Genomic DNA, 63,527 nt, shown 5'->3' with positions numbered 1-63,527 from the left:
GTGCTGTTGGAAGGTGAACCTTCGCCCCAGTCTGAGGTCCTGAGCACTCTGGAGCAGGTTTTCATCAAGGATCTCTTTGTACATTCACCTTTCCCTCAATCCTGACTAGTCTCCCAGTCCCTGCCGCTGAAAAACATTCCCATAGCATGACGCTGCCACCACCATGCTTCATCGTAGGGATGGTGCCAGGTTTCTTCCAGACGATTGGCATTCAGGCCAAAGTGTTCAATCTTGGTTTCATCAGACCAGAGAATCTTGTTTCTCATGATATGAAAGTCTCTGAGCCTTTTGGCAAACTCTAAGCAGGCTGTCATGTGCCGTTTACTGAGGAGTGGCTTCCGTATGACTGCTCTACAATAAAGGCCTTATTGGTGTAGTGCTGCATAGATGAGAGAAACTTCCAGAAGGACAACAATCTCCCATCTCCACAGAGGAACTCTGGAGCTCTGTCAGAGTGACCATCAGGTTCTTGGTTACCTTCCTGACCAAGGCTCTTCTCCCCCGATTGCTCAGTTTGGCCGGGTGGCCAGCTCTAGGAAGAGTCTTGGTGGTTCCAAACTTCTTCCATTTAAGAATGATGGAGGCCACTGTGTTCTTGGGAACCTTTAATGCTGCATACATTTTTTGGTACCCTTCCCCAGATCTGTGCCTCGACACAATCCTATCTCAGAGCTCTACGGACAATTCCTGAGGCCTCATGGCTTGGTTTTTGCTCTGACATGCACAGTCAACTGTGGGACCTTATATAGACAGGTGTGTGCCTTTCCAAATCATATCCAATCAATTGAATTTACCACAGGTGTACTCCAATCAAGTTGTAGAAACATCTCAAGCATGATCAATGGAAACAGGATGCACCTGAGCTCAATTTCAAGTCTCATAGCAAACGGTCTGAATACTTATGCAATCTCCTCCAGGACTTGATGTAGATTAGTCTGGTTCTGAATGACCCAATGACATCTCCTCCAGGACCTGATGTAGATCAGCCTGGTTCTGAATGCCCCAGCCTGTTTTTCTGTGAAACCGAATATGAATGAAACAGTAATGGTGTGATGTGTTCATTGATGCAGGTCGTTATTGTTACAGAATGTGTTCTTAGTGCTAAGATTCAATAATACAATTTAGACTTTTATTGTAAGTCACTTTGAAAGAAGTCTGTTTCTAAATGACTGACATGTAAATGTACAAATGTAGTTATTTTGTAACCTGACTCTCTCAGGTGCTGTGTTGGGGGCAGGAGGTCCAGCTGAGAGCAGTCTGACTGGTTCTACAGAGCAGCAGCTGCGTTCTGTACGGACAGAGTTTGTGAAACGAGTATCAGGACCTGTCCTGGATGGTCTGCTGGACAGACTCTTGCAACACACAGTCATCAACCAGGAGGAAATGGAGTCAGTGAAGGTGATAGCTGAGAGGGCAGAGAAGGCACGAGTCATCATCGACATGGTGTTGAGAAAAGGAAATGAGTCAAGTTCCAGGATGATCAATCTTCTTGTGGAGTTGGACCCCTGTCTTTGGTCACAGCCTCAGATCAACAGTTGTAGTCAACCCCTGGGGAGACCAGTCAACGGCAGGCAGGATGGTTCAACATGTTCTTGCTGTCTGTTGCTTTAATTCAGGGTCACAAAAATGGCGGCAGTATTTTCACGTCTGGATGAAAAGCATGCCCAAAGTCAACTGCCTGCTACTCAGGCCCAGAAGCTAGGGTATGCATATAATTGGTATATTTGGATAGAAAACACTCTTAAGTTTCTGAAACTTTTAAAATGATGTCTGTGAGTTTAACAGAACTTATTTGGCAGGCGAAAACCCGAGGACAAACCATCCAGGACATTTTATTTTGAGTTCACTGTGTTTTCAATTGGGTTTCTATGGGAATCTAGATATCTGAGGCATCTGGTTGCAGTTCCTATGGCTTCCACTAGATGTCAACAGTCTTTAGAAATTGGTTGATGTTTATCTTTTGAGTAATGAAGAAGTAGCCCTTTCCTTTCTGAGTGTCGAGCCAAGTGGACTGTTTTATTTGGGGCGCACGACCAGGTGCTCGCTCCACTTTCATTTTATCCGCTATTGAACACAGTATATTCCGTCTTAAATTTTATCAACTATTTACGTTTTAAAATACCTAAAGTTGGATTAGGAAAGTTGTTTGAAATGTTTGGCCCAAGTTTACAGTTAACTTATTAGATCATTTGTAGTCATGTTGGGCGAGTAGGAACCGGTGTTTTTCTGAATCAAACGCGCCAAATAAATGGACATTTTGGGGATATAACGATGGAATTTATCAACAGAAGGACCATTTGTGATGTTTATGGGGTTAGGGTTAGTGCCAACAGAAGAAGATCTTCAAAGGTAAGGCATGAATTATATCGCTATTTCTGAGTTTTGTGTCGCGCCTGGCAGGTTGAAATATGATTGTCATGTGTTTATATTATGGGGTGCTGTCATGCGATAATCGCATGGTTTGCTTTTGCCGTAAACCCTTTTTGAAATCTGACACGGTGGCTGGATTAAAAAGAAGTTAAGCTTTATTTCGGTGATTTTATGAAAGTTAAATATATCTAATAATTTAATTGGAATTTCTCGCTCCGCAATTTCACCGGATGTTGTCGAAACGTTCCGCTAGCGGAACCCCCAGCGGAACCCCCAGCCGTAACATATTTTTTAAGGAGCTGTGTAACCTGTCACTCCTTTACCAATGACTTGAGAGTGTCTGAAGGACATATAAGGAGCTGTGTAACCTGTCACTCCTTTACCAATGACTTGAGAGTGTCTGAAGGACATATAAGGAGCTGTGTAACCTGTCACTCCTCTACCAATGACTTGAGAGTGTCTGAAGGACATATAAAGAGCTGTGTAACCTGTCACTCCTTTACCAATGACTTGAGAGTGGCTGAAGGACATATAAGGAGCTGTGTAACCTGTCACTCCTTTACCAATGACTTGAGAGTGGCTGAAGGACATATAAGGAGCTGTGTAACCTGTCACTCCTTTACCAATGACTTGGGAGTGTCTGAAGGACATATAAGGAGCTGTGTAACCTGTCACTCCTTTACCAATGACTTGTGAGTCTCTGAAGGACATATAAGGAGCTGTGTAACCTGTCACTCCTTTACCAATGACTTGAGAGTGACTGAAGGACATATAAGGAGCTGTGTAACCTGTCACTCCTTTACCAATGACTTGAGAGTGGCTGAAGGACATATAAGGAGCTGTGTAACCTGTCACTCCTTTACCAATGACTTAAGAGTGTCTGAAGGACATATAAGGAGCTGTGTAACCTGTCACTCCTTTACCAATGACTTGAGAGTGGCTGAAGGACATATAAGGAGCTGTGTAACCTGTCACTCCTTTACCAATGACTTGAGAGTGGCTGAAGGACATATAAGGAGCTGTGTAACCTGTCACTCCTTTACCAATGACTTGGGAGTGTCTGAAGGACATATAAGGAGCTGTGTAACCTGTCACTCCTTTACCAATGACTTGTGAGTCTCTGAAGGACATATAAGGAGCTGTGTAACCTGTCACTCCTTTACCAATGACTTGAGAGTGACTGAAGGACATATTTTTTTTTTATTTTTTTTTTTTACCTTTATTTAACTAGGCAAGTCAGTTAACTTCTCACGAGTCACCAACCCTGATCCGGTAGCACCCCCCCCCCACCCCCCACTGATTAGCATAGCTAGCATAGCGTCACAAGTAACTTGTAGCATCTAAATATCATTAAATCACAAGTCCAAGACACCAGATGAAAGATACAGGTCTTGTGAATAAAGCCACCATTTCAGATTTTTAAAATGTTTTACAGGGAAGACACAATATGTAAATCTATTAGCTAACCACGTTAGCAAAGGAGAGGATTTTTTCACTCCCAACAGTTTTTCCCTGCGTCAGTAGCTATCACTAATTCGACTAAATAAAAATATATATAGCCACTAACCAAGAAACAAATTCATAAGATGACAGTCTGATAACATATTTATGGTATACCATAGTTTTTTTTTTTAAATGTGCATTTTTCAGGTATAAATCACAGTTCTACATTGCAGCTGCAATCTGAAAAGGTGCCGACCAAGCCAGAACAATTACAGAGACCAACGTCATATAACTAATTACTCATTTTAAAACATTTCAGAAAAATACACAGCGTACAGATATTGAAAGCCCAACATCTGGTGAATCCAAACAATATTTCAGATTTCTTAAATGTTTTATAACGAAAACAAAATGTAGCGCTAAATTAGCATAGCTATACCAGGCAGATTCGGCTGGGCGCCCACGGCAAGATCACATGCACAACAGATATGATATAACATCGTAAATTGGGTCTTACTATGGCTGATCTTTCATCAGAATGTTGATCAAAGTGTCCTTTGTCAAGATGAGTTGTTGGTTCCGTTCAGAGTCGTTCCTTTCCCACTCCATTTAGCACAGGTACCGGTCGAGTGGCACGGATTTCTCAAACGATACTAAAATCTAACAACGAAACACCGAAAAACTCCCTAAAAAATTCAAATAATCTGATTAAACTATATTGAAAAAACATACATTACGATGATCTGGTCACATGTATCAAACAAACTTCGACACGGAGATAATAATGGCCGCACAACAGAAGACAAACGTAGCTCCAATTTCCATGCAACAAAGAACCGGAAGTTGTCGGTCATGCCAAAGATTTTGCTCTCATTTCACGTCAGTCCCAGATAGACAAGAAATTTTTCCTCTGACGTCCTCTAGACACCCAGAGGAAGGCCAGTGAGTTGTGTTTCGGGTCATAGGAGGCACGACCATATATAGGCAGAGCTTTGAAGCCAGCATAAACATCTTGATTTTATGTTCTTGGTCATGGAAAGTGCTGTTGAATGACTTCTGTATCACTCAGAGACAAAATTGAAACGGATTTAGAAACTAGGGATTGTTTTCTTTCCAATGGTATGATTCATATGCATATAGTAAGAGCAATAATTGAATAAGAGGCAGTTTAATCTGTAGAGCAAATTATGCTAATGCGAAAATAGCACCCCCTGTATTCTCAAGATTAAGAACAAATTCTTATTTTCAATGACGGCCTAGGAACAGTGGGTTAACTGCCTGTTCAGGGGCAGAACGACAGATTTGTACCTTGTCAGCTCAGGGCTTTGAACTTGCAACCTTTCGGTTACTAGTCCAACGCTCTAACCACTAGGCTACCCTATAAGGAGCTGTGTAACCTGTCACTCCTTTACCAATGACTTGAGAGTGGCTGAAGGACATATAAGGAGCTGTGTAACCTGTCACTCCTTTACCAATGACTTAAGAGTGTCTGAAGGACATATAAGGAGTTGTGTAACCTGTCACCCCTTTTCCAATGACTTGTGAGTCTCTGAAGGACCTATAAGGAGCTGTGTAACCTGTCACTCCTTTACCAATGACTTGAGAGTGACTGATGGACATATAAGGAGCTGTGTAACCTGTCACCCCTTTACCAATGACTTGAGAGTGACTGAAGGACATATAAGGAGCTGTGTAACCTGTCACCCCTTTACCAATGACTTGAGAGTGTCTGAAGGACCTATAAGGAGCTGTGTAACCTGTCACTCCTTTACCAATGACTTGAGAGTGTCTGAAGGGCCTCCCGGGTGGCGCAGTGGTCTAGAGCACTGCATCGCAGTGCTATGCTGCGCCACCAGAGTCTGGGTTCGCGCCCAGGCTCTGTCGCAGCCGGCCGCGACCGGGAGGTCCGTGGGGCGACGCACAATTGGCTTAGCGTCGTCCGGGTTAGGGAGGGTTTGGCCGGTAGGGATATCCTTGTCTCATCGCGCTCCAGCGACTCCTGTGGCGGGCCGGGCGCAGTGCGCGCTAACCGAGGGGGGCGGGTGCACGGTGTTTCCTCCGACACATTGGTGCGGCTGGCTTCCGGGTTGGAGGCGCGCTGTGTTAAGAAGCAGTGCGGCTTGGTTGGGTTGTGCTTCGGAGGACGCATGACTTTCGACCTTCGTCTCTCCCGAGCCCGTACGGGAGTTGTAGCGATGAGACAAGATAGTAATTACTTGCGATTGGATACCACGAAAAAAAATTGGGGAGAAAAGGGGATAAAATTATTAAAAAAAAAAAAAAAAAAGAGAGTGTCTGAAGGACCTATAAGGAGCTGTGTAACCTGTCACTCCTTTACCAATGATTTGAGAGTGTCTGAAGGACATATTTTTTTTATTTTTTTTATTTTACCTTTATTTAACTAGGCAAGTCAGTTAAGAACAAATTCTTATTTTCAATGACGGCCTAGGAACAGTGGGTTAACTGCCTGTTCAGGGGCAGAACGACAGATTTGTACCTTGTCAGCTCGGGGATTCGATCTTGCAACCTTTCGGTTACTAGTCCAACGCCCTAACCACTAGGCTACGCTGCCGCCCCAATATAAGGAGCTGTGTAACCTGTCACTCCTTTACCAATGACTTGAGAGTGGCTGAAGGACATATAAGGAGCTGTGTAACCTGTCACTCCTTTACCAATGACTTGAGAGTGTCTGAAGGACATATAAGGAGCTGTGTAACCTGTCACTCCTTTACCAATGACTTGAGAGTGGCTGAAGGACAATCAGCCCCCATCACACAATGGTTTTTTAAATGTTTTTTTATGTTTATGTTTATCTACCTGCCCAGGGACTACATTTGAAAACTAGCTAGCTGGCTAAATCTGGCACATTTACAGAAATGTTGATTGGTGTGCAGTATCCCTGTAAAATACATGCAATACATTCTGTGTGTGTCTTTGTATATACTGTGTATGTGAGTTGGTCTCTGATTACTGTGATTTGTTCTATGTAACGTCATATACTATATATTCTAATCAGTCTGTTTTGGGGCTGCAGAATCATTGTATATCATTGGTTACCCATCCTATCATGTGACCACACAGATGTGACTGTCTATCTCAGTGGTTCCCATCCTATCATGTTACCACACAGATGTGACTGTCTATCTCAGTGGTTCCCATCCTATCATGTTACCTCACAGATGTGACTGTCTATCTCAGTGGTTCCCATCCTATCATGTTACCACACAGATGTGACTGTCTAGCTCAGCAGTTCCCAACCTATCATGTTACCTCACAGATGTGACTGTCTATCTCAGCGGTTCCCATCCTATCATGTTACCTCACAGATGTGACTGTCTATCTCAGTGGTTCCCAACCTATCATGTTACCTCACAGATGTGACTGTCTATCTCAGTGGTTCCCAACCTATCATGTTACCACACAGATGTGACTGTCTATCTCAGTGGTTCCCATCCTATCATGTTACCACACAGATATGACTGTCTAGCTCAGTGGTTCCCATCCTATCATGTTACCTCACAGATGTGACTGTCTATCTCAGCGGTTCCCAACCTATCATGTTACCTCACAGATGTGACTGTCTATCTCAGTGGTTCCCATCCTATCATGTTACCACACAGATGTGACTGTCTATCTCAGCGGTTCCCATCCTATCATGTTACCACACAGATGTGACTGTCTATCTCAGCAGTTCCCATCCTATCATGTTACCTCACAGATGTGACTGTCTAGCTCAGTGGTTCCCATCCTATCATGTTACCACACAGATGTGACTGTCTATCTCAGCGGTTCCCATCCTATCATGTTACCACACAGATGTGACTGTCTATCTCAGTGGTTCCCATCCTATCATGTTACCACACAGATGTGACTGTCTATCTCAGTGGTTCCCATCCTATCATGTTACCACACAGATGTGACTGTCTAGCTCAGCGGTTCTCATCCTATCATGTTACCACACAGATGTGACTGTCTATCTCAGTGGTTCCCATCCTATCATGTTACCACACAGATGTGACTGTCTATCTCAGCGGTTCCCATCCTATCATGTTACCACACAGATGTGACTGTCTATCTCAGTGCTTCCCATCCTATCATGTTACCACAAAGATGTGACTGTCTATCTCAGTGCTTCCCATCCTATCATGTTACCACAAAGATGTGACTGTCTAGCTCAGCAGTTCCCATCCTATCATGTTACCACAAAGATGTGACTGTCTATCTCAGCAGTTCCCATCCTATCATGTTACCACAAAGATGTGACTGTCTATCTCAGCAGTTCCCAACCTTTCCCATTCTGGAGACCATCAAATCACCGTCAAAAGCTCTTGAGGACCACCATTCACCTTTCACGAAGTTGCTGATATTTTTCCACATCAAATATATTGCAAGTTAAATTCTGTCAATAGATGTGAATGTAACAAGGCCTGTAAAGGTCTATTATCATAAACTATTTGCATTGTGAAAAGGAATGTAAAAATTGATTATAATAACATTAATACTCCTGTTATTATTTTTGAATAATAAAATACTACAATCTAAAAATAATTGCAGACCAGCTACACCACCCCCAGGTGGTGAACTACTGGTCCAGAGTCCTTCTGCCAAACCTGGTTGTTGTGTCACACTGCCCTCTCCTGGTAGCACTGCAAAACATCACCTAAATAAATCAAATCAGGAAATAAAAAATGTAACTGCACTTTTACTAGTTAGAATCTTAATTTATAGGCTGAATACTGGTATTAAGTGTATGAAGACTTTACATGACATAAATATCAACCAATAAACCTATAGGTGTTGAATCCGCCCACTGTGTTAAAACAGGAATTCCAGTTATAAGGAAGTAGAGGAAGGGTCTCTTATTATAGCTCAATGGTGCAGCTACTTCGCTTCACCTCCATTTCGCCAATAAAAATAACCAAGACCTAGCAAGAATAAGGTCGTGACCTCTGTGATTTTCCTTCAAAATAAAGGTGATGATGATGAAAAATAATACAAATGGTCGAAATTTGTAACATTTTTTGAGGAAATGTTAGCAGACTTAGAATGTTTTTTAACAATATGAAAAAAGCAATAAAGTCAATATTCTTTATAGCACAAATAATAATATAGCATTGATATTTGTTAACAACATTAAAGCAATTATTACCAGAAAGTTGCCATGGTAACAGCAGTAATACAAATAACCAACAAAATGATCCAACATAAATCCAAGATGGCGTAGCAGTCAGACGTCTTTGTCCTGTCGTGTCCCTTGTATATATCTTTTTATATATATCTTTTTCTTCACATTCTTTTAAAAATATTTTCTTAAACCTCAACTTCTAAATCCACTCCTGCAACCCGCCTCACCCAATGTGGCGTGGGTCTGGTTTTTTTTCTAAAGTATTTCTACTTCGGATCTGGAATCCCTCAACTGAAGCTAGCCAGCTACCAGCTATCAGTCAGCAAACCACTGCTAGCGGTCATCAGCTAACCTTGAGCTCGGAAAGCTCTCGCCAGTTCATACAACGTGACTCAAACCAGAGCATAAAGGACCTATTTTTCTCTCCATATCCCCGGATTCCTACCGCAAACTGAACATTTTCATCTGGATCCTCGCAACTAGCTAACCGCACTACTGGTTCATAGCATTTGACAGACCAACACCTCACCAGTCTTCTTCTCTCTAAGATGAGACCTTGAAACTGAGATATCTCGTTCTCAAAACATAATCTGGGTTTACTGCCAAATTACAGCTACTGATAGTGAGGATTTGTACAGTCAGCCACTTGACGAACACACATTGGTTTATAGAACAGCACATCAATAAAACACAGACATTTGTTAAAAGAAAAGGAAACATAATTTCCCTAACAGTAATTTAAGTGTCTTTGTCCACAGACTAGGAGACAGGCCTCAGCATCTTCAGGTTAGGTGAAGAAGTGTCTTTGTCCACAGACTAGGAGACAGGCCTCAGCATCTTCAGATTAGGTGGAGAAGTGTCTTTGTCCACAGACTAGGAGACAGACCTCAGCATCTTCAGATTAGGTGCTACAAGACAGAGGATGGAGGAGAAGGGAAGAGAGAGATCAGAAAGTATGGAGAAGAAGGAGGAGTGAGATACACCTGAGATAATGATGTGATGATGGTCCTATGATACACCTGAGATAATGATGTGATGATGGTCCTATGATACACCTGAGATAATGATGTGATGATGGTCCTATGATAGAACTATACTAAGATACATTTATTACAGGCAGCAACACAAAAACATGCTTCCATTCTGAAAAATCCTTTCTCTTTGATCTGGGTAGCTATGTTTTTATTTGACCTATATTTAATCATCCCACATATTCAAGGGAGGGAGAAAAGAAAAGGGTCTTACCTAGATTCACTCAAGTACTTAACAAGATGGTGTTCATGTTCACTGAGAGCTTTGAGACAAGCTCCCATCACTTCTGGTCCTTTAGGGAGGACTGCATTCAGTAGTTCTCTCATTCGCTCCTGTTCAGTTGTTTCAGCTGTTATTCTGGAGTACTCTTCATCACCAATCATGTCCTTTGACCGCAGAACATCTGCTATTGGCATTGGGTTTTTGACTCCCTGAATGAGTTTAGCCCTGTGTTTCTTCAGAAACTCCTCAGCAGGAATCCCAGGGAGTGTTAATGCTGAAGGGAGGTGAATTAAATGAATATGTCTTTAGGGTGAACAGCAGCTGTTTCTACATCTAACATTCTCTCTAGTTATCATTCCTCTGATAGTCATTTCTTGTATAGAGCTGACTCCAGGGTTGTAGTCAATTCATATTCAAGTCAGTCAATTTAAACACATTTTTTTCTTCCCACTAGTCATTGAAAATAGATGCCATTTTCCAGTTATTGAATTTCAGTTTACTTCCTGAATTGACTGACTTATTTGGAATTGACGCCTACCCTGGCTGACACGATTGTCTATTCTACATAACATACAGAGCCTTGCAAAAGTGTTCATACCCCTTGGATTTCTCTGTTGTGTTATATAGTGGGATTAAAATGGATTTAATTGTAATGTTTTGTCAACAATCTACTGAAAATACTCTGTAATGTCAAAGTGGACCTGTCCCCCATATATACTACATCTGGAAGGTCCCTCAGTCAAGTAACGCATTTCAAGCACAGATTCAACTATATACAAAGACCAAGGATGTTTCTGAAAGCCTCATATTCACCGCCTTCGAAAAGTATTCAGACCCCTTGACTTTTTCCACATGTTGTAACGTTACAGCCTTATTCTAAAATAGATGACAAAAAAAATCCTCAGCAATCTAGTGGCGCAGACCCTGGTTTAATTCCTGGCTGTATCACAACCCGCCGTGATTGGGAGTCCCATAGGGTGGCGCACAATTGGCCCAGTGTTGTCCGGGTTAGGCCGTCATTGTAAATAAGAATTTCTTCTTAATAACCTCTTAGCGCTAGGGGTCAGATTTCTTAAAAAAAAAAATAATGTACCCAACGTAACGGACATTTTCTCTGGCCCAGATCGTAGAATATGCATATAATTTACGGATTAGGATGGAAAACACTCCAAAGTTTTCAAAACTGTCAAAATATTGTCTGTGAGAAAAAGAATACTTATTCTGCAAGCGAAATCCTGAGAAAAAGTAACCCGGAAGTGATATATATATTTTTTTATCTTTGTTTCCTGGCCTGTCTAACCTCCATTTAAAGGGGTATCAACCAGATTATTTTTCCAATGGCTTCCTCAGGCACTGACCAGGCTTTAGACATAGTTTCGGGATTTTATTTTGAAGAATGAGCGAGATGTTTCAAAAGAGGTCAGGTGTCCTCTGAATATTTCCTGCGCGCGCGGGAGGAGCTCACCATTTTCCTTTTCTCTCGTAATGAATAGGTTATGCTCCGGTTTAAATATTATCGATTATGTTTGTTAAAGACAACCTGAGGTTTGATTATAAAAAACATTTGAAATGTTTCTACGGCCATTTCGGATACTTTTTGGGATTTGTCGAACGGAACACGGCTTTTGTTTTCTCAAAATAATGCGCAACCCAAATGGCGTTTTTTTGTGATAAAAGTAATATTTATCGAACAAAAATAACATTTGTTGTGTAACTGGGAGTCTCGTGAGTGGAAACATCCGAAGATTATCAAAGGTAAGCGATTCATTTTATTGCTTTTCTTACTTTCTTTCGCTGTAAATATATTTTCAAAATCTGACACGATAGGTGGATTAACAACAGCTGTGTTTTGGTATATTTCACTTGTGATTGCATGATTATAAATATTTGTAAGAATATTTTTGAATTTGGCGCCCTGCAATTCAGCGGTTGTTTAGGAAAGTGAACCCGTATTCGGTATCCGTAACGCAGAAAAGTTAACTGACTTGCCTCGTAAATAAAAAACATCAACAAACAATGCCCCATTACGACATCAACATACCCCATAATGACATCACAATACCCCATAATGACAAAGCGAAAACAGGTGTAGACATTTTTTGCAAATGTATAAAAAAAAAAAAAAAAAATTCCTTATTTACATAAGTATTCAGACCGTTTTCTATGAGAAATTTAGCTCAGTTGCATCCTGTTTCCATTAATCATCCTTAAAATGTTTCTACAACTTGATTGGAGTCCACATGTGGTAAATTCAATTGATTGGACATGATTTGGAAAGGCACACACCTGTCTATATAAGGTCCCACAGTTGACAGTGCATGTCAGAGAAAAAACCAAGCCATGAGGTCTCAGGAATTGTCCATAGAGCTCTGATATAGGATTGTGTTGAGGAACAGATCTGGGGAAGGGTATAAAACATGTCTGCAGCATTGAAGGTCCCTAAGAACACAGTGGCCTCCATCATTCTTAAATGGAAGGAGTTTGGAACCACCAAGACTCTTCTTAGAGCTGGCCGACCCCGGCCGAACTGAGCAATTGGGGGAGAAGAGCCTTGGTCGGGGATGTGACCAAGAACCTGATGGTCACTCTGACAGAGCTCCAGAGTTCCTCTGTGGAGATGGGGGAACCTTCCAGAAGGACAGCCATCTCAGCAGCACTCCACCAATCAGGCCTTTATAGTAGAGTGGGCAGACGGAAGCCACTCCTCAGTAAACGGCAGATGACAGCCTGCATGGAGTTTGCCAATAGACACCTAAAGACTCTCAGATCATGAGAAACAAGATTCTCTGGTTTGACGAAACCAAGATTCAACTATTTGGCCTGAACGCCAAGCGCCACGTCTGGAGGAAACCTGGCATCATCCCTACGGTGAAACATGGTGGTGGCAGCATCATGCTGTGGGGATGTTTTTCAGCGGCAGGGACTGGGAGACTAGTCAGGATCGAGGGAAAGATGAACGTTCAAAGAGATCCTTGATGAAATCCTGCTCCAGAGTGCTCAGGACCTCAGACTGGGGCGAAGGTTCACCTTCCAACAGGACAACAACCCAAAGCACACAGACAAGACAACGCAGGAGTGGCTTCGGGACAAGTCTCTGAATGTCCAGAAGAGGCCCAGCCAGGGCCCGGACTTGAACCCAATCCAACATCTCTGGAGAGACCTGAAAATAGCTGTGCAGCAACGCTCCCCATCCAACCTGACAGAGCTTGAATGGATCTGCAGAGAAGAATGGAAAAAAGTTCCCAAATACAGGTGTGCCAAGCTTGTAGCGTCATACCCAAGAAGATGAGTAAAGGGTCGGAATACTAATGTAAGGGAACACCTCCCTGAAATGGACAAAAATGAATGGGAAGTTATTGGCACCGTACGAAACATATACACGATGTACAATACCACTCAATTCGGCGTCGTTTCATTCAAAACTGATTGCAAATGCCATATGGCAAATGCCAAGTGTAACACTGCAAAAATCCAATAGATGGCGAGTTCGCTTTAGCGTAATTTTTCATATTGCAAATGTAACACAAGTCAAGACCCCCTTAAAAAAGTGCTTTCTGGAACGTTATGTCAATTACACATGTATAAGAACTGTATGAACATACTTTTGTCAAATTTTATTATCATCATTATTATTCTTTTTTTACTTGTCCATAAGGCAGATGTTTTGTCCATTTGCAATATGATTTCATAAGAAGTCAAAAGTCTAAAATAATGATTTTATTTAAAAACGTCCAAAATGACAAGTAACCCACTTATGGATGGGCACGGGTGGGGGGTGCTCCCTACCCAACCGTTGACCCCTTGCTCCCCACTAAAGAAATTGTAATCACCAGGTGCACGGCTGTCCATTTGCAATATGTTTCAATGGGCATTTACCATCACGAATTTGACATGCTCAAAAATACTGCAGAAATGCAAAAGTGACTGACCCGATGAACTCGGGATGGTCGGGCAGTGATAGTGGTTCCTCTCCATCGCTCGTTGTGTTGATTTCATCATGTCCATTTGGTGATGTTTTTTCACTGTTGAATCATATTGCAAATGTACAGACATCCATTTTTAAAACCTCCGTAAATCACTCAGGCTGGCCCCCATTGACTTGGGGCCGTAGTATAGTGCTCCCATAGCGGGCATGGAAGTCTGGATGCCCCCTAAAAGCATTTAAAACCATACTAAAAATCATGCCTGGTAACCCAAAACATGAAACATAGAATATTTTAGAGAAGAAAAAACATAAAATATTTTTTGACTTTTTTTGAAAACCTCCATAAATCACTCAGGCCGCCCCCCATGGGGCCGTAGTATAGTGCTCCCATAGCAGGCATGGAAGTCTGAATGACCCCAAAAAGCATTTAAAACAGAATTGAAAATCGTGCCTGGTAACCCAAAAATAAAACCAGGTGCACGAAAAACATAGCCTAATTGACTTTTTTTGAAAAATCCCATAAATCACTCAGGCCGGCCCCCATGGACTTGGGGCTATATTATAGTGGTCCCATAGCGGGCATGGAAGTCTGGATGCCCCCTAAAAGCTTTTAAAACTCGTGCCTGGTAACCCAAAACATGAATCATAGCCTAAAATACTGCAGAAATGCTAAATTGACTGGCCTGATGAACTCGGGATGGCCAGGCAGTGATTCTGGTTCCTCTCCATCGCTCGTTGGTGTTGATTTCAGAATGTCATTTTTGTGATGGTACCTCACTGTTTAAACATATTGCAAATGTACAAAAGTCAACTAGCAAGTCAGTGTCCATCAGTCAATTAGATATTTTCAGACACCAAACTGATACAAACTGACACCACAACCCACTTCTTCCAACTCGTTTAGAAGCCAAATATCACATATTTCCGAGCAGGCCCAAAATTCACAGGGCCTTCTATTTAAACCACAATAAAAACATATAACACGTAGTTACGTTCTAGCTGCGGGTCCAGTTCTGACATTAAGTGTAGGCCTATGTGAGGCGACCTCAAATCCAAAGTTTCGGCTCGATAGGTTATTCGGTGCCCGAGCAAGACCTTAATTGGTGCTGAAAATCCACCTTTTTCCATGCCTTGCTACGGGGTCCTTGAATGAGTAATCGGACAGAAATGTTGGGGTCCATCTCTATGGGCCGAGCCGGTTTCAATGCACCTAGTCTTGCAACTCTGGGACTTTTTTAAATGTCGTCATTTTCGTAATGGTCCAAATGAATTGAAGTTATTGCAAATGTACGAGGCTGTTTCTCGGTCTCAGAACCTTCTAGAGCCACATAACTCACCGTACACTATCGACCTGAGCTCTATAACAGGTTTCTAAAGTTTCAGAGCTCTAACTCTAACGGTTCTTTAACTTCTCTAGGATAGGGGGCAGAGTTTTCATTTAGGGAAAAATAGCGTGCCCAATTTCAACTTCGTTCTACTCATCCCCAGAATATAAGATATGCATAGTATTAGTAGATTTGGATAGAAAACACTCTGAAGTTTCTAAAACTGTTTGAATCATATCTGTAAGTATAACATAACTTATATAGCAGTCAAAACCCTGAGGACTAACCTTTTTTTTTAAGTCACTGTCTGTTCAATGAGTTATTATGGGCAGGCCAGAATTCTAATCACTATACTCGCAGTTTCTACTGCTTCCACTGGATGTCGCCAGTGTATGGAAATAGGTTGAAGTTATTCTTTTTAACAATGATGAAGAAAAACACCAGGAAGTAGTGACGTTTTGTGTTTTGTTTGATTGTTGCGCAAGACTTGAAAAGTAGCGTGAGGTTGTTGATGTCCTGTATTGAAAACAGATTGACCCGTCTTCAATTTGATCGATTATTAACGTTTACAAATACCTTAAGTTGTATTACAAAAGTACTTTGAAATGTTTTGGCAAAGTTTAGAGGTAATTTTTTAGATATTTTGTAGTGACATTCTTCAAAGGGGAAGCTGTTTTTTCTGGATCAAACGGGACAGATAAATGGACAATTTGGACATATATGGACGGAATTAATCGAACAAAAGAACCATTTGTGATGTTTATGGGACATAATGGAGTGCCAACAAAAGAAGCTCGTCAAAGGTAATGCATGTTTTATATTTTATATCTGCGTTTTGAGTAGCGCCGGCATGGTTGAAATATGCTACACTCTCTTTGTTGACATTGTGCTATCATCAGATAATAGCATCTTATGCTTTCGCCGAAAAGCCTTTTTGAAATCTGACATGTTGGCTGGATTCACAACGAGTGTAGCTTTAATTTGGTATCTTATATGTGTGATTTAATGAAAGTTTGATTTTATATGATTTTTTTGAATCTGGCGCTCTACATTTTCAATGGCTATTGGCCAGGTGGGACGCAAGCGTCCCGCTATCCCAGAGAGATTAATAGTTCGAACAAAAGTAACTATTGCAGGCACTGTCTGTCTCTTAGCCCCACAGTGTGTCACTCCATCCTTTCTGAGTGGGTGAGTTTTTATTGGAAATCTGATGGGATGAATGACTGATTTAGAGTTCATGAGTGTTGCCTAATCACACATATGAAGTTTTGGAAAGATTTTACTTTTTTAACCCTTCAAAACAGCACCTTTGACACCAATTATGGCACTTCCGGTTGGCACAGGAAGCTAAAAGTAAACACATATCCTCATTGTGGTAGGCTTTTACAGAATCCTGAGCTTTAAGTCTTTATGTTAAGAACTGACTTATTTACACAGGGTTAAATGAGTGTGTGTTATTTCAGAAAATCACAGAAAATCACAGAATTCTTGCAGAGCTCCAAAACCAACTTAAAAAATGTTTGTCTGAACACGCTGCAACTGGATCTGTAACTTTTTTTGGAAAATAACAAATTTTTGTGAACATCACCAATTGTACAATGTATGATTTCTCTTAAAGTACGATAGATAAATGGCTGGTTCTTTTTTTTCCTGACACCGTAGGTTTATGTACTTTGACGTGAAGCGGTCAAATTAGCACTCTATTTTCGTCTTTGACCTTTAATCCCAGAAAAATGGCCATAACTCAAAGAGCGTTGAGGCCTTGACGCCATCTTGTTCGGGGCCAACTGCCTATTATGCCAAACCTATGCTCACCAAGTTTCGTCTTCGAAATCTTTTCCGTTTAGGAGAAAAGGCCACGTCGTAATTGGTGATGTTTTGTACATTTGCAATATGATTACATTCACCCTCTGGTGGGATATACCGGGACAGCGAAAAAACGACCGAAATTAGAAAATTTTATCAAACGGAAACCTAATGTCCGAGAGACTTAATTCGATGACTTCCTGAAAGATCTGGCCCCCGTGCACGGCCCGCCGCCGTCCGCAAATTTTTCAAACATTGGCGGACGTCTAGTAAGGGACCGCACATTTGCAATATGGTGTTTCTCACTAACCATACGGCAAATGTCAAAATGTTCCCTTCATGTATGTAAATGTGATCGTTTTTTATTTTTAATACATTTGCAAAAATGTCTAAACCTGTTTCTGCTTTGTCATTATGGGGTATTGTGTGTAGATTAATGTGGAAATGTCACGGGGTCTGAATACTTTCCGAATGCATTGTAACTCTCATGTTTACTTACTTGTTGAATGGGTGTCAGTGACGTATTCTGTCACACCCTGATCTGTTTCACCTGTCTTTGTGATTGTCTCCACCCCCCTCCAGGTATCACCCATCTCCCCATTAACCCATGTGTACTTATTCCTGTGTTCTCTGTTTGTCTGTTCACAGTTTGTCTTGTTTGTTCGAGGCAACCAGTGTTGTGTCTCAGCTCCGTTTTTTCCCCAGTCTCTCTTTTCCTGTCTTCCCGGTTTTGACCCTTGCCTGTCCTGCCTCTGAGCCCGCCTGCCTGACCACTCTGGCTGCCCCTGTCCCTGAGCCTGCCTGCCGACCTGTACCTTTAACCCACTTCTGGTTTACTGACCCCCGCCTGCCTTGACCTGTCTTTGCCTGCCCCTGTTACAATAAACACTGTTACTTGGACAGTCTGCATCTGGGTCTTACCTTGGTTCTGATAGTATTCATCTGAAAGACAAACAACATGAGGTTATATCACTCTAAATAGCATCTGGTACAAAAGTACAAAGTGATGATTGACATATGCTCCTACCTCGCGATACTATTTCTGTCCATACTATCCTCTCATCATCACTGAATAACTCCATCTCAATGTCAATCCCTGTCATTTTCACAACCGCCTTGAAAAAGCTTGGTGTGGTGTCTCTATGTATGAGATGAATCCTCTGGAGGGAGATAGAGAGTCTGCTTTAGCAATGTAAACATATGTCCCATGCAAATAAAGCCATTTTAATTGAATTGAGAGCGAGAAAGAGAGAGCAATGCAAAGAACTGTGACTGAAATGTCAGATTCATGTTCTTAGTCTACTGAAACTGTACCTGTGGATAGATGGAGGTAGAACAGGGAATGTTCAGTCTGTAGGAAGTCTTCAGTTTTAAGGACTGCTCTGGTCTTGTGATGGGAAACCTTTTAGACCCTTGAAACTTTGATTCCTGTTGTTCCACAGCCTGTGAAACGAGGCATGAAATACCCAGCCAGTCAATGTATAGTCTTGTTCAAACATTATTCAGAAGACTAGCAACACACTTATCTTCATTTAATGAGTGTCAACATAACCTGCACCACTGGTTAGTTAAGGTCATCTCTATAATAATGGTCCCTCACCTGTATCTGGCCGGGGTTACTGGGGAACAGGTATAGGCGTGGAATTAGTGTTTCCTTCATCACTGTCAGATAGAGCATCAGCTCACAGTGGACATCTATGTTCCAAGAAAAGATATAGCTCAGTATAACAGAGATAGCTGAGAATTTGGGATGGAGAATCTTAGCATGGAATCTGGTGACTTCATGCACTTTCTCTAAAGACACTCCATGTTCCTCTACATGAAGAATCTTCATCTCATTCCTCAGGGAAGGGTTGGTCCCTGAACAACACAATAAAAAGGAGACAGAAAGACAAATATTGTATTATTCATCCAACTAAAACACAAAGAATATGCAGTACCAGATCACAGTAAACTCAAACTCCCAGAATAGTTCATTCATTCATTCAGGAAGTGAAACTCAGTTACATGGAAATGTCTTTCTGAATTCTATTTCTATGTGGTTTTACCTAAACAGCCACAGTGTGGTAGATGAACTTCCTCCAGTTCACCTAACTCCATAGTGATGTCCAGCAATGGACCACCTTGTGTGTACTGCATGTCTTTTAGAAGTTGACTGTAGGGTTCCCAGTTCCTGAAGTGATACTTCAGAACGACATCTCTCTCACACAGCCAGCGGAGCCCAGACACTGTGCACTCATAACTCCCTTTGGGTGTCCTGTGTCTGAGGCAACAACAAGATATGGTAGAGAAGGTCAATCGTCAAATGGAGAGGTTGGATTAGAAGACAATTCCCAAAGGTAATGGGGAAATACACTAGCAAGTGGAATGAAATGTTAAAAGTAGTTATTTTACCTGAACATTGTCACTCCCTGGACAGTGGAAGTCAAGGGTTCAATCTGAAGCCAGTGTGTGGAGTCCTGAACAAGGACAAGCATGTCAGTAATACATATGGGGCCTGTTTCCTGGACACAGATTGAGTCTAGTGCTGGACTAAAAAGCATGCTCAATGGAACTTTCAATAGAAAGTTCTTTAAGGTCCAGGACTAGACTTAATCTGTGTCTGGGAAACTGGCCATTAACCAAAGTAACTAATCTAATATATTTATTCAATGTTACATGATATGCTGGTGATTAATCAATTAAACTGTCTAATGACAAAATATGACAACAGCTAAAATCCTGCATGACTACAAGCAGAACACAGGACTGTCTATATCCCAGTATGAATGGTTGGTCAGTACACACCTGGCTTTGAGACTGTGTTTATATTACTAAAACAGAACACAGGACTGTCTATATCCCAGTATGAATGGTTGGTCAGTAAACACCTGGCTTTGAGACAGTGCCTGACTCCTGCAGGTATATAAAAGTAAGAATTGACATGATGACTTACCTCAACATGGTCACAAGTCTTACAGCTCTGAGGAATCCCTGAAGTCAAAAGTAGGTTTTTAAAATGGACAATCTAATGTAATAATGAATTAATAATTATTAAATAGACTTGTAATAAAAATGAATATAAGTGAGCAACAGTTTCTGAATGTACACTCATTAGCATACCATAATCTGACATTAGTGTTATATTAATTAATGTTTGTGGAAGCAGGAAACAACATCGTTCTGGTCCATGTTTTGTAGATGTTGGGGGTCTGATTTCTGGTAGATCCTAGGATGAGAGCTTAAAGGTAGAGTCAGCTAAATGATGATGTACGAGCAGCACCACAGATATTGTGATGAGCAAGATGCCTGACTTCTCTCTCACAGTCACACACAGTATCTGCCCATGTGCAAGGGTTCTCTTCACTCTCTTACAGAGTGGTAGTCACGGAACCAAAACGGCAGAGAAGTTTAGCCTCTGTCTTAGTTGTTGTAGAAATTGACCCACTACGCTGCTTACTTTGTGCTTCTACGTCATATCACTGACTCTACATTTAAGTTTGTTTTGACCAAAAAGATCGTGATTGTGTTCCTTGCCTGGGAATCAACTATATTGAATTCTTTAAAACTATTTTGATTTAAAAACAATGAAATAAAATAACGCTCACATTTCTCAGGTCCAGGCTTGATCCAACTCTCTCCACCATGGTCTCTGCTGTTGGTAAAGCAGAAGGATAGACTGTGAATAAACTAAATACAACTTATAAAGGATTTAAATAACATACCAGTCTTCATAAGCAGTACAAAGGGTGTATAAAGGGTGACAGAACAGCTCCCTATGTAGGGTGCATTGCCTAAATGTGACATAACCCACTATCTCACCTTCCATAAAGTCAATACTGATGGTCACATTTAACTAGGCACAGTCTAACTGTCTGTAGGTCCAAAAGAACACATTAAAACGCACCACTACTACTACTAATCTAACTGTCTGTAGGTCCAACAGAACACATTAAAACACACCACTACTACTACTAATCTAACTGTCTGTAGGTCCAACAGAACACATTAAAACACACCACTACTACTAATCTAACTGTCTGTAGGTCCAACAGAACACATTAAAACACACCACTACTACTAATCTAACTGTCTGTAGGTCCACCAGAACACATTAAAACACACCACTACTACTAATCTAACTGTCTGTAGGTCCAACAGAACACATTAAAACACACCACTACAACTAATCTAACTGTCTGTAGGTCCAACAGAACACATTAAAACACACCACTACTACTAATCTAACTGTCTGTAGGTCCAACAGAACACATTAAAACACACCACTACTACTAATATAACTTTAGAAATGATTCCAGAGGTAAACAAATGATAAAAAAATCGCTATGACTCACCTCTGAATGTGTTGGTCATCTATCTGACAAAGGGTCACTGACGTGTAGGAGGAGGAGTACATTATAAATCCAGGATAGAGGGGTTCAGTGAACGTGGTGTGTTCTGTGTGAAGGTGTATCAGTGTACCAGAGGAGGACACACCATAGAAGGTCAAAGTACCAACTGGCCAGTCCAGAAACACTCCAACTCTTCTAGGAACAGGACCAGAGAGGGATCTGTTGACTCCAGCATGGAGTAATCCATAACCTCTATCAGCGCAGTATAAACTCCAGGACTCCTTATTGTATCCAATCCTACGGTCACTCTCAAATCCCTTCCTCTTCATTCCTTTGGACGCCACACCAATGATAGCCCTGTCACCATCCCACTCCACCTCCCAGTAATAACGACCAGATAAGACTTCTCTGCAGAGAACTTGGGGACTACAGTCAAATCTGTCTGGATGGTCTTCATAATGCTGCTTCTCTTCCACCAATGTCACCTTCCTGTTCCCCTCAGACAGTATCAGGTATTGGTTTGCTGTATTTGGGTCCAGGGTGAGATGACAGGCATCTGTAGACAAAAGGAGAGTTTAATCAAACCACATCTTCATATAAAATGTTGTTTTGTAGGTACAGAACAAGTATTGATTAGTTAGTATGTTACTATAGTTCTGAATATGCAGTTAATTAGGATTGAAGAGACTTACATTTCCCCAGCCCTGATTTCAGCCTGCACTCTCCACCATGATCCACACTGTAGGAGAAACAGGTTATTGACTGACAAAGACCTAATAAAGCAGTCAACATTTAAACCATATTGTTGTGTTCTGGTGCACTATCCAAGTTCATTACTAGAGACATACAGGTATTCTATCCTACCTACTGCATACAGAACGGAGTACAATTCATTACTAGAGACATACAGGAATTCTACCCAACCTACTGCATACAGAACAGAGTACAATTCATTACTAGAGACATACAGGTATTCTATCCTACCTACTGCGTACAGAACGGAGTACAATTCATTACTAGAGACATACAGGTATTCTATCCTACCTACTGCATACAGAACAGAGTACAATTCATTACTAGAGACATACCTACTGCATACAGAACGGAGTACAATTCATTACTAGAGACATACAGGTATTCTATCCTACATACTGCATACAGAACAGAGTACAATTCATTACTAGAGACATACAGGTATTCTATCCTACCTACTGCATACAGAACGGAGTACAATTCATTACTAGAGACATACAGGTATTCTATCCTACCTACTGCATACAGAATGGAGTACAATTCATTACTAGAGACATACAGGTATTCTATCCTACCTACTGCATACAGAACAGAGTACAATTCATTACTAGAGACATACAGGTATTCTATACTACCTACAGAACAGAGTACAATTCATTACTAGAGACATACAGGTATTCTATCCTACCTACTGCATACAGAACAGAGTACAATTCATTACTAGAGACATACAGGTATTCTATCCTACCTACTGCATACAGAACAGAGTACAATTCATTACTAGAGACATACAGGTATTCTATCCTACCTACTGCATACAGAATGGAGTACAATTCATTACTAGAGACATACAGGTATTCTATCCTACCTACTGCATACAGAACAGAGTACAATTCATTACTAGAGACATACAGGTATTCTATACTACCTACAGAACAGAGTACAATTCATTACTAGAGACATACAGGTATTCTATCCTACCTACTGCATACAGAACAGAGTACAATTCATTACTAGAGACATACAGGTATTCTATCATACCTACTGCATACAGAACAGAGTACAATTCATTACTAGAGACATACAGGTATTCTATCCTACCTTTGGTCTCCCAAGACAAGGTTTCAATCTCATTATTGGTACTTCACTGTCTACCAAAACATTACCTCATCCAAAGGCATATAACAATTGTCAATCCTAGATACTCCCAAACCTGGACAAACTCACTGAAGACTGTGAGCCTCTTAGGTCATATACCAGATCAAGATAAGGGCAACCTCAGAGGGGACATACAATGGTTCCAAACACAGCCATACTCCTTCCCCCAATGAGAAGAGTAGGGAGTGACTGGCGTACAGACATTGTATGAGATAACTAACTGGTTCCCCATTAATAACGGCATCCCGTCACATGGTGTAAGATTATAGTTACAGACACATTCATAAGAAAACAACGTTCCATTCTGTCCTCCTCCCCTTCTGATATTCTACATAGCACCACATGGTTTAAAATCTCTACCGCTTCTCTCTCCCGGATCCGGGATCCTCCTCATCAAAAAAGCTGCCTAGCATAGCCTAGCCTAACGGGACAGGGATATCATATAATATAATTTTCATGAAATCACAAGTCCAATACAGCAAATGAAAGATAAACAGCTTGTGAATCCGGCCATCATTTCCGATTTTTAAAATGTTTTACAGCGAAAACACAATATGTATTTCTATTAGCTAACCACAATAGCCAAACACACAACCACATACACTGCTCAAAAAAATAAAGGGAACACTTAAACAACACAATGTAACTCCAAGTCAATCACACTTCTGTGAAATCAAACTGTCCACTTAGGAAGCAACACTGATTGACAATAAATTTCACATGCTGTTGTGCAAATGGAATAGACAAAAGGTGGAAATTATAGTCAATTAGCAAGACACCCCCAATAAAGGAGTGATTCTGCAGGTGGTGACCACAGACCACTTCTCAGTTCCTATGCTTCCTGGCTGATGTTTTGGTCACTTTTGAATGCTGGCGGTGCTTTCACTCTAGTGGTAGCATGAGACGGAGTCTACAACCCACACAAGCGGCTCAGGTAGTGCAGCTCATCCAGGATGGCACATCAATGCGAGCTGTGGCAAGAAGGTTTACTGTGTCTGTCAGCGTAGTGTCCAGAGCATGGAGGCGCTACCAGGAGACAGGCCAGTACATCAGGAGACGTGGAGGAGGCCGTAGGAGGGCAACAACCCAGCAGCAGGACCGCTACCTCCACCTTTGTGCAAGGAGGAGCACTGCCAGAGCCCAGCAAATGACCTCCAGCAGGCCACAAATGTGCATGTGTCTGCTCAAACGTTCAGAAACAGACTCCATGAGGGTGGTATGAGGGCCCGACATCCACAGGTGGGGGTTGTGCTTACAGCCCAACACCGTGCAGGACGTTTGGCATTTGCCAGAGAACACCAAGATTGGCAAATTCGCCACTGGCGCCCTGTGCTCTACACAGATGAAAGCAGGTTCACACTGAGCACATGAGCACATGTGACAGACGTGACAGAGTCTGGAGACGCCGTGGAGAACGTTCTGCTGCCTGCAACATCCTCCAGCATGACCGGTTTGGCGGTGGGTTAGTCATGGTGTGGGGTGGCATTTCTTTGTGGGGCCGCACAGCCCTCCATGTGCTCGCCAGAGATAGCCTGACTGCCATTAGGTACCGATATGAGATCCTCAGAGCCCTTGTGAGACAATATGCTGACACATGCACATTTGTGGCCTGCTGGAGGTCATTTTGCAGGGCTCTGGCAGCAAACGCTTTTCAGAAGCTAATGTCGAGCTCCACGGCGCGCCTTGGAAGACAAAGAAAAGACAAAGACCTGCCACTCCAAAAGCTCTTGTTCGGCCTCAGATCAAGCTAGACACCCCATTCTACCTTCCACTGCCTGTTGACATCTAGTGGAAGGCGTATGAAGTGCATGCATATCGATAAATAAAAGCCAGTTGAATAGGCAGGCCCTGAAACAGAGCCTCGTTTTCAGATTTTTCACTTCCAGCATGGAAGTTTGCTGCAAAATGAGTTCTGTTTTACTCACAGCTATAAGTCAAACAGTTTTAGAAACTTGAGAGTGTTTTCTATCCAAAAGTAATAATAATATGCATATTGTATGATCTAGAAAAGAGTACGAGGCCGTTTCATTTGGGCACGATTTTTTCCAAAGTGAAAACAGAGCCACTGTAATGACTAGAAGTTAACATATACATTGACATATGAAGACAAGCCGGACCTCTCCCCTCTCTGGCCCCAAGTTACTAAGCCCTATCACAGAAGGGGAAAATGCACTGCCAACCCTATAGTCCAAAGGGTACCATTCTAATGACAAGTATCTCACAAGCATATGATGAAAATAACATCTTATCTATCTATGTTACTTAGGTAAATCTGATTCTGCCACGACAGACCGAATACAAACAGTGTAGCTATTCTCTCCGCAAGGCAATCAAACAAGCTAAGTGCCAGTATAGAGACAAAGTAGAGTCGCAATTCAACGGCTCAGACACAAGAGGTATGTGGCAGGGTCTACAGTCAATCATGGATTACAAAAAGAAAACCAGCGCCGTCACGGACCAGGATGTCTTGCTCCCAGATAGACTAATTAACTTTTTTGCTCGCTTTGAGGACAATACAGTACCACTGACATGGCCCGCTAACAAAACCTGCGAGCTCTCCTTCACTGCAGCCGAGGTGAGTAAAACATTTAAACGTGTTAACCCTTGCAAGGCTGCAGGCCCAGACGGCATTCCCAGCCGCGTCCTCGGAGCATCCGCAGACCAGCTGGCTGGTGTGTTTACGGACATATTCAATCAATCCTTATCCCATTTTGCTGTTCCCACATGCTTCAAGAGTGCCACCATTGTTCCTGCTCCCAAGAAAGCTAAGGTAACTGAGCTAAACGACTACCGCCCCGTAGCACTCACTTCCGTCATCATGAAGTGCTTTGAGAGACTAGTCAAGGACCATATCACCTCCACCCTACCTGACACCCTAGACCCACTCCAATTTGCTTACCGACCCAATAGGTCCACAGACGACGCAATCACAACCACACTGCACACTGCCCTAACCCATCTGGACAAGAGGAATACCTATGTGAGAATGCTGTTCATTGACTACAGATCAGCATTTAACACCATACTACCCTCCAAAATCGTCATCAAGCTCGAGACCCTGGATCTCGACCCCGCCCTGTGCAACTGGGTACTGGACTTCCTGACGGGCCACCCCCAGGTGGTGAGGGTAGGTAACAACATCTCCACCCCGCTGATCCTCAACACTGGGGCCCCACAAGGGTGCGTTCTGAGCCCTCTCCTGTACTCCCTGTTCACCCATGACTGCGTGGCCATGCACACCTCCAACTCAATCATCAAGTTTGCGGACGACACTACAGTGGTAGGCTTGATTACCAACAACGACGAGACGGCCTACAGGGAGGAGGTGAGGGCCCTCGGAGTGTGGTGTCAGGAAAATAACCTAACACTCAACGTCAACAAAACAAAGGAGATGATTGTAGACTTCAGGAAACAGCAGAGGGAGCACCCCCTATCCACATCGACGGGACAGTATTGGAGAGGGTAGTAAGTTTTAAGTTCCTCGGCGTACACATCACGGACAAACTTAATTGGTCCACCCACACCGACAGCGTTGTGAAGAAGGCGCAGCAGCGCCTCTTCAACCTCAGGAGGCTGAAGAAATTCCGCATGTCACCAAAAGCACTCACAAACTTCTACAGATGCACAATCGAGAGCATCCTGTCGGGCTGTATCACCGCCTGGTACGGCAACTGCTCCGCCCACAACCGTAAGGCTCTCCAGAGGGTAGTGAGGTCTGCACAACGTATCACCGGGGGCAAACTACCTGCCCTCCAGGACACCTACACCACCCGATGTCACAAGAAGGCCATAAAGATCATCAAGGACAACAACCACCCGAGCCACTGCCTGTTCACCCCGCTATCCTCCAGAAGGCGAGGTCAGTACAAGTGCATCAAAGCAGGGACCGAGAGACTGAAAAACAGCTTCTATCTCAAGGCCATCAGACTGTTAAACAGCCACCACTAACATTTAGTGGCTGCTGCCAACATACTGACTCAACTCCAGCCACTTGAATAATGGGAATTGATGGAAATTTATGTAAAAATGTATCACTAGTCACTTTAACTTCTTATGGCTGCAAGGGGCAGTATTGAGTAGCCAGATAAAAGATGCCCATTTCAAACGGCCTCGTACTCAATTCTTGCTCGTACAATATGCATATTATTATTACTATTGGATAGAAAACACTCTCTAGTTTCTAAAACCGTTTGAATTATTTCTCTGAGTGAAACAGAACTCATTCTGCAGCACATCTCCTGACCAGGAAGTGGAATGTCAGAAATCGATGCTCTGTTCAACTTCATGCCTATACATGGGCATAAAACGTAAGAGTCTGCGTACACTTCATAGACCTTCCCCTGGTTGTCAAGAGGCTGTAAGAGAAGAAATCTTGTGTTCATCTTGGTCTGAGGTGGAATTAAAGCTCTTTGTATGACGTGACCGTCCATTTCCTGTTTCTGGAGCGCGCGAAAGGGGACATGGATTTGCCTTCTGTTTAGCTGTCGTTATGGACGACTAACATCTCCGGATTAGATTTTATTTGATACATGTGACCATATCATCGTAAAGTATGTTTTTTCAATATAGTTTAATCAGATTATTGAAATTTTTTCGGGAGTTTTGCCGTGTTCCGTTCTCTGACTTTGTTGACTTTGGAGTGATCCGTGCCACTTGGCAAGTGCCCATGTTAAATGAAGAGGGAAATTTGCCGTTCCAGATCCAAACAACGACTGTTCTGGACAAAGGACACCTTGTCCAACATTCTGACGGAAGATCACCAAAGTAAGAAACATTTTATGATGCTATTTCTAATATCTGTCGTGCATGTGAACTGGTCGTCGGCGCCCAAGTGTTTCTGGCTATTGTGGCTACGCTAATATAACGCTACATTTTGTTTTCGCTGTAAAACATTTAATAAATCGGAAATATTGTCTGGAATCACAAGATGCCTGTCTTTCAATTGCTGTACACTGTGTATTTTTCAGAAATGTTTTATGATGAGTAATTAGGTATTTGACGTTGGTGTCTGTAAATATTATGGCTGCTTTCGGTGCAATTTCTGATTGTAGCTGAAATGTAAACTATGATTTATACCTGAAATATGCACATTTTTCGAACAAAACATATGCTATACAATAAATATGTTATCAGACTGTCATCTGATGAAGTTGTTTCTTGGTTAGTGGCTATTTATATCTTTATTTGGTCGAATTTGTGATAGCTACTGATGGAGTAATAAACTGTTATAGTAAAAAAAGTGGTGTCTTTTGCTAACGTGGTTAGCTAATAGATTTACATATTTTGTCTTCCCTGTAAAACGTTTAAAAAATCGGACATGTTGGCTGGATTCACAAGATCTGTACCTTTCATATGCTGTATTGGACTTGTTAATGTGTGAAAGTTAAATATAAAAAAAAAAAAATCTTTTGAATTTCGCGCCCTGCACTTTGAGCTGGCTGTTGTCATAAATGTAGCGACGTCGGGCTTGCACGCCAAACAGGTTAAACAATGCCACTTAATATAATGTTTACATACCCTACATTACTCATCTCATATGTATATGTATATACTGTACCTATATCATCTACTGCATCTTGCCATCTTTATGTAATACATGTTTCACTAGCCACTTTAAACTATGCCACTTTATGTTTACATACCCTACATTACTGATCTCATATGTATATACTGTACTCTATACCATCTACTGCATCTTGCCTATGCCGTTCTGTACCATCACTCATTCATATATCTTTACGTACATATTCTTTATCCCTTTACACTTGTGTGTATAAGGTAGTAGTTGTGGAATTGTTAGGTTAGATTACTCGTTGGTTATTACTGCATTGTCAGAACTAGAAGCACAAGCATTTCGCTACACTCGCATTAACATCTGCTAACCATGTGTATGTGACAAATACAATTTGATTTGATTTGATTCTAGAGACATACAGGTATTCTATCCTACCTACTGCATACAGAACAGAGTACAATTCATTACTAGAGACATACAGGTATTCTATCCTACCTACTGCATACAGAACAGAGTACAATTCCAACAGGATATCAGAGATGCAGAAGAAGAGTATTCATGTGGTGATGATGTATGCTGTGTTGGAGTGCTAAGCCTGCTGGGTAAACTTCCCCTTAATTCTACCATCATGTCCTCATGTTACTGACCCTACTACACTACATATGACACAACCGCTGCTCACACTATTAGGACATCTATTCTGACTTACTTCAGCTTCATCAGTTTAGATGTGGGATCCACCAGAGCAGCTGAAAGCAGTCCCCCTGCAGAGTCTCCTGGGTGATTGTAGCTCAGGTCCAGCTCTTTCAGGTGGGAGGGGTTTGACCTCAGAGCTGAAGACAGAGCAGCACAGCCCTCCTCTGTGACCAGACAGCCAGACAGCCTACAGAGACACACAACAGCTGTCTAGGTTGGTGTACTGGTGTCAATCATCTTGTAGGACACCCATACATTTGTCCATGACACAAACATTGTGATGAAACATCAGATTTATACAGTATTTGTTTTACTAAGCTCAGTACAGACCTGACTGAAACAGCTGTACTTACCCCAGTGAGTGTAGTTTACAGTCTGGATCCTCCAGTCCAGCAGACAGCAGTGTAACTCAGCTCAGTACCGACCTGACAAACAGCTGTACTTACCCCAGTGTGTGTAGTTTACAGTCTGGATCCTCCAGTCCAGCAGACAGCAGTGTAACTCAGCTCAGTACAGACCTGACTCGAACAGCTGTACTTACCCCAGTGTGTGTAGTTTACAGTCTGGATCCTCCAGTCCAGCAGACAGCAGTGTAACTCCTGAGTCCTGCAGGTCATTGTCTCTCAGCTCCAGTTGGTTCAGTTGTGAGTTGGGTGAACTCAGGACTGAGGCCAGATCTGAACAGCAACCCTCTGTCAGACCACACTGACCTAGACTGAGGAGAGTAGAGGACAAACTTGAACGCCAGCAACACACACACACACACACACGTGTGTAGTTTACTGTCTGGATCCTCCAGTCCAGCAGACAGCAGTGTAACTCAGCTCAGTACCGACCTGACTGAAACAGCTGTACTTACCCCAATGTGTGTAGTTTACAGTCTGGATCCTCCAGTCCAGCAGACAGCAGTGTAACTCAGCTCAGTACAGACCTGACTGAAACAGCTGTACTTACCCCAGTGTGTGTAGTTTACAGTCTGGATCCTCCAGTCCAGCAGACAGCAGTGTAACTCCTGAGTCCTGCAGATCATTGTGTCTCAGCTCCAGTTGTTTCAGTTGTGAGTTGGGTGAACTCAGGACAGAGGCCAGATGTGAACAGCAACCCTCTGTCAGACCACACTGACCTAGACTAGAGGGCAGAGGAGCACATGATTAACACATGTTTAAAACATCCACATAATAACTCATACTGAAGATATTTAACTCACACTAGTGTCTGTATGTTGCAGAGTGGACTGGTTAGTCCAACACAGAGCAGCTCCACTCCTCTGTCTCCCAGGTCATTGTTGCTGAGGTTCAGTTCTCTCAGGGGGGAAATTGGTGTCTGCAGAGCTGAGGCCAGAGTCTCACAAGATTCATATGTGAGTTTACAATCAACCAGTCTGGAGAGAGGAGATATGTCGATACACTGTTAAATATGCAAAGCTTTAAGAAAATGAGATGCATTAAGACAATAACAGAAGGACATGATTAACCAATGTTAAAAACATACTTTTTACGACCCTTTTAATTTTATAAGATATGTTTATTTATTCATATATTTTTAGTATACGTTTTTACAAGATGAGAAGAGAATCGTCCAGCTCATTGGGTCTCTCTCTACACCCCCCATATGCCATGTCATGAAATATGCAGACAGACGGATTAAAAGTATGTTTACATTGTAATACTTCTGACAGACAACTTCTAACTCCGCCCATAACTTTAGGAATTATAGCATTCCCAGAAAGCATGAATTATTGACTCATTGTTAGTTTTACACTTAAGACATGACTCTGTCGTTGTGCTGTAGAATTTGTTAATTTGTCTCGTGTAATAAATTCTAAACATTCGTTTATACTGGATTAACCGTACATTTTTGCTAACTTTAATTTCATTAGTTATGTTCCAACATTCCCTCCATCTTGTGCCAGTTATTTTTAAGTCTTGGTTCCAATAGGTAATATTTTTTTTCTAAAAACACATACTAACTCACTCAGGATATTTAACCTTAGTTTGATATACAGTGTGGAGAACAAGTATTTGATACACTGCCGATTTTGCAAGTTTTCCTACTTACAATGCATGTAGAGGTATGTCATTTTTATCATAGGTACACTTCAAATGTGAGACGGAATCTAAAACAAAAATCCAGAAAATCACATTGTAAGATTTTTAAGTAATTAATTAGCATTTTATTGCATGACATAAGTCATTGATACATCAGAAAAGCAGAACTTAATATTTGGTGCAGAAACCTTTGTTTGCAATTACAGAGATCATACGTTTCCTGTAGTTCTTGACAAGGTTTGCACACACTGCAGCAGGGATTTTGGCCCACTCCTCCATACAGACCTTCTCCAGTTCCTTCAGGTTTGGGGGCTGTCGCTGGGCAATACGGACTTTCAGCTCCCTCCAAAGATTTTCTATTGGGTTCAGGTCTGGAGACTGGCTAGGCCACTCCAGGACCTTGAGATGCTTCTTACGGAGCCCCTCCTTAGTTTCCCTGGCTGTGTGTTTCGGGTCGTTGTCATGCTGGAAGACCCAGCCACGACCCATCTTCAATGCTCTTACTGAGGGAAGGAGGTTGTTGGCCAAGATCTCGCGATACATGGCCCCATCCATCCTTCCCTCAATACGGTGCGGTCGTCCTGTCCCCTTTGCAGAAAAGCATCCCCAAAGAATAATGTTTCCACCTCCATGCTTCACGGTTGGGATGGTGTTCTTGGGGTTGTACTCATCCTTCTTCTTCCTCCAAACACGGCGAGTGGAGTTTAGACCAAAAAGCTCTATTTTTGTCTCTTCAGACCACATGACCTTCTCCCATTCCTCCTCTGGATCATCCAGATGGTCATTGGCAAACTTCAGACGGGCCTGGATAAGCGCTGGCTTGAGCAGGGGGACCTTGCATGCGCTGCAGGATTTTAATCCATGACGGAGTAGAGTGTGTTACTAATGGTTTTCTTTGAGACTGTGGTCCCAGCTCTCTTCAGGTCATTGACCAGGTCCTGCCGTGTAGTTCTGGGCTGATCCCTCACCTTCCTCATGATCATTGATGCCCCACGAGGTGAGATCTTGCATGGAGCCCCAGACTGAGGGTGATTGACCGTCATCTTGAACTTCTTCCATTTTCTAATAATTGCGCCATCAGTTGTTACCTTCTCACCAAGCAGCTTGCCTATTGTCCTGTAGCCCATCCCAGCCTTGTGCAGGTCTACAATTTTATCCCTGATGTCCTTACACAGCTCTCTGGTCTTGGCCATTGTGGAGAGGTTGGAGTCTGTTTGATTGAGTGTGTGGACAGGTGTCTTTTATACAGGTAACGAGTGAAGAAGAGGAGGGCTTCTTAAAGAAAAACTAACAGGTCTGTGAGAGCCAGAATTCTTACTGGTTGGTAGGTGATCAAATACTTATGTTATGAAATAAAATGCAAATTAATTACTTAAAAATCATACAATGTGATTTTCTGGATTTTTGTTTAAGATTCCGTCTCTCACGGTTGAAGTGTACCTATGATAAAAATTACAGACCTCTACATGCTTTGTAAGAAGGAAAACCTGCAAAATCGGCAGTGTATCAAATACTTGTTCTCCCCACTGTATTTATCACATTTGATGAATGTTCCTACATATTTACCAAGATGTTCAAATAATGTTAAAAACCTAAAACATACTAGCTATATACAAAATATATAAACACACAGTGGATCCTGATATTGAACTCACACTAATGTCTGTATGTTGCAGAGTGGACTGGTTAGTCCAACACAGAGCAGCTCCACTCCTCTGTCTTCCAGGTCATTGTAGCTGAGGTCCAGTTCTCTCAGGGGGGAGTTTGGTGTCTGCAGAGCTGAGGCCAGAGTCTTACAAGATCTATATGTGAAGTAACAGCTAGCTAGTCTGGAGAGAGGAGATATGTCGATACACTGTTCAATATGCAAAGATTTAAGAATAATGAGATGCATTAAGACAATAACAGAGGACATGATTAACCAATGTTAAATACATACTAACTCACTCAAGATATTTATCCTTAGTTTGATATATTTATCACATTTGATGAATGTTTCTGCATATTTACCAAGATGTTCAAATAATGTTAAAAACATAAATACAAATATATAAACACTATAAAGACAGTGGATACTGAAGATATTTAACTCACACAAGTGTCTGTATGTTGCAGAGTGGACTGGTTAGTCCAACACAGAGCAGCTCCACTCCTCTGTCTTCCAGGTCATTGTAGCTGAGGTCCAGTTCTCTCAGGGGGGAGTTTGGTGTCTGCAGAGCTGAGGGCAGAGTCTCATAGGATTTATATGTGAGTTCACAGCGATCAAGCCTGGAGAGAGGAGATAATCTGTTAGATATACAAATCCTTCATTATAATGATACTGTATACATAATCTCAATAACAGAACTTACCGTGCTCTCCTGCAGGTTTTCACTACCGGCAGCAACCTCTGACAACCTTCCTTTGATGTGTTGTATGTCTTCAGGTCAAACTCCTCCAGCACCTCCTCTGACATCAGTAACAGGTAGGCCAGGGCTGAACATTGGTCAGGTTTTAGCTCTGTTTCTGAAAGAGTTCCTGATTGCAGGGAGGTCTGCATGTTTTCAACTAGAGAGTTGGCACCAAGTTCATTCAGACAGTGGAACAAGTTGATGATCCTTTCTGGTGAGGATTCCCTTTTGATCTTGTCTGAAAGGTACCTGACTGTTCTCTCAACTGTTTTCTTATTGCTCTGTGTTGTACTTCCTGTCTGTGTCAGAAGGCCTCGTAACAGATTCTGATTGGACTCCAGTGAGAGACCCAGAAGGAAGCGGAGGAACAGGTCCAGGTGTCCATTCTCACTCGTCAAGGCCTGGTCCACTGCTCTCCTGTGTAAGTCAGACAACTGGATTGACTCCTCTTCGTCGTCATCATCATCATCCTCCTCATCATCATCATCATCATCACTAGTGACTGCTTTAGGAGGGGAAAAAATGTCCTTCTTGTCCAGACATGATTCTAAAGCATGCACTGCTGCTAGAAACTCCTGAATGCTCAGATGCACAAAGCTGTAGACCTTCTCTTGGTACAGCCCAGATTCCTCTTTAAAGATCTCTGTACACAATGCTGAGTACTCTGATGCCTCTGTGACATCAAGGCCACACTCTCTCAGGTCCTCCTCATAGAAGATCAGGTTGCCCTTCTGCAGCTGTTGGAAAGCCAGCTTTGCCAGTTTCAGGATCATCTCTTTGTCTGACTGAGACAGTTCCTTTGGGTTTGTCTCTGTGGCTTTGTTGTACTTCCTGTTCTTCACAACGATTTGGATGAGTATGAAGTGTGAGTACATCTGGGTCAGAGTTTTGGGGACTTCATCCTTCTCTGCCACTTTCAGTATCATCTCAAGGACCGTGGCTGATATCCAACAGAAGACTGGCATGTGGCACATGATGTGAATGCTCCTTGATGTCTTCATGTGTTTGATGATTTCATTGGCCAGATTCTGATCTGTGATTTTCTTCCTGAAGTATTCCACCTTCTGTGGATCATTGAACCCTCGTACCTCTGTCACCTGGTCAACACACTCAGGAGGGATCTGATTGGCTGCTGCAGGCCGTGTTGTTATCCAGAGGAGAGCAGAAGGAAGCAGATTCCCCTTGATGAGGTTTGTCAGCAGCACGTCCACTGAGGATGGCTTCGTGACATCACGGCACTTCTCATTGTTTTTGAAGTCTAGAGGAAGTCGACACTCTTCCAGACCATCAAAAATGAAAACAGTTTTGGTTTCACCATCTTCAATGCTGTCAATCTCTTTCAGCTCTGAGAAGTAGTGGGAAAGAAGTTGCATCAGACTGTATCTGTCCTTTTTCAGGTTCAGATCACGGAAAGGAAGAGGAAACATGAAATGAACGTCCTGATTTGCTTTTCCCTCTGCCCAGTCAAGGATGACCTTCTGCACAGAGACTGTTTTTCCAATGCCAGCGATTCCTTTTGTCAGCACAGTTCTGATAGGTTTGTCTTGTCCAGGTAAAGGCTTGAAGATGTCGTTGCATTTGATTGGTGTCTCTTGTGTGGTTTGTTTCTTGGATGCCATCTCTATCTGTCTAACCTCATGTTCATTATTGAGCCCTCCACTTCCACCCTCTGTGATGTAGAGCTCTGTGTAGATGTCCTTGAACAGACTTTGGTTTCCATGGTGTCCAATTCCTTCAGATATGTGTTGATACTTGTGTTTCAGTTTAGCCTTAATGTCTTGTTGGACTGTCAGCAGAGTTTGACCTGTAGGAAAACAATGAGAGTTCGGAATCATAAGTTTGTGGGTGTGTTTTAAAAGGGCCTTTGTACCATTCTTTGTAATATTGTATGAAACACAGTCTTACTTCTTCTGTCCAGAAGGTTGTGTGTGATCTTTAATGCATCCTCACTGCCCAAACTCTCCACTTCCTTATTGTCATCTGGTAATGGTTCCTGGCTGAAAGCAGGTGGCTGATCACTCTTCATTGATAGCAGGCTGGTTGTAGGTGACTCCGCTCTGGGCTTCTGGACACTGAACAAAACAGGGAGACAGATCACCTCATCAATATCATATCAATACCTCATCTACTTCATTTTAACAAATGTATAGTGGAACTTCTAGAAATCCTGATGTTGCTTTATAAAGCTACAGTCTGCAATTGGTAAATCCATTGTTGGCCTTTTAAATGAATGATGTAGACCTACAGTTTATGTAATGTGGGAACACTTTTCTCTTTAGTTTATATCTTTAAGATAACTGTATATTTTACATTTAATCCCTTACCTCTTAGAACTGGTGTCTTGAGTCATTTTAGAGGCAGTGGTCCCCTCCTCTCTCTCCCCAGACAGACTCATTTTAGAGGCAGTGGTCCCCTCCTCTCTCTCCCCAGAGAGACTCATTTTAGAGGCAGTGGTCTCCTCTCTCTCCCCAGAGAGACTCATTTTAGAGGCAGTGGTCTCCTCCTCTCTCTCCCCAGAGAGACTCATTTTAGAGGCAGTGGTCCCCTCCTCTCTCTGCCCAGACAGACTCATTTTAGAGGCAGTGGTCTCCTCTCTCTCCCCAGAGAGACTCATTTTAGAGGCAGTGGTCTCCTCCTCTCTCTCCCCAGAGAGACTCATTTTAGAGGCAGTGGTCTCCTCTCTCTCCCCAGAGAGACTCATTTTAGAGAAAGTGGTCTCCTCTCTCTCCCCAGAGAGACTCATTTTAGATGTAAGTCACAGCTCACTCAGCTACAATATGAAATAACAGAACAGTCAATATTTCTGAACATTGTTGAAGAACCATAAACAATGACAACACATTTACTATCTGTGGTCAAAGAGTACAATCAGCGACTTCATATTCTATTCAAACATACACAGTCCAATATGTTATTAAACATACACAGTCCAATATGTTATTAAACATACACAGTCCAATATGTTATTAAACATACACAGTCCAATATGTTATTCTTTTGATTTGACTTGGATCCCCTGACTCCATAACAACAGCTAGTCTACCTGGTTGGATCCCCTGACTCCATAACAACAGCTAGTCTACCTGGTTGGATCCCCTGACTCCATAACAACAGCTAGTCTACCTGGTTGGAACCCCTGACTCCATAACAACAGCTAGTCTACCTGGTTGGATCCCCTGACTCCATAACAACAGCTAGTCTACCTGGTTGGATCCCCTGACTCCATAACAACAGCTAGTCTACCTGGTTGGATCCCCTGACTCCATAACAACAGCTAGTCTACCTGGTTGGATCCCCTGACTCCATAACAACAGCTAGTCTACCTGGTTGGATCCCCTGACTCCATAACAACAGCTAGTCTACCTGGTTGGATCCCCTGACTCCATAACAACAGCTAGTCTACCTGGTTGGATCCCCTGACTCCATAACAACAGATAGTCTACCTGGTTGGATCCCCTGACTCCATAACAACAGATAGTCTACCTGGTTGGATCCCCTCACTCCATAACAACAGATAGTCTACCTGGTTGGATCCCCTCACTCCATAACAACAGCTAGTCTACCTGGTTGGATCCCCTGACTCCATAACAACAGCTAGTCTACCTGGTTGGATCCCCTGACTCCATAACAACAGCTAGTCTACCTGGTTGGATCCCCTGACTCCATAACAACAACTAGTCTACCTGGTTGGATCCCCTGACTCCATAACAACAGCTAGTCTACCTGGTTGGATCCCCTGACTCCAAAACAACAGCTAGTCTACCTGGTTGGATCCCCTGACTCCATAACAACAGCTAGTCTACCTGGTTGGATCCCCTGACTCCATAACAACAGCTAGTCTACCTGGTTGGATCCCCTGACTCCATAACAACAGCTAGTCTACCTGGTTGGATCCCCTGACTCCATAACAACAGCTAGTCTACCTGGTTGGATCCCCTGACTCCATAACAACAGCTAGTCTACCTGGTTGGATCCCCTGACTCCATAACAACAGCTAGTCTACCTGGTTGGATCCCCTGACTCCATAACAACAGCTAGTCTACCTGGTTGGATCCCCTGACTCCACAACAACAGCTAGTCTACCTGGTTGGATCCCCTGACTCCATAACAACAGCTAGTCTACCTGGTTGGATCCCCTGACTCCATAACAACAGCTAGTCTACCTGGTTGGATCCCCTGACTCCATAACAACAACCCATTTTTGGGGGGAAATCTATTACAGCAAAATACTTCATTAATTGTTAATTATTTGATATTGATATAAACATGCCTGCATTGGGTATTTAAAACTAGAATCCTTAGTTGCTACATCCATTTTTGGACTTACAGTGGGGCAAAAAAAGTATTTAGTCAGCCACCAATTGTGCAAGTTCTCCCACTTAAAAAGATGAGAGAGGCCTGTAATTTTCATCATAGGTACACTTCAACTATTACAGACAAAATGAGAAAAAACATTCCAGAAAATCACATTGTAGGATTTTTAATTTAATTTAAGACGCCCTCAAGCCCCACAAGACTCATCTGAAGGTCTCCGGTACCAGTTTAAAAAATGAATGGAAGTATATATGGAGATAGTTTAGGCACTAAAATAAGGGGATAAATACATGTAAAAAGATACATGTTTCCTGATCTTTCTGATCTCTCAGATAGAGGACAGACACTCCAGAACGGACTTCCTTTAGATTTTGTTTTGGACTATCTGTTGTTCCATGTGTTTCTATTGGCTAATAGCATTAGAAAATTCAAAAAGGCACTCGCACATCTGAGCAATCATAGTTGCAGGTGCCTGGCAACAATTGAACAAAATGAAGGAAAAAGGAAACCGCACACTGCTCTTGATAGTATCACAGATATTTAATAAGCTTACGTATCGGCCACACGGCCTTCGTCAGAGCTTTTGGGATTTAAAAAAAAGTTGCACCCTTATGTAGACCTGGCCCCACCCACTTCCGTTCTACATATCGAAGGGGGTTAGAGGAAAAGGAAAAAACAAATAAGTGCTACCAAATATAACAATATGCATTTCATAAGTATTACAAAAGTGTATAAATAAGGCGTATTGAACACTTCTGTATAATCTCAATGATGACATAGCAAGTTTTCATTGGTCATTGGGTACATCATATGAAAAACGTCAGAATAATCTACAAGAGACACACATTTCATGTTCCAATTCACAGCATAACATACAAAGGCATTTCATCATTAAGTCCTTTTGGAAACAATGTCTGGAGGGTGAAAATCCCAAAACATTCTCTTTTACCCAGAGTATTATTAATATCACCTCCCCTGTCTGATATCTTAACTTTCTCTATGCCACAAAATCTAAAAGTGGAAATGTCATGTTTCAGGTCATTGAAATGTACAGCGACTGGGTAATCCCTGTCGTTTCTCCTGATTGAATTTTTATGTTCACTAATTCTCTGTTTGAGAGAGCGGGTGGTTTTACCGACATAACACAGCCCACATGGACATATGTCCAACTTTTAAAAAAATCCCAAAAGCTCTGACGAAGGCCGTGTGGCCGATACGTAAGCTTATTAAATATCGGTGATACTATCAAGAGCAGTGTGCGGTTTCCTTTTTCCTTCATATTGGCTAATAGCAGTAAGGACTATCTGTTATTCAATGTGTTTCTATTGGCTAATAGCAGTAAGGACTATCTGTTGTTCCGTGTAGTGAATCTGTTATTCAATGCCTATATCTACAATTTATATTTTAAAAATATGATTTTTAACCTAACCTTAACCACACTGCTAACCTTGTGCCTAACCATTACCTTAAATTAAGACCAAAAAGAAAATAGCTGAAAATAGATTTTTACAATTTAGCAAATTTACGTGGCAGGTTAGGAAAATTAGGGTGGCAGGTAAAGATAATTAGGGTGGCAGGTAAAGATAATTAGGGTGGCAGGTAAAGATAATTAGGGTGGCAGGTAAAGATAATTAGGGTGGCAGGTAAAGATAATTAGGGTGGCAGGTAAAGATAATTAGGGTGGCAGGTTAGGAAAAGTAACGTGGTAGGATAGGATAATTAACGTGGCAGGTTAGGATAATTAACATGGCAGGTTAGGATAATTAACGTGGCAGGTTAGGATAATTAACGTGGTACTGCAGGTTAGGATAATTAACGTGGCAGGTTAGGATAATTAACGTGGCAGGTTAGGATAATTAACGTGGCAGGTTAGGATAATTAACGTGGCAGGTTAGGATAATTAGTGTGGCAGGATAGGATAATTAACGTGGCAGGTTAGGATAAATAACGTGGCAGGTTAGGATAAATAACGTGGCAGGTTAGGATAATTAACGTGGCAGGTTAGGATAATTAACGTGGCAGGTTAGGATAATTAACGTGGCAGGTTAGGATAATTAACGTGGCAGGTTAGGATAATTAGTGTGGCAGGTTAGGATAATTAGTGTGGCAGGTTAGGAAAATTAACGTGGTAGGTTCGGATAATTAATGTGGTAGGATAGCAAAATGTTTCAACAACGAGAGTTTCTATTGGACACATTCAGGTATTTCCCTCTCCTTGTCATTTAGTGCAGGGATGGAGAACTTTGAAGAGGTGGGGGCCACAAAAAAAAACGGCACTCATCATGAGGGGCCGTAGTGTCTCATGGGTCTGCATACCCACATCCATACACTCCCATGGGTCGGGAGAAAACATATTCAGTTTAACAGATAATTCTACTCATGTTGCCATGGGGACATGTTGCCATGGGGTGGAGGTAAATGTTAACAGTTTTTAATATGATAACTGGTGATCAACGGGCCCCACCCCGGTTGGTAATTCAACCATGCTTACTATAAGTATAACCGCTAGACTAATTGACCAATCTAAAAACATGTAGCTAACATGGGCCAATAGACTGACTGCTGATGCACAACCACATTTACACACTGCACCATGTGTTTTCTATTATTCTAACGGTCAACAGGAAGTTGAGATCCAGACTGAGTTCCAAAACAATGTTTATATTATTGGTCCAGGGCCGCCAGTTGCACGTCCCTGGTTTAGTGAATAGACCCCATGCACTGCTTGAGTTCCCTTGAGGTGCGATCCGTTTATCTCGCCCGGCGCACCGGGGTTTCATTCTGAGAAAAGGCGTGCTGACGATTCAACCCGTGGTTCACAACGCGCATAGGTGAGCCGGTGAAGTTATATCGAGCGCATCTGCAGTTCGCCAAAACCGACCACCGCCTTCCTGATCTGTCACCAGAAAGCTTTAAACTTAAAATCTGATTTAGCCTCACATTTAAATCGTTTATATGCACATTGTTGAACGTCACATTTACTCGACGAGACAGACTACTTTATTTAATGAAAGCTATAAATTGCGATGCACGTCTTCTTTCAGGAAGTGAAAGTGAGCCAGTTTCCTCAGATAATAATCACCTTAATGTGCTGTCAATCTCCTATAACAATAATACCATACCTCATAGCCCTGTAGCCTATAACAATAATACCATACCTCATATCCCTGTAGCCTATAACAATAATACCATACCTCATATCCCTGTAGTCTATAACAATAATACCATACCTCATAGCCCTGTAGCCTAGAACAATAATACCATACCTCATATCCCTGTAGCCTAGAACAATAATACCATACCTCATAGCCCTGTAGCCTATAACAATAATACCATACCTCATAGCCCTGTAGCCTATAACACTAATACCATACCTCATAGCCCTGTAGCCTACATCACATCTTATTGATTAGGCTAATCACTATGAATCAACAACAATGTAAATAAACCTAAAATAATCATTCTTTAAAGTTTAAATCAATATTGTATTAACTTGGCGGATGTTTAACCCCCTAAATCATCTCTCTCTTTATGATAATCTAACTTCTCAAAAATACTTTTCTACGTGACATTGTAAAAGAACGCTACAAACCTCTGAAACATGTTTCCTCGACGATAACGTCCGTTACTTCCTCTACTTCCTTATACTAGTATTTCCTGTTTCAACTAGTGATGGGTCGTTCGATAACGAAAGGTTGTTTTTGAACGATCTTTTTGGTGAACGTCGGTAACCGAATTGCATCGGTGAAAGAGCCGTTCATTTAGCTCCCTGGTTTACATACAGCTACGAGGTGCTTTTTTTTAAGCTCAAAACAACGATTACCTGCAGATAAGTTACACAATAATAATTCTCTAAAGAGGGTGAATCCTTACTGCAGAAACAATAAATAGTGGGGAGAGCGCGTCATTCTTGTCAAGGCTTTGTAGTGCGTAAAAAAAACAGGTGATCTAATAATTTAAATACTAGTTATCGAAAAAAAGAAAAACGCCAAATTACTTTTTTGGCCAAAACTTTTGTATTTTCCTGATGTTATGAATTTTAGTGACGTTCCCGAATGTATTTCGTTATTTGGTCCTCAAAACTTGAACTCGAGATTTACCAATTGGAGAACGCAGCGTTTCCCGCAACCATATGATTGGTCGGGTAAGATAACGCGTCATCACACTCCCTCATCTGATTGGTCGGGTAGGCGGATCTTCTGACTTTGTCCGACTGGGAAAAATCTATTTGAACGGTCCTCTTTCTTGGGCGTTGACATCGTATTTTTCTGAGTTCCCAGTTGTTGTGAACGCGGCATAAACTTTTCACATTAGCCCTTCATTTAGTTTCAATGCCCATTGCTCACGGTCATGTGCAGTCAATCTCCCATACCCTACCTCATAGCCCTGTAGACTAGAATATAACATTGATTCATGTTTTCTAGGCTGATTAATTATTTATGAATTAATTATGAATATTCTTTAAATAAAAAAATGTATAATAATAATCTCAGACCCGAGATGCAAAAACTCCCAAATGCAATGTCCCAAGAAGGAAGTAACTCTACCTAAATAATGCACAAGTGACATTTTAACTTCCTTCATGAGGAGAGAGAATGCAGGAGACGGTCAACTAATAAACATAAAACAATCATTTATAGTGTAACGGTCCTGACCTGTTTTATGTTGTTTTTGTATGTGTTTAGGTCAGGGCATGTGTTTTGGGTGGGCAGTCTATGTTATCTGTTTCTATGTTGGTTTTGGTTGCCTGGTATGGCTCTTAATTAGAGGCAGGTGTTTTGCGTTCTCCTCTAATTAAGAGTCATATTTAGGTAGGGTGTTCTCACTGTTTGTTTGTGGGTGATTGTCTCCTGTGTCGTCGAATGTATGTACCATACGGGACTGTTTGGCTGTTCGTTTATTTTGATGTCGTCTGTTTCCTGTCCGTGAGTTTACGTTTAGTTATGTAAATTTATGTTCAGGTTTCGTTCAACGTCGTTTTCTTGTTTTGTATATTTGAAAGTGTTTTGTTTCGTGTTGCCATCGTCGTTAATAATAAAGAGATGGCTTACTTCCCGAATGCTGCATTTTGGTCAGATGATCCTTCTCTCCTCTCCTCATCTGAGGATGAGGAGAGAGACAGCCTTAACAGAATCACCCACCAAACTAGGACCAAGCGGCAAGGGAGTGCTCAACAGAGCAATAAGGACTCCTGGACTTGGGAGGAGATCCTGGACGGTAGAGGACCCTGGGCTCAGCCAGGGGAATATCGCCGTCCCAAGGAGGAGTTGGAAGCAGCGAAGGCTGAGAGGCGCTGGTATGAGGAGGCAGCGCGTCGACGCGGTTGGGAGCCCGTGAGTCAGACCAAAACATTTCTTGGGGGGGGCACACGAGGAGTGTGGCAAAGCCGGGTAGGATACCCGAGCCAACTCCCCGTGCTTACCGTGGAGGTAGAAGGCGTCGTACTGGTAAGACACCGTGTTATGCGGTAAAGCGCACGTTGTCCCCAGTACGCGTGCTTAGCCCAGTGCGGGCTATTCCACCTTGCCGCACTGGGAGGGCTAAGTTGGGCATCGAGCTGAATGTCATGAAGCCGGCCCAACGTATCTGGCCTCCAGTACGTCTCCTCGGGCCGGCGTACATGGCACCAGCCTTACAGGTGGTGTCCCCGGTTCGCCTGCATAGCCCAGTGCGGGCTATTCCACCTCGCCGCACTGGCAGGGCTACGGGGACCATTCAACCTGGTAGGGTTGGGGAGGCTCGGTGCTCAAGAGCACGTGTCCTCCTTCACGGTCCGGTAGACCCGGTGCCACCTCCATGTACCAGTCCTCCGGTGGCAGCCCCCCGTACCAGGCTGTCTCTCCGGGTTCTCTCTCCTGCTGTTTCCTCCTCTCCAGCGCAGCCAGTGCCTAGACCACGCACCAGGCTGTCTCTCCTTCTCCTCCCTACAGAGCCGTCCTGCCATGACCAGCCAGAGCCGTCCTGCCATGACCAGCCAGAGCCGTCCTGCCGGGACCTGCCAGAGCCGTCCTGCCGGGACCTGCCAGAGCCGTCCAGCCGGGACCAGCCAGAGCCGTCCTGCCGGGGCCTGCCAGAGCCGTCCTGCCGGGGCCTGCCAGAGTCCGTCCAGCCGGGGCCTGCCAGAGTCCGTCCAGCCGGGGCCTGCCAGAGTCCGTCCAGCCGGGGCCTGCCAGAGTCCGTCCAGCCGGGGCCTGCCAGAGTCCGTCCAGCCGGGGCCTGCCAGAGTCCGTCCAGCCGGGGCCTGCCAGAGTCCGTCCAGCCGGGGCCTGCCAGAGTCCGTCCAGCCGGGGCCTGCCAGAGTCCGTCCAGCCGGGGCCTGCCAGAGTCCGTCCAGCCGGGGCCTGCCAGAGTCCGTCCAGCCGGGGCCTGCCAGAGTCCGTCCAGCCGGGGCCTGCCAGAGTCCGTCCAGCCGGGGCCTGCCAGAGTCCGTCCAGCCGGGGCCTGCCAGAGTCCGTCCAGCCGGGGCCTGCCAGAGTCCGTCCAGCCGGGGCCTGCCAGAGTCCGTCCAGCCGGGGCCTGCCAGAGTCCGTCCAGCCGGGGCCTGCCAGAGTCCGTCCAGCCGGGGCCTGCCAGAGTCCGTCCAGCCGGGGCCTGCCAGAGTCCGTCCAGCCGGGGCCTGCCAGAGTCCGTCCAGCCGGGGCCTGCCAGAGTCCGTCCAGCCGGGGCCTGCCAGAGTCCGTCCAGCCGGGGCCTGCCAGAGTCCGTCCAGCCGGGGCCTGCCCCTTGTCCCGGTGCTGCCCCTTGTCCCGGTGCTGGCCGTTTATTTAGGGGATGTTAGTTTTAGGGTGGTCATTGGGAGGGGAAGACAGAAACGGGGAGTGACTATGGTGGTGTGGGGACAGCGTCCAGAGCCGGAGCCACCACCGTGGTCAACTGCCCACCCAGACCCTCCCCTGGACTTTGTGCTGGTGCGCCCGGCGTTCGCACCTTGAGGGGGGGGTTCTGTAACGGTCCTGACCTGTTTTATGTTGTTTTTGTATGTGTTTAGGTCAGGGCATGTGTTTTGGGTGGGCAGTCTATGTTGGTTTTGGTTGCCTGGTATGGCTCTTAATTAGAGGCAGGTGTTTTGCGTTCTCCTCTAATTAAGAGTCATATTTAGGTAGGGTGTTCTCACTGTTTGTTTGTGGGTGATTGTCTCCTGTGTCGTCGAATGTATGTACCATACGGGACTGTTTGGCTGTTCGTTTATTTTGATGTCGTCTGTTTCCTGTCCGTGAGTTTACGTTTAGTTATGTAAATTTATGTTCAGGTTTCGTTCAACGTCGTTTTCTTGTTTTGTATTTTTGAAAGTGTTTTGTTTTTCGTGTTGCCATAGTTTTTTTCAAATAAAGAGATGGCCTATTTCCCTACTGCTGCATTTTGGTCTGATGATCCTTCTCTCCTCTCCTCGTCCGAGGATGAGGAGAGAGACAGCCCTAACATATAGAAAAAAAGGTGATGTCTGTGTCTGAATGTCTGTATCGGGATAGCCTGCTCCTTTAACGACAGAACAAACAGAAAATACTGTCAGCTTGAGACCTAAATATCCCTGGATAAACACTCACAATAATGTGTTTCTAAAAGTGAATTCAAAGGCTGTGTAGAATGACTGTATATCCTAATAATGCATTGAAGTAATATATTTATTTTATTCAGCCTAAAGGCGAAATGTATAGGCATGATGTTGAAGTGCTGTTGTTGATGAGTTGTTGAAATGCTGAGCGCTCCTGCCAGCCTCTAGCATGTCACACAAGTCACAATTTATTTCTGAACTGGCCTTGAAATAATAATAATAATAATATAGGCTAAATGTCTTGTTCCTGACTGATTCAGAGTTAGTATGTTGTTTAGTAACCAGTTGAAATGATGAAAGTCATTGTTCCTGACTGATTCAGTTAGTATGTTGTTTAGTAACCAGTTGAAATTATGAAAGTAATTTGACAGTGACAGAATCCGACATTATTTCCCAGCAAAGTCCATGTTTTTGTTTCCTCGCCTATAGAAGGTTGCAGCACAGCCTCTGAATGTCATAGAGACAAACCAATGATATTCTATATGCAACACAAATCCCTCTTGTTGTTAGTAACCTAAAGTCAAATTAAAATAAACGCTGTTTATGTGAATTAAGCCTCGAATTAGCCTACTTTCAGCACACATGCGCTGTTCATCTCCGCGGCTGCCGCTTCATATGTAAATTATGTAAATGAATTAAATATGGTTTATTGTTTATTTCTATATTTAATTGAAATGAATCAGGGGAGCCCAGTTGAGACCAGTGTCTCATTTGTAATGGAGTCTTGAGGACAACAATTCCATCAATACAACAACAAAAGATTAAAAGAAACTACAAGACAGCTGTAAATACATTCAGCACTGCTTGAGATCACATGAGGTGCGATCAGTTTCTCGTCCGTTGTACCGGGGCTTGTATTCAGAAGAAAGGTGTGTCGACAACGGTTGAACCAGTGGGTAAAATTATGCAACGGTGCACCGGCCAAGTTATATCGAGCGCACAGCAGTGAGCAAAACGGACCACCACTTTCCTGATCCGTGTCGCCAGAAAGCATTTTCAACGTTGATTTAGCCCTACATTCAAATAGTTTCTATGCCCATTGTTGCTCGTCACTTTTACTTGACTGACTTGTCGAAACAGAGTGTTTTCTTTAGTGACAGCTTTAAATTATTCCGATTCATGTCTTCTAACATAGTTTCATCATGCGGATAATAATCACGATAATGCGCTATCCGTCACCTTTACCAATAATACCCTACCTCATAGCCCTGTAGCCTATAACAATAATACCATACCTCATAGCCCTGTAGCCTATAACAATAATACCATACCTCATAGCCCTGTAGCCTATAACAATAATACCCTACCTCATAGCCCTGTAGCCTATAACAATAATACCCTACCTCATATCCCTGTAGTCTATAACAATAATACCATACCTCATAGCCCTGTAGCCTATAACAATAATACCATACCTCATAGCCCTGTAGCCTATAACAATAATACCATACCTCATAGCCCTGTAGCCTATAACAATAATACCCTACCTCATAGCCCTGTAGCCTATAACAATAATACCATACCTCATAGCCCTGTAGCCTATAACAATAATACCATACCTCATATCCCTGTAGTCTATAACAATAATACCCTACCTCATAGCCCTGTAGCCTAGAACAATAATACCATACCTCATAGCCCTGTAGTCTATAACAATAATACCATACCTCATAGCCCTGTAGCCTATAACAATAATACCATACCTCATATCCCTGTAGCCTATAACAATAATACCATACCTCATATCCCTGTAGCCTATAACAATAATACCATACCTCATAGCCCTGTAGCCTATAACAATAATACCATACCTCATAGCCCTGTAGCCTATAACAATAATACCATACCTCATAGCCCTGTAGCCTATAACAATAATACCCTACCTCATATCCCTGTAGCCTATAACAATAATACCCTACCTCATATCCCTGTAGCCTATAACATCACATTGGATCATATTGATTAGGCTAATCAATACGAATCAACACCAATGTAAATAAGATGTGACTTATCATTTTGTAAAGTTGAAATCAGTATTGTACTAATCTAACAATTATTCAGACGTATTTCCTTTAAATCATCTGTCTCTCTATGAAAGCCTAACTTGTCCACAATACTTTTCTACATTAAATTATAAAAGACGCTACAAACCTCTGATGTTTTAGTCTTCTACCCGTAAAGTCCATTTCTTCCTCTTGGTCCTTAAACATGGACTACCTGTGTTGGGACATGAGGTGGAGGGAGGAAAGAGTGAGGGAGAGAGGGGGAGGGGAGGAGAGAAGTGGAAGGAGGAGAGAGGGGGAGGGAGAAGACATGGAGAGGTGGAGGGAGGAGAGAGGGAAGGAGGTAGAGAGGGAGAGAGGGGGAGGGGAATGGAGGAGAGAGGAAGGTAGAGAGGTATCAGTGATATACTGTAAAAGTAGTGCACTATAAAGGGAAAAGGGTGTCATTTAAGGGTACGCACTCTATACACTGTGGAGTAACATAGGACCTTATAGATTATTGACATAGGATCTGTCTCACTAACACACACACCTCACCTTAACAGACTGACTACACTAGATATGTTACAGTAATGATATGCTGTGGTATATATTTAGAATATATTACAGTAAAGATATGCTGTGGTATATATTTAGAATATATTACAATAAGGATATGCTGTGGTATATATTTAGAATATATTACAATAAAGATATGCTGTGGTATATATTTAGAATATATTACAATAAAGATATGCTGTGGTATATATTTATAATATATTACAGTAAAGATATGCTGTGGTATATATTTAGAATATATTACAATAAAGATATGCTGTGGTATATATTTAGAATATATTACAGTAAAGATATGCTGTGGTATATATTTAGAATATATTACAGTAAAGATATGCTGTGGTATATATTTAGAATATATTACAGTAAAGATATGCTGTGGTTTATATTTAGAATATATTACAGTAAAGATATGCTGTGGTATATATTTATAATATATTACAATAAGGATATGCTGTGGTATATATGTAGAATATATTACAGTAATGATATGCTGAATAAAGCTGTAATGGAACAAAATTATGAAGAAGTCAAGGGGTCTGAATGTTTTCCGAAGGCACTGATAGAGGTTCATGAGAGAGACTGAATATCAACACAACCATTCTCAGAGCCAGTTTCCACAGACACATTCTCAGTTACCCAACTAGCCAGGACTTGAACCATATAAACCATCTCTGGCGTGACCTGAAAATAGCTGCGCAGCAACAGTCCTCATCCAACTTGTCAGGATCTGCAGAGAAGAATTGGAGAAACTCCCCAAATACAGGTGTGCCAAGCTTGTAGTGTCATACCCAAAAATTCACAAGGCTGTAATCGCTGCCAAAGGTTCTTCAACAAAGTACTGAGTAAAGGGTCTGAATACTTATGTAAATGTGATATTTCCGGGTTCTTTAAAAAAAAAAAAATCTAAAATTTCTAAAAACCTGTTTTTGCTTTGTCATTATGGAGTATTGTTGAGGGGAATAAAAACGTTTTTTTTAATAAGGCTGTAACGAATCAAAATGTGTTAAAAGTCAAGATGCTGTATCTCCATGAAGACCAACAGGTCCCTGTATAATTATTCCTAGCTTGGCAGTGGTCCAGTGGTGTCTGGACAGAGTTCTACACACACAGGGAGAGAGAGAGAGAGAGAGAGAGAGATGTACACAGACACACACAGGGAGAGAGAGAGAGAGAGGGAGGTACACAGACAGAGAGAGAGAGAGAGAGAGAGGGAGGTACACAGACACACACAGAGAGCGAGAGAGGGAGAGAGAGGTACACAGACACACAGAGAGAGAGAGAGAGAGAGAGATAGGTACACATACACACACAGGGAGAGAGAGAGAGAGAGGGAGGTACACAGACACACACAGGGAGAGAGAGAGAGAGAGATAGGTACACAGACACACACAGGGAGAGAGAGAGAGAGAGATAGGTACACAGACACACACAGGGAGAGAGAGAGAGAGAGGGAGGTACACACACACACACAGGGAGAGCAAGAGAGAGAGAGGTACACACACACACACAGGGAGAGGGAGAGAGAGAGAGGTACACAGACACACACAGGGAGAGCGAGAGAGAGAGAGGTACACAGACACACAGGGGGAGAGAGAGAGAGAGAGGGAGGTACACAGACACACACAGGAAAAGAGAGAGAGAGAGGGAGGTACACAGACACACACAGGGAGAGAGAGAGAGAGAGAGAGATAGGTACACAGACACACACAGGGAGAGAGAGAGAGAGAGATAGGTACACAGACACACACAGGGAGAGAGAGAGAGAGAGATAGGTACACAGACACACACAGGGAGAGAGAGAGAGAGAGGGAGGTACACAGACACACACAGGGAGAGAGAGAGAGAGAGATAGGTACACAGACACACACAGGGAGAGAGAGAGAGAGAGATAGGTACACAGACACACACAGGGAGAGAGAGAGAGAGAGGGAGGTACACAGACACACACAGGGAGAGAGAGAGAGAGAGATAGGTACACAGACACACACAGGGAGAGAGAGAGAGAGGGAGGTACACAGACACACACAGGGAGAGAGAGAGAGAGAGAGAGAGAGGTACACACACACACACAGGGAGAGGGAGAGAGAGAGAGGTACACAGACAGACACAGGGAGAGAGAGAGAGAGAGAGGTACACAGACAGACACAGGGAGAGAGAGAGAGAGAGAGAGGTACACAGACAGACACAGAGAGAGAGAGAGAGAGAGAGAGGGAGGTACACAGACACACAAAGGAAGAGAGAGAGAGAGAGAGAGAGAGAGAGAGAGAGAGAGGGAGGTACACATGTAACAGTATAGCGTTAGTCCGTCCCCTCGCCCCGACCCGGGCGCGAACCAGGGACCCTCTGCACACAGACAACAGTCACCCACGAAGCATCGTTACCCATCGCTCCACAAAAGCCACTACTTCAAGGTCTCAGAGCAAGTGACGTCACCGATTGAAACGCTATTAGCGCACACCACCGCTAACTAGCTAGCCATTTCACATCGGTTACACACAGACACACAGGGAGAGAGAGAGAGGTACACAGACAGACACAGGGAGAGAGAGAGAGAGATATCGTTGAGGTCTATATGTTCATAGTGACTATGTACATGGTTGGGGTCACTTCCATTTTAATTCCAGTCAATTCAGAAAATAAACAAAATTATAATCCAAATTGTCTTAATTGAAAAGCATTGAGGAGAATTGGAATTAGAATTTCAGTCTACTTCCTGAATTGACTGGAATTTAAATGGAATTGACCCCAACCCTGACTATGTATTGGTTTACCAACCTTTCTCAATATATTTTTCAATTATGAATTCTCACACCAAGGGGCCATTTTAATCAAATCAAATGTTATTTGTCACATACACATATTTAACAGATGTTATTGGTCCATACACATATTTAACAGATGTTATTGGTCCATACACATATTTAACAGATGTTATTGGTCCATATTTAACAGATGTTATTGGTCCATACACATATTTAACAGATGTTATTGGTCCATATTTAACAGATGTTATTGGTCCATACACATATTTAACAGATGTTATTGGTCCATATTTAACAGATGTTATTGGTCCATACACATATTTATCAGATGTTATTGGTCCATACACATATTTAACAGATGTTATTGGTCCATACACATATTTAACAGATGTTATTGGTCCATACACATATTTAACAGATGTTATTGGTCCATACACATATTTAACAGATGTTATTGGTCCATACACATATTTAACAGATGTTATTGGTCCATATTTAACAGATGTTATTGGTCCATACACATATTTATCAGATGTTATTGGTCCATACACATATTTAACAGATGTTATTGGTCCATACACATATTTAACAGATGTTATTGGTCCATACACATATTTAACAGATGTTATTGGTCCATACACATATTTAACAGATGTTATTGGTCCATACACATATTTAACAGATGTTATTGTGGGTGTAGTGAAAAATTGTCTAAATATGGCAGGAAGGGGAGTGTGTGTTCGTCTGTGTGTCTGTCTGTGTGTCTGTCTGTCTGTCTGTCTGTCTGTCTGTCTGTCTGTCTGTCTGTCTGTCTGTCTGTCTGTCTGTCTGTCTGTCTGTCTGTCTGTCTGTCTGTCTGTGTCTCTTCACATATATCTATATTTCTTAATTATTTTAGATTTGTCGGTATTGTTGTGTATTGTTAGATACTACTGCACTGTTGGAGCTAGGAACACAAGCATGTAGTTTAGCAGCTGTGAAAAGGGTTGAGGGTTTGAATGGTGCATCAGAAGAGTTCATGGTGGTGGATTGGCCTACACTGCAGGATGCAGGGGTTTCCTTTCACCAGCAGGATCCTGACATTTTAAAGGTCAAGAGGGTGGACTTTGTGGACTTTATTTCTGTGGTAATTAAGGGCACTGGCAAGGTGGAGAGAAGGTGGACTCTGTGGCCTTTATAGCTGTGGTAATTAAGGGCACTGGCAAGGTGGAGAGAAGGTGGACTTTGTGGCCTTTATAGCTGTGGTAATTAATGGCACTGCCAAGGTGGAGAGAAGGTGGACTTTGTGACCTTTATAGCTGTGGTAATTAATGGCACTGCCAAGGTGGAGAGAAGGTGGACTTTGTGGCCTTTATAGCTGTGGTAATTAATGGCACTGCAAAATTGGAGAGAAGGTTATACTTTGTGGCCTTTATAGCTGTGGTAATTAATGGCACTGCCAAGGTGGAGAGAAGGTGGACTTTGTGACCTTTATAGCTGTGGTAATTAATGGCACTGCCAAGGTGGAGAGAAGGTGGACTCTGTGGCCTTTATAGCTGTGGTAATTAATGGCACTGCCAAGGTGGAGAGAAGGTGGACTCTGTGGCCTTTATAGCTGTGGTAATTAATGGCACTGCCAAGGTGGAGAGAAGGTGGACTTTGTGGCTTTTATAGCTGTGGTAATTAAGGGCACTGCCAAGGTGGAGAGAAGGTGGACTTTGTGGCCTTTATAGCTGTGGTAATTAAGGGCACTGCCGAGGTGGAGAGAAGGTGGACTTGTGGCCTTTATAGCTGTGGTAATTAAGGGCACTGCCAAGGTGGAGAGAAGGTGGACTTTGTGGCCTTTATAGCTGTGGTAATTAATGGCACTGCCAAGGTGGAGAGAAGGTGGACTCTGTGGCCTTTATAGCTGTGGTAATTAAGGGCACTGCCGAGGTGGAGAGAAGGTGGACTTTGTGGCCTTTATAGCTGTGGTAATTAAGGGCACTGCCGAGGTGGAGAGAAGGTGGACTTTGTGGCCTTTATAGCTGTGGTAATTAATGGCACTGCCAAGGTGGAGAGAAGGTGGACTCTGTGGCCTTTATAGCTGTGGTAATTAATGGCACTGCCAAGGTGGAGAGAAGGTGGACTTTGTGGCTTTTATAGCTGTGGTAATTAAGGGCACTGCCGAGGTGGAGAGAAGGTGGACTTTGTGGCCTTTATAGCTGTGGTAATTAAGGGCAGTGCCAAGGTGGAGAGAAGGTGGACTTTGTGGCCTTTATAGCTGTGGTAATTAAGGGCACTGCCAAGGTGGAGAGAAGGTGGACTTTGTGGCCTTTATAGCTGTGGTAATTAAGGGCACTGCCAAGGTGGAGAGAAGGTGGACTTTGTGGCCTTTATAGCTGTGGTAATTAATGGCACTGCCAAGGTGGAGAGAAGGTGGACTCTGTGGCCTTTATAGCTGTGGTAATTAATGGCACTGCCAAGGTGGAGAGAAGGTGGACTTTGTGGCTTTTATAGCTGTGGTAATTAATGGCACTGCCGAGGTGGAGAGAAGGTGGACTTTGTGGCCTTTATAGCTGTGGTAATTAAGGGCAGTGCCAAGGTGGAGAGAAGGTGGACTTTGTGGCCTTTATAGCTGTGGTAATTAAGGGCACTGCCAAGGTGGAGAGAAGGTGGACTTTGTGGCCTTTATAGCTGTGGTAATTAAGGGCACTGCCAAGGTGGAGAGAAGGTGGACTTTGTGGCCTTTATAGCTGTGGTAATTAAGGGCACTGCCGAGGTGGAGAGAAGGTGGACTTTGTGGCCTTTATAGCTGTGGTAATTAAGGGCAGTGCCAAGGTGGAGAGAAGGTGGACTTTGTGGCCTTTATAGCTGTGGTAATTAAGGGCACTGCCAAGGTGGAGAGAAGGTGGACTTTGTGGCCTTTATAGCTGTGGTAATTAAGGGCACTGCCAAGGTGGAGAGACAAATAGGGAGTAAAAACACCCTAAACATGTTTAGAACTACAAATGAACTTTCTTCTGTCGATTCCTGTTTTTTTTTATGTCACAATTCCAACCCTCCTCTTTTATCCGGGCTCAGGACCGGCAGAAGTGACCCAAAAGAGACACTCTGGCGGAGTTACTTTGTTTTTTATTCTTTTTCCCCCTTTTTCTTAATTTGGTTTTTAACCTTATGGTCCACTTAGGAGCCTACAACAAGTCACAGTAAAACATGAACGTTTTTAATCATTACATGTTTTACATTGTATACAAAAACAATCTAAATGGACCGAAAAAAGACAATAGAATAAACTGTCAATGGCAAAGTGAGAAAATGATGGTAACTAGTCTGGCCCTAATTCAGGTTAATAGTTTATTTTAATGTTAACCAGGGCGGGATCAGCCAGCGGCGACTTCCCGGATGCGCGATTCATTTGCAGTCTTAACGCGGAGGGGTGAACATCTCCTGCTCTGACTGCTGCGCGACGACTGGGCCGCCTGTGAGTGCTTTGGGACGGGGGTGGGGCCCACGGCAGCACCCGCTGCTCGTTGAGAAGAGTGAGAACGATACGTGCTTTCACGTCAGAGTCTCCAAAAGTCTCAAATAACACCAGAAAAAGTCGCTAGATTTGTCGCTAGTCGCTTTTTTGAAAATGTGTCGCTAGAGGGGTCTGAATACTCGCTAAATATAGCAACAAAGTCGCTAAATTGGCAACACCGCGTCGTTCTGCCTCCCAGTTTTGAGGCACGAAGGTTATAAATTGTAATACATTCCGTTGTGAAATTGTAAACTAATGATTTGAAATTACAGGTCATTTTCAGTCATTCTGTCAATATCAGAACATCTAACAAGCTATTCGATTTTATTTTATTTTAAATCAATATATTTTATTGTGAATATCAAAATAATAATCAAACTTATACTATATTCAATATTGTATAATTGTATTGGTGTATCTCATGCATTTCAATGAGTACAAGCTGATCAGGCTGACCTTCGGCTATATTTGGACCAAAATGGACGGACTAAATACAGCCCAGTTTTTGGGAAGACAATTTTGTGGGAAATAAAGTCCATGACCAACGGACCTGATATAGTCCTGATATAGTCCTGATACAGACCTGATACAGACCTGATGTAGACCTGATGTAGACCTGATATAGTCCTGATATAGTCCTGATACAGTCCTGATATAGACCTGATATAGTCCTGATATAGACCTGATATAGTCCTGATACAGCCGAAAATTAGCCGTACGTGGACGTCACGTGCTGAGTGGGACTCGTCATGGCCAGAAAAGGTGAGGAATTTATTATGATGTATTATGTTTATAAATTAAATATTGTGTAAGCAAGAAATGTCACATAACAGTCTCGTCATATGACGAGACTCTTATTCAGAACTAAAGAACAGGTAGGCCTCGCTAAATATAATAACAAGATGCAATCATTGGCTGTTAGTGAGAAGAGCGAAAATCGATGTATCTTTACATTCTATAATAATTAGAAATAGGCATATATTTCCTGTTATTTATTTCATGTCCATGATCATTGCAGAATAAATCCTATACTCGCCAAATATCCTATAGGCCGATAACAAGTTAGGATTGGCTACCATTCGTCCCAGACAATTCAGTTGCTGCCCTGCGCGCCAGGTAGGCAAACTGTTGCCATTTCATGTGTCTGAATGTACAAACTGTTTCCATTTCATGTGTCTGAATGTACAAACTCTACCTTCCCGGTGGGCCTGGGGAGGATAAACTGAATGGATGTTCTCTCTTCTCACTAACGGTAAATGATTACATCTTGTTATCAACCTTGTTATTGTTATGAACGTGTCCATCATATCCCACATTTACACTAAATACTAATCTACTGGCCTGCTTGAAATGCAATACTTCAACCACTAGAAACGGTGCATACGCCTGGTCTAAAGTTAGCGGGAAGGAGAGTGTGTGTGCGTCTTTGTGTCTGTCTGCGCGTGTGTGTGTGTGTGTGTGTGTGTGTGTGTGTGTGTGTGTGTGTGTGTGTGTGTGTGTGTGTGTGTGTGTGTGTGTGTGTGTGTGTGTGTGTGTGTGTGTGTGTGTGTGTGTGCGTCTGTGTCTGTCTACGTGTGTGTGTGTGTGTGTGTGTGTGTGTGTGTGTGTGTGTGTGTGTGTGTGTGTGTGTGTGTGTGTGTGTGTTCACATATTTCTATATTCTTCTACTGTAGATGTGTTTATTATTGTGTATTGTTGTGTACTATGGTGTATTATTGTTGTATATTATTGTGTATTGTTGTGTATTATTGTGTATTATTGTGTATTATTGTGTATTGTTAGATACTACTGCACTGTTGGAGCTAGGGACACAATAATTTCGCTACACCCACAATAACGTCTGTTAAATATGTGTATGTGACCAATAACATTTGATTTGATTTAAATGGCCCCTGGGTGTGAGAGTTCATCAGTGAAAAATATATTGAGAAAGGTTGGTAAACCAATACATAGTCAGGGTTGGGGTCAATTCCATTTAAATTCCACTCAATTCAGGAAGTAGACGGAAATTCTAATTCCAATTCTCCTCAATGCTTTTCAATGAAGACAATTTGGATTTTGAATTTGGTTTATTTTCTGAATTGACAAATTGAAATGGTAGTGACCCCAACCATGTACATAGTCACTATGAAAATATAGACCATAATTACTTTTAGTAATAGTTAAAATATTGCCTTTATTATTCTGTAGTCATTTAATCTCTATGTGTCTGTGTCTCTTTCTGTGTGTATGTGTACATGCTCGTATGTGTGTCCCGGCCTCTCTCTCTCTCTCTGTGTGTGTGTGTGTGTGTGTGTGTGTGTGTGTGTGTGTGTGTGTGTGTGTGTGTGTGTGTGTGTGTGTGTGTGTGTGTGTGTGTGTGTGTGTGTGTGTGTGTGTGTGTGTGTGTGTGTGTGTGTGTGTGAATTGGTGAGTTAATTTGCATCCCATTATTCTAGGTCAGTGTATTCCAAACCTCTCCTCTGGGACCCCCAATGAGGTTTTAGTTTTTGTCCCAGAACTAACACACTACATTCTACTAATTAATTCATTATCATCAAGCCTTTGATTAGTAGAATCAGGTGTGTTAGTGTTAGGGGATAAATACTATGTTTTTATTCAAATGTTTATCTACCTGCTCAGGGACTACAGTTAAACTGTATGAACACGTTACATGAATAAATGTTTAACTACCTGCTCAGGGACTACAGTTAAACTGTATGAACACGTTACATGAATAAATGTTTATCTACCTGCTCAGGGACTACAGTTAAACTGTATGAACACGTTACATGAATAAATGTTTATCTACCTGCTCAGGGACTACAGTTAAACTGTATGAACACGTTACATCACATAACTATGAACATATAATATAAACCTATACCTGTTGAACCCGCCCACTGTGTTGAAACAGGAAGTACATTTATAAGGAAGTAGAGGAAGAACTGGACACGATCGGTCGAAGAAAAATGTTTCTGAGGTTTGTAGCGTTCTTTATCATTTTTATGTAGAAAAGTGTTTCGGATAAGTTAGGCCATCGCAGAGAGAGGTGATTTAGGGGGTAAGACATCCGCAGAATTGTTAAGTTATTACAATACTGATTTCAACTTTCAATAATGATCATTTTAGGCTTCCTTACATTGATTCTGATTCATATTGATCAGCCTAGTCAATATGAATCAATGTTATATTATAGGCTACAGGGCTGTGAGGTAGGGTATGGGGGATTGACTGCACATGACCGTGATTATTGTCTTTGCGCTCTTTCACTTCCCGGAGAAAGACGTGTGTCACCTCAAGTAGTTTCTTTGGAGAAAAAAAAGTAATTCTCATCAATTCGGCCAAGTAAAAGTGACGAGCAGCAATGGGCATTGAAACTTAAAGAAGGGTTAATGTGAAAAGTTTATGCCGCGTTCAAAACAACTGGGAACTGAAAAATACGATGTCGTATCATTTGAGGAACAATGGGAAAGTAATTCTGCTTTGAAAGTTGATAAACCTGAAACTCCACTTTTGAGAAAATGGCTCCTGAATGTTTTGGTACCCCTACTGGAGAGCTCTCCTTTGTCTCCACCCATTCAGCATCGTTCACACCCTCTTAAGCCTTAGCCCCACCCATCTGTTTATGGATCCACATGTGAGGTCATGTGATAAACAGTGAGTAGTGTAGTAAAGATTAAGACTAAAAGTAGTAGCCTACAATAAGGAACAATTCAAGGAAAACAGAAAGTGTCCAGATAAAAACATTGTATAAATGTTAGATGATGCTAATCCAGACACTAAACTGATGGGTCATGTGATAGAAATGCTATATCCCCCAGCCACATCTAGCTAAGTGGATGGGTCTCTACAGAAGGTGGAAACTGTACAGACAAATGGTTACTTACATAGTAGCAATATCAGAAATAGATCGTGTCAATATAAATAATATAAATAAAAAAATATCAAGTGTCAATGTAGAGAAAGAACTACATAATATACAGTATGCACAATAACAATATCACGAACCATATAAGTGATATTGTTATATCTTTATTTCAACAAGGAACACAGACTGAGACCAAGGTCTCTTTTACAGCTGGGCCCTGCACATACAGTTTAGGTACAATGATTATAAAACTAAACAAGACAAACAAAACGATCACAGATAACACAAAATAAAATACAACAACAGATTTCATTTACACACAGGTTATTCTACAAACAGCACAATAACTTGCATGACCCAAAACAGTTACAAGCAATACAACAATAAAAATGCTCCAATAAATATTTCAAATGAGCAACAGGGGGACAAGAGTCTCAAGTTTAAGTTTAGTCTGCAGGCTATTCCATAGGCAAGGAGCGTAACAGGAAAAGGCAGCCATACCCAACTCTGTGGAAATCACATGGGCCTCAAGTGTAATCCATGCTTGAGACCTGGTTTTAGGAATTCTAATTCTAATATTGATGAGTGATGATAAATAAGAAGGTACCTTATTCAGAAGTGCTTTATAGACAAACACGAGAGCATGTTGTTCTCGTCTCACGGACAGCGAAGTCCAACCCACATTTTGATATAAAACACAGAGTTCTGTAGCTAGCACCGGTAATAAACCTAAGTGCGCAATGATAAGTAGCATCCAGCGATTTTAGCATGCATATACATAATATGCCCATAATCTATAACATACATAAAAGTAGCTTGCACAATTTGTCTTCTATTTGTAGAGGACAAACATGTCCTGTTTCTATAGAGGAAGCCTAGCTTGATTTTTAGCCGTTTACAAAGTTTGTCAATATGCATTTTAAAAGACAGTTTATAATCCAACCATATCCCTAAGTATTTATATGCAGAGACCTGATTATTTTGAGAACCATCTAAGCTCGTAAGTGCAAGGGTATTTTCAACCAACTTTTTGAACATATTAAAAATCATAAAATGTGTTTTCTTTGCATTTAAAACAAGTTTCAGCTGTATAAAAGACCCTTGTAATATCTTAAATCTGTCCAATAGTGATAATGCTTGGTCAGCCGTTGAAGCGATAGAGTACATGACAGTGTCCTCAGCACATAAATGAATTTGACACTTTCTTATCTCATCACCGATATTGTTTATGTAGAGAGTGAACAGTAATGGACCAAGTATAGAACCTTGTGGGACCCCTTTAACCAACTCCAATGGCTCTGACTGGAAGCCGTCGACTCTAACAGCCTGACTTCTATCCTTTAGATTGTCATTGGTTTCATGACAGTCTCCCAGTCCTATTGACGACAGCTTACCCAAAAGTATCGCTTGGTCTACAGTGTCAAAAGCTTTAGATAAATCTATGAACAACACAGGACTTTCTTTCTATGATACTGGTGATAGATGAGGTAGTTATATGTAGATATACAGTATGTAGAAGAACAATATCAATAACCATATCAGTGATACTGGTGATAGATGAGGTAGTTATATGTAGATATACAGTATGTAGAAGAACAATATCAATAACCATATCAGTGATACTGGTGATAGATGAGGTAGTTATATGTAGATATACAGTATGTAGAAGAACAATATCAATAACCATATCAGTGATACTGGTGATAGATGAGGTAGTTATATGTAGATATACAGTATGTAGAAGAACAATATCAATAACCATATCAGTGATACTGGTGATAGATGAGGTATTTATATGTAGATATACAGTATGTAGAAGAACAATATCAATAACCATATCAGTGATACTGGTGATAGATGAGGTAGTTATATGTAGATATACAGTATGTAGAAGAACAATATCAATAACCATATCAGTGATACTGGTGATAGATGAGGTATTTATATGTAGATATACAGTATGTAGAAGAACAATATCAATAACCATATCAGTGATACTGGTGATAGATGAGGTAGTTATATGTAGATATAGAGAATGTAGAAGAACAATATCAATACCCATATCAGTTATAGATGAGGTAGTTATATGTAGATATACAGTATGTACAAGAACAATATCAATAACCATATCAGTGATACTGGTGATAGATGAGGTAGTTATATGTAGATATACAGTATGTAGAAGAACAATATCAATAACCATATCAGTGATACTGGTGATAGATGAGGTAGTTATCCTGTCTGGCCCCGGCGTTCCGCTAGCGGAACTCCTCCCACATTCCACTGAAAAGGCAGAGCGCGAAATTCAAAAAATATTTTTTTGAAATATTTAACTTTCACACATTAACAAGTCCAATACAGCAAATGAAAGATACACATCTTGTGAATCCAGTCAACATGTCCGATTTTTTAAATGTTTTACAGCGAAAACAGCACGTATATTTATGTTAGCTCACCACCAAATACAAAGAAGGACAGACATTTTTCACAGCACAGGTAGCATGCACAAAGCCAACCTAACTAACCAAGAACCAACCAAACTAACCAAGAAACAACTTCATCGGATGACAGTCTTATAACATGTTACACAATAAATCTATGTTTTGTTCGAAAAATGTGCATATTTGAGGTATAAATCAGTTTTACATTGCAGCTACCATCACAGCTACCGTCAAAAATAGCACCGAAGCAGCCAGAGTAATTATAGAGACCAACGTGGAATACCTAAATACTCATCATAAAACATTTCTGAAAAATGCATCGTGTACAGCAAATGAAAGACAAGCATCTTGTGAATCCAGCCAATATTTCAGATTTTTTAGGTGTTTTACAGCAAAAACACAATATAGCATTATATTAGCTTACTACAATAGCCTACCACACTACCGCATTCATTCATCAAGGCACGTTAGCGATAGCAATAGGCACGTTAGCGTTAGCGAATAAACCAGCAAAAGATATTAATTTTCACTAACCTTCATAAACCTTCCTCAGATGACAGTCCTATAACATCAGGTTATACATACACTTATGTTTTGTTCGAAAATGTGCATATTTAGAGCTGAAATCAGTGGTTATCCATTATGCTAACGTAGCATCTTTTTCCCAGAATGTGCGGATATTTCTATTAGACTCTCACCTATTCTGACCAAATAGCTATTCATAAACATTACAAAAAAATACATGTTGTATAGGAAATGATAGATACACTAGTTCTTAATGCAATCGCAGTGTTAGAATTCTAAAAATATCTTCATTACGACATAAGGCTTAGGTTATGGCGAGATAGTGCCCAAAACCTGGGCGCAAAGCTAATAGTACACAGTTCGACAGATATATGAAATACCATCATAAAATGGATCCTACTTTTGATGAGCTTCCATCAGAATGTTGTACAAGAGGTCCTTTGTCGGGAACAATCGTTGTTTGGTTTTAGAATGTCCTTTGTCCCTCTTGAATTAGCAAGCACACTCGCCAAGTGGCACGAAGCTCTCCATCGTCAACAAACACAGACAACGCAACACGCCTAACGTCCCGAAAAAATTTCAATAATCTAATAAAACTATATTGAAAAAACATACTTTACGATGATTTTGTGACATGTATCAAATAAAATCAAAGCCGGAGATAGTAGTCGCCTATAACGACAGCTTTCCGACGGCAATTCCAGGTCCATCTACGCGCTTTCCAGAAAACAGGAAATGGCTGACTCGTCGTGCCAAGAGCTTTTATTCCACCTCAGACCAAGATAAACACTTCATTTCTTCTCTCACTTCCTCTTGACATCTAGGGGAAGGTGTATGACGTGCATGTATACTCATACGTATCATGCCCATTTATAGGCAGGCCCTTGAACAGAGCATAATTTTCAGACTTTCCACTTCCTGGTCAGAAAGTGTGCTGCCAAATGAGTTCTGTTTTACTCACAGACAAAATTCAAACGGTTTTAGAAACTAGAGAGTGTTTTCTATCCAATAGTAATAATAATATGCATATTGTACGAGCAAGAATAGAGTACGAGGCCGTTTAAATTGGGCACGATTTTCCCCCAAAGTGAAAATAGCACCCTCTGTCCTCAGCAGGTTAAATGTAGATATACAGTATGTAGAAGAACAATATCAATGACCGTATCAGTGATACTGGTGATAGATGAGTTAGTTATATGTAGATATACAGTAAGAGGAAGAACAATATCAATAAGCATATCAGTGATACTGGTGATAGGTGAGGTAGTTATATGTATACAATCAAGGGTAAAGTGGCTGAGCAGCAGGATACATTTGTTTTATAGTAGCAGCAACGTATGGTGTGTGTTAGGAGAGAGTCATGTGAATAGAGGCACTGCAGATAGTGCTGATGACTGGGAACTCTCCCCCAGTGATGAACTGGTCCGTCTGAACCACGCATGAAGACGGGAATCTATATTCGGAGAGCCTGTTTCTGTCCTGTCCTTGACTTTGGTGCAGGGCATGTGATGTCCATAGCTTCTTCGTAGCAAAACTCCCTGATCTTCTCAAAAAGATCAGTTTGTCTAGCTGTGTCGAGTCCAGGTGGTGCTTCTACAGGCAGACCATCTATGGGAGGAAGGATGTCAGCGTTGTGCAGCAGCTGAAACCTGGTCCTGACTGAGTCCCAACGCTCCTTGGCGACAACAACACCAGGCTTCAGAGCATCGGAGCTGTAAAACAGGAAATAACTAAACCAATTGAGAAGACATTACAACCTTGCATAACATGAATTCACCTCCAAGTTTAGATAAGAAGAATAACCTCATACAATGCAATGAAAATGATATTCACCTGAAGTGCTGGTTCTGCTTGATCTGTGGCAGTGGCCTGAAGATCGGAGTCAGGTGTTGTTGCCAGCCA

At 42.1% G+C, this 63,527-nt stretch overlaps 1 protein-coding gene and 2 long non-coding RNA genes across 3 annotated transcripts; all 3 read right to left on the bottom strand.

Annotated features, from left to right (window-relative positions):
• Nucleotides 1-19,401: 19,401 nt before the first annotated feature.
• Nucleotides 19,402-20,875, bottom strand: LOC120052262. The gene is made up of 4 exons (XR_005477358.1): nucleotides 20,836-20,875; nucleotides 20,184-20,221; nucleotides 19,643-19,707; nucleotides 19,402-19,511 (listed from the first exon to the last, which is right to left on the bottom strand). It is a non-coding gene; the product is annotated as an uncharacterized LOC120052262 (long non-coding RNA).
• Nucleotides 20,876-29,738: 8,863 nt separating this feature from the next.
• Nucleotides 29,739-31,000, bottom strand: LOC120052264. The gene is made up of 3 exons (XR_005477360.1): nucleotides 30,909-31,000; nucleotides 30,243-30,416; nucleotides 29,739-29,888 (listed from the first exon to the last, which is right to left on the bottom strand). It is a non-coding gene; the product is annotated as an uncharacterized LOC120052264 (long non-coding RNA).
• Nucleotides 31,001-33,839: 2,839 nt separating this feature from the next.
• Nucleotides 33,840-36,489, bottom strand: LOC120051624 (protein NLRC3-like). Its single transcript, XM_038998521.1, has 4 exons — nucleotides 36,464-36,489; nucleotides 36,045-36,211; nucleotides 34,101-35,943; nucleotides 33,840-34,017 (listed from the first exon to the last, which is right to left on the bottom strand). Exons 1-4 carry the CDS (start codon nucleotides 36,487-36,489, stop codon nucleotides 33,840-33,842), a joined length of 2,214 nt encoding a protein of 737 aa, XP_038854449.1.
• Between the last annotated feature and the right edge of the window lie 27,038 nt (nucleotides 36,490-63,527).

Source organism: Salvelinus namaycush, chromosome 8 (genome assembly GCF_016432855.1).
Source record: "Salvelinus namaycush isolate Seneca chromosome 8, SaNama_1.0, whole genome shotgun sequence".
NCBI classification, from domain to species: domain Eukaryota; kingdom Metazoa; phylum Chordata; class Actinopteri; order Salmoniformes; family Salmonidae; genus Salvelinus; species Salvelinus namaycush.
This window is presented reverse-complemented; position numbering and strand designations above follow the sequence as displayed.

Excerpts from the sequence above, each read along its gene's own strand:
- LOC120051624 (XM_038998521.1), bottom strand. The coding sequence starts at position 36,489 with ATGACTCAAGACACCAGTTCTAAGAG. Across the intron at positions 36,212-36,463 it reads CAAGACACCAGTTCTAAGAG|TGTCCAGAAGCCCAGAGCGG; the intron begins GTAAGGGATTAA and ends TGTTTTGTTCAG. Across the intron at positions 35,944-36,044 it reads CAACCTTCTGGACAGAAGAA|GTCAAACTCTGCTGACAGTC; the intron begins GTAAGACTGTGT and ends GTTTTCCTACAG.